Source organism: Ranitomeya variabilis, chromosome 6, assembly GCF_051348905.1.
Source record: "Ranitomeya variabilis isolate aRanVar5 chromosome 6, aRanVar5.hap1, whole genome shotgun sequence".
NCBI lineage: Eukaryota > Metazoa > Chordata > Amphibia > Anura > Dendrobatidae > Ranitomeya > Ranitomeya variabilis.
Genome location: NC_135237.1, coordinates 476,925,574 through 476,997,662, shown reverse-complemented (window position 1 = coordinate 476,997,662; position 72,089 = coordinate 476,925,574).

The following is a 72,089-nucleotide window of genomic DNA, read 5'->3' as shown; positions in this document are numbered from 1 at the left end:
CTCATTGTAGAAGAATGCATTATAATCCAGCAGCACATTCTTCCAGATTCATTAATCCTGCTGTTCTAGAAAGGTTCACATGAAATTCTAAAATTACCAGGCTTCATTGGGTCTAAGAAGAGTAAAAGAGGGGCATCCTTAAACTTGTCATCTGCTAAGGGATTAAATTACTTATTTTACTCAATTACAAAATCTTAAGAAATTAGAAACTTTTGCTCCACATTCAAGCAAAGATCTACAGCATTTAATGATAAGAAGAGTTTTCGCTTTCTATAAACAGTGAAGAACATCACTACAAGCAATACAATCCCATAAGAAATAGTGTTAATACTTTTCTACAACTGTGCAGAATTACACTATGCAAAGCTTGGTATTCAGAAGCACATCTAAGTGGACCTCTAAGCCAGGTTACCTCATGTTTACACTTATAAAAGTGTATCCTAATTAAAGTGGATACTCCACAAACAACAATGCTATTACTTAGAGATGAGCAACTCTTACAAAGTTTGAATTCACTTGTGTCAGCCGACTTAACTTGGTTATTTTATTTGCAGAGAAGTTATTCTCTGCAAATTTAAGTCCCTTAATCTGCTCTGGGGTCTCTTCAAACATGACATCCCTGAATTTCCTTAACAACTGTCCAGTCTTCCGCTCCTTCTTGACACCACATTTCTGGTATGGTGTACCCTTTAGACTGGGACTACTAGCAGTGGGTGGGCCCCAAACCTTGCCCAGCAAACTCCGGGGCCTGCACGTGGCCAGAAGAACCAGCATAGAAAGAAGACTGTGCACGTGTCAGGACTCTGAACATTTTTTACCTTTTGTGCATTACTGCCCTTTTCCAAGATGGCGTCTTTGGTCTCATGTGCACTGTGTCTTCCTGCTATAAAACTCCACCCCAGCCTTCAGTCTGTGCTAGAGTATTCTGCCTTGCATCCAGCTCCTGACCTCTGATTACTCCCTGGCTATATACCTGCTCCTGTCAACCTGTGTGGTGATCCTGCTACTCTGCTCTGAGTTCCTGCTGCATACACTAGTTCCAGTAATCCTCCTTCATCTGCTGCTCATATTTACTTCCATCTGCATTTGCTGGACATGTAAGCTGTTTGCTGCTCTGCAAAAACCTGAGACTATTAACCAGGCCTCCCTGGTTGAGCTAAGATATTATTTGAACTGCCTTATAAGCTTATCTATCTGTGTTTGGACTAAGACAAGGATTTATTCGTGTCAAGTATCCTCAAGAATAATTGTGCTTCATAGACTTTCTGCGTGATGGCATTTTCCTCTGAAGTTTCCTATAGACTGCTGAGCTGCATTTGATATTTGCACCAAGTGTTGTGGACTTGAGTTTCTCTCTGCACCTGTTTGAATCACCGTGTGATAATATAGACTTTACCACTTATAAAATTGTGTCCTGTAGTTGTCTTGTTCCACGCAAAGAGTCTCCTGAGTTATCCCCTAAAATTATTACAGGATACTCTAGCCTAAAAAAAAAAAAGGAGACTGCTGGAACAATGACTGCAGAAAGCAGACTAGAGCAGGTGTTTTCCATAATTAGATCACTGCAGAAAGATGTGGAAGGTCTGCAAAAGAAGTTTGGAAGCTTTGAACTCAATCAACAAGTGTTTGGACAAACTTTGCAGGACTTAAGCAACCGCATGGCAGCCCAGGAAAACAAACTTGCTGGCATAGAGTCCCAGTATGGACAGGCTTTTCAGGACATAAGCACGCAAATAGCTGCACAAGTGACTTTACCCTCTGGGCAACCGCCACCAGCTAGCCCACCTAAGTTGCCCCCATTCAGATTTAATGGTGATCGCGACAAATTTCATGGCTTTGTGAATCAATGTATGCTATATTTTGTTGTGCATGCTGACCGTTTTCCCACTGATAGATCCAAAGTATTGTGTGTAATAATGCTACTGACCTCACGAGCACTCGCCTGGGCGAATCCGATGATTGAGTCTCGTGACCCACGGTTAAATAACTTGGATGATTTCTTGGCCACTATGGCATTAATGTTTGATGAACCTAATCGCTGTGCAACCGCTGAATCTGCTTTGTTGTCTTTACGCCAGGCTAAACGTTCTGTTATTGAGTATACCACTGAATTCAGGAGATTAGCGGTAGATACCAATTGGGACAGTTATGCACAATTGCCTATTTTTAAAAGGGGGTCTGTCTAGTATTATAAAAGATGAGCTAGCTCGCTCTGAGTCACCCCAAGAGCTAGAGACATTTATACAGCATTGTGTGCGCATAGACATTCGCCTTACTGAGCGTAGGCAGGAGAAATTTGCTGCTTATAGCCGTATTTCTAACTTTTCCCTTCCTTCCAAAGAGCCTGCAGGTAAAATCTCTTGGGAGGTAGAGGAGGTGCCCATGCAAATTGATTTCGTTCAGAGACGCGAGATCAATGAGCGCCAGGAGCATCACCTTCGTGAAAGTCTATGTTTCTACTGTGGCCAGTCTGACCACTTCTTGATCAATTGTCCTAAGTGTCCTAGATGGCCTAACAAGGTGCTAGCAGCAGTAGGGGAGTATGACAACTGTGATGATGAATCTGACATCTCTGAATGTAGCCTGCCTTTAAACGCTGTATTCCATTCACTTTCTATGACTTCACCCCCCAAGGAGCTGAAGGAAAAGAACTCTCACTGTTCTCTCCCTATTAAGATCCTGTGTTCAGGACAGTGGATTTCCAGTGCAGCTCTGATTGACTCTGGTGCAGGTGGCAATTTCATGGATATCGCATTTTCCAAGGAACATGGTATTGAAATTCAGCAAAGCCTCTCCAATTACCAAGGAAACAGTGGATGGGTCACCTTTAATCTCTGGGCCTGTGGATCAGGAGACCGTACCCCTTGAAATTGTGTTGGAGCCTAATCATCAGGAGCAACTTTCTTTCTTGCTAATTTCTTCTCATTTTCCTGTGATTTTAGGCATTCCTTAGTTGCGTTCTCAGAACCCAATTATCAACTGGGAGACCAAGGAGATTACCTTTCCAACAAGGAGCAACTCAGCGTTAACAGAAGCTGTCCCGGAGTCCACGGCTACGGAACCACATGTACAGCTATTTACTTTACCTCTAGCATATAAAGAGTTCTCTGACATCTGTGACAAGAAGAATGCAGATCAGCTTCCTCCACACAGGCATTATGACTGTCCCATTGAGCTGCTTCCTGGGACAGCTATTCCTTTTGGTAACGTATACCCTTTGGCGGCACCTGAGCTTCAAGCCTTAAAGGAGTATATTGATGAAAATCTGGCCAAAGGCTTCATACGTCCTTCTTCTTCACCAGCAGGGGCACCTATATTTTTTGTTAAAAAGAAGGATGGGACCCTGAGACCCTGTGTTGACTATCGGGAACTCAATAAGGTAACCGTACAAAACCGTTACCCTTTGCCTCTGATTCCCGAATTACTGGAAAGAATCCGCCATGCTAAGGTGTCCTCTAAACTGGATCTTCGTGGGGCTTATAATTTGGTGCGTATTCATCCAGGGGATGAGTGGAAGACAGCATTCAGATGCCGGTATGGACACATTGAATCTCTTGTGATGCCCTTCGGGCTTTGTAACACCCCTGCAATGTTTCAACACCTTGCTAATGACATTTTCAGAGATTTGTTGGACCAGTTTGTGGTGATCTATTTGGACGATATACTAATCTTTTCTGGCTCTCTACAGGAACATGAAGAGCATGTGAAAACCGGTTTAAGACGTCTGAAAGAGAACCATCTGTATATTAAGCCGGAGAAAAGCAAGTTCCATCATTCTGAGATACAGTTCTTAGGTTATATCATCTCTCCCCAGAGGCTGAAATGGAATCTGGTAAGATTCAGGCTATCCTTGACTGGCCGGTACCCAAGAACGTTAAGGAGGTCCAACGTTTTATTGGTTTTGCAAATTTCTACAGATGCTTCATTTGAAATTTTTCTGATATTGTCCATCCCATTACTTCCTTGACAAAGAAGGAAAAGCTTTTTAAGTGGTCATCACAGGCTCAAGAAGCTTTTGATCGGCTTAAGATCTGTTTCACATCAGCACCACTGTTGATACACCCAACACTTTCATTCATTGTGGAGGTGGATGCTTCTGATAATGCTTTAGGGGCTATTCTCTCCCAAAGAACTGGAGAGAAGGGTCTGCTACATCCTTGTGCTTTCTTTTCCCATAGACTAACCTCAGCAGAGAAGAATTACGATGTGGGAGACAAGGAATTGCTGGCTATTATTGCGGCTTTCAAAGAATGGAGGCATCATCTGCAAGGAGCTGCACAACAGATCATAATGCTAACTGACCATCGCAATTTAAAGTTCCTTAAATCCGCTAGATGTCTTTCTCCTCGTCAGGCTCGTTGGAACTTATTTTTAAATCAATTTAACTTTGTTATCTCGTACCATCCAGGTTCTCATAATAGGAAGGCTGATGCTTTATACCGAATACATGCTGCGGATTCCATACCAGGAGCCCCGTCCAAGACCATTCTATCTGATGCCAATTTCATCGGAGTTATCCACTATCAGGACTTGTGGAAGGAGTGCAGGGAGGCCTATGATGGTGATGTATTTCTGGCCAACCCACCTGTGGATATTAATCTTGTCTTTAAGGGTGGCATGTGGTTCAGAGATCGACGTATCTACGTCCCGGAAGTCATCCGTCTGCAGATCCTCAAGTTGGTACATGACTCCAAGTTGGCTGGTCACAGGGGGGTACAGAAGACACAAGAGTTCCTGAGCCGATTCTTCTGGTGGCCATCTTGCCTGAAGGATACCAAGGACTATGTTCTCTCTTGCGAGGTATGTGCCCATTACAAGACTCCTCATGTGGCACCTACGGGTCTTCTACAACCATTACCTGTTCCGTCCCGCCCTTGGGGGTCTATATCAATGGACTTTATTGTGGAGCTGCCTACATCAGGGGTCATGAATACAATCATGGTGGTAGTTGATCGCCTGACTAAAGCTGCTCATATTGTTCCATGCACCGGCCTCCCCTCAACTAAAGATACAGTGAACTTGGTTATACAGAATGTCTTTCGGTTGCACGGGGTTCCGGATGAGATCATCTCTGACCGTGGAGTACAGTTCACTTCAAGATTCTGGAAGGGGTTTTGCTCTGCACTCAATATTAATGTCTGTCTCTCTTCTGCTTACAATCCCCAGACAGATGGTCAGACTGAGCGTACCAACCAGATGCTGGAACAATATCTAAGATGCTATGTCAGCCATCTCCAGGATGATTGGTTGGAGTTGCTGCCGTTAGCCGAATTTTCATATAATAATTCTCAGAGCGCCTCCACTAAATTTACACCTTTCTTTGCCAATCTGGGTTATCATCCATGTATTTTACCTAGGTCTCCAATTAATTCTCCGGTTCCGGCAGTGGAGGAAAGGCTGACTGCGATGAGACAAAATCAGGAGGTTCTGAAGGAATCCGTGAGCACAGCTCAAGAACGTTATAAGAGATCGGCTGATAGATTCCGTAAACCTGCACCCATGGTCAAGGTAGGAGATTCCGTGTGGTTAGCAACTAAGAATCTGAAGTTAAACGTTCCTTCACAAAAACTTGGACAGAAATTCATTGGCCCTTTCAAGATCAACGGTATTGTGAGCTCTGTGGCCTGCCGGCTGAAGCTGCCTAGGACTATGAAGGTACACCCAGTTTTTCATGTATCTTTACTAAAGCCTGTATCTCCTAATACCTTCCAGGGACATGTTGTGCCACCTCCGCAGCCTGTGGTGATTGATGGGCAAGAACAATTTGTGGTGGAGGAAATTATTGATTCCAGGATTCGCAGGAATCGGCTCCAATATCTAATAAGATGGCAGGGATATCCCCCTGAGGAAGACTCTTGGGAACCTGTGGAAAACATCAATGCCCAACAGAAGATTTCTCATTTTCATCAGAGATTCCCTGAGAAACCAGGTCCAGGATCGTCCTGAGGCCGCTTCTAAGGAGGGAGTAATGTCAGGACTCTGAACATTTTTTACCTTTTGTGCATTACTGCCCTTTTCCAAGATGGCGTCTTTGGTCTCATGTGCACTGTGTCTTCCTGCTATAAAACTCCACTTCAGCCTTCAGTCTGTGCTAGAGTATTCTGCCTTGCATCCAGCTCCTGACCTCTGATTACTCCCTGGCTATATACCTGCTCCTGTCAACCTGTGTGGTGATCCTGCTACTCTGCTCTGAGTTCCTGCTGCATACACCAGTTCCAGTAATCCTCCTTCATCTGCTTCTCGTATTTACTTCCATCTGCATTTGCTGGACATGTAAGCTGTTTGCTGCTCTGCAAAAACCTGAGACTATTAACCAGGCCTCCCTGGTTGAGCTAAGATATTATTTGAACTGCCTTATAAGCTTATCTATCTGTGTTTGGACTAAGACAAGTATTTATTCGTGTCAAGTATCCTCAAGAATAATTGTGTTTCTTAGACTTTCTGCATGATTGCATTTTCCTCTGAAGTTTCCTATAGACTGCTGAGCTGCATTTGATATTTGCACCAAGTGTTGTGGACTTGAGTTTCTCTCTGCACCTGTTTGAATCACCATGTGATAATATAGACTTTACCACTTATAAAACTGTGTCCTGTAGTTGTCTTGTTCCACGCAAAGAGTCTCCTGAGTTATCCCCTATAATTATTACAGCACGAGATGCTGGGTGAAGGAGGCACAGAGGACTGCATTGTGGGCTGGAACAGCCTTAGAGGTAAGCAGGTGGCAACAAGTAAAAAATAAAAAAATAACACATAAGGTACTCACTTCTCTGCTCATCTTTCTGACTATCCTTGCACTTTCCTATCCACTACCTAGTCCTTTCTGCCGCATTCACGTTGCATCTCTCCAACACATTGTAAACCCTAGGCTTTTTAGCTTACAGTCACCAGCAGGCAGTGGAGATCACCCGATGCTGGAACATGTACAGCATGAACAAAACAAAGAAATAGCTGGGCACTAATTTCAAAACAGGCTGCTGGAGTATTGTGGCCAGAGTATTTAAGGGTTAACACTTAACAAAGTGCTCCTAGCTGGTGGTGCTCATTCATGTGAATCTGCAGAGTCATAAATGTCTTTGTAAAGATATGATAGAAGGCACTCACAAGGTAGTAAAATACATCTTCTTTAGTGTGGTACACATCAAAAGTATATAGAGGTCAGGGAGGCATGCAGCAGCATGACAGACCTGCTACGGCAGTTTTGAATTTAATTACATTCATGTAGGCTGGAAGAACTGACATAATAAAATTTTATTATTTAGAATATCATCAAAATTATCATATTAAAACAAACAAGTCAAAAGGATGACTTTCAAAGGTAGTGAACAGTTGTTTAAGCTACAGAAATACACTGAGATCATTTGTTTCATTAAACCCATTTGGGCCCAATTCTTTTGTCTTAACTATCCAGCAAACTTGTTTTAAGGAGTAATAATTAAAGGGGTGAATTCACTGTCAAATCCAATTGGAGCAATATATTAAAATTAACTTTTAATAGTTATATTAAAAATCACAAAAGTGACTCACAAAGGTTTTATCACGTACAGTTTTTTTCACAAACACTGACTCCATAGGTTTTTTTCTTGCACCATACTTTGACCCCTTTGCAAATCCTTTGGTAAATGATTTTGTAGTCATTAGAAATTAATGGACACTATGCTGTGATTGGCTGCTGTGGACAGAGAAGATTTTCTTAACCCAGCTTCCAAAGAGTGCATCCAATCATAGCATATCTTTCATTTTACCTCAGCAGTATAAGAAACAAAAGCTGTGTTGTGATTGGTTGTTATGGCCAGTAAAGACAGATTTATTTTAATCACAGTTCAAAACAATGTGGTGGTGTTGTCCATAGCTATCAGAGGATAGCTTTCATAAATTCATTTGTTGCAATGTATTACTTACTGCTGTCCATCCATGCTGGGGTCACAGGAGATATTATTGTGTTCAAGGTGTTGGAGCATATGGTTGTGGCCAGGCCCAGTGCCTTTGATCATGTTACCTCCCCTGGGGTGTTGGCCAATTGCTAATTTATCCCAAATAAGGACCCACAATCCCTCTCACCTGATCCTTTAGTCAGTCCTATAAATTTAGTAGCATCTTAAGGGGGACACGCGTGTGGGGTCAGGCACGCGCATCCCTGCAGCAAAGCATCACGGCAGCTAAGCATACAGACGCCGCAGTTATTTCAATGGCAGTTAGTCACGGCAGGAGTCAGGACCCCATTCTATGTCTCTGTCTTATTTGGGTATGTCTTCTGAGTAAGCACTTAGTACTTGGACCTAGCTCTTCTATTAACCCTTCTTACTCCATCATGTTTACATGTGCCCTTACAGGGTTTGCTCCACTAATCCTCTCTCTCCTTCGCTATCACAAACCCCAGCACTCTCTAACCTAGTAATCATCTCCCCTTCCCTCTTACCTCCCCACCTGTCCTCCTCTGCTGACCTGCTCCTCAACCTCAAATCTGTCCTTAGAACACATAAAACAAGTCAGCCACTCTCTTTCTCCCACCTGCTCTCTCTTTCTCTGCTTCTCCTCACTACTGAAGACATATCTCCCATGACTGGACCCCCACATCTCATACCTCCCATTACTACTCCCTCCTATCGCTCCCTATCCAACATGAACTACCGCAATCTTTCCAACATAAAACCCGTGCCCCTGACGCCCACCCCCCTGCTCCCTCTCTCTGGAGCACTTTGGAATGCCCGCTCAATCTGCAATAAGCTTCATGTGATTCACGACCTTTTTATCTCCCGCAGTCTTGCCTTCCTTGGCCTCACAGATACATGACTAACACCCTCTGACACCGCCTCCCCTGCTGCGCTGTGTTATGGAGGCCTCCACTTCACCCACACCCCTCGCTCCGGCAACAAACATGGTGGAGGAGTGGGTCTTCTCCTTTCTTCGAACTGCACCTTTAACCCAATCCCGCCTCTTCCCTCCCTTATTCTCTCCTCTTTTGAAGTCCATTCTGTCCGCATCTACTCTTCCTCCAACCTCCAAGTGGCCGTCATATACCGACCTCCGGGCCCTGCCACTGCCTTTATTGACCAATTCTCCACCTGGCTTCTTCACTTTCTCTCTGCTGACATTCCCACCATCATCATGGGTGACTTCAACATCCCCATTGATACCCTTCAGTCAACAGCCTCCAAACTTCTGTCCCTTACCTCATCCTTTGGACTTACTCAGTGGTCCTCCGCAGCCACCCACACAGATGGACATACATTAGACCTGGTATTCACCTGTCTCTGCTCTCTATCCAACTTCACCACTTCCCCTCTCCCTCTATCCGACCACCATCTGCTCACCTTCTCATCCCTGTCCTCCTCACCAGTCATCCATGTCCAGCAACATGCGCACCCACGCAGAAACCTCACACACCTAGACACCCACACACTCTCTGACTCCATCTTACCACTGGCATCCATATCCTCACTCCATGACACAGACACTGCCACTGCTTTCTACAATGCCACTCTCGCATCAGCTATTGACACGGTTGCCCCTCTCGTCCATGGCAGAGTGCGACGTATCAATAGACAACCTTGGCACAATAACACCACTAAAAAGCTCTGGCAAGTGTCCAGGGTTGCGGAGCAGCGTTGGAAGAAAACACACTCGCAAGATGACTTCACTGTATTCAAACAGGTAACACTCGCTTTTAAATCTGCTCTCACCTCTGCTAAACAGGCCTACTTCACAACCCTCGTATCTTCCCTATCCTACAACCCCAAACAGTTATTCAAAACCTTCAACTCCCTCCTCCGCCCCCCACTGCCCCCTCCAACTTCCCTCATCTCTGCTGAGGACTTTGCCATACACTTTCAAAATAAGATCGACCAGACAAGGCAAGTCTTTATTGTTCAACCACCACAACCCCTTTGTATACCAGACCAATGCCCAAACCCCATAACCTCCCTATCCAACATCACTGAAGGGGGGCTTAATTGTCTCCTCTCCAAATCGCACCTCACCACCTGTGCGCTCAACCCCATCCCATCCCACCTCCTCCCAAACCTCACCACCACACTTATCCCATCCCTAACCCACCTCTTCAACCTATCACTAACTTCTGGCACCTTCCCCTCTGCGTTCAAACATGCCACAATCACGCCTATCCTTAAAAAGCCAACCCTCGATCCAACTGCTATGTCCAGCTATCGCCCAATATCGCTGCTCCCATTCGCTTCCAAACTCCTGGAGCAGCACGTCCATGCTGAACTCTCCTCCCACTTCTCATCTAACTTGTTGTTCGACAATCTACAATCTGATTTCCGCCCCATCACTCAACTGAGACTGCCCTGACCACTAACATTAACTCTGCTGCCCGACTAATCCATCTCTCTCCTCGCTACTCCTCCGCTTCCCCCCTCTGCAAATCTCTTCACTGGCTCCCATTCCCTCAGTGTATCCAGTTCAAATTACTAATACTAACCTACAAAGCCATCCATAACCTGTCTCCTCCATATATCTCTGAACTAATCTCCCGATATCTTCCCTCACGTAATCTCCGGTCCTCCCAAGACCTCCTTCTCTCCTCCACACTTATTCGCTCCTCATCCAATCACCTCCAAGACTTCTCCAGAATATCCCCATCCTCTGGAACTCTCTGCCCCAACACGTCCGATTATCAACCACCGTCGGATCCTTCAGACGGAACCTGAAAACTCATCTCTTCAGGAAAGCCTACATCCTGCACTGACACCGCTGCCGCCTCATCACTATCGAAGCTACCACCTCACCAACAGCGGAGCTCCTGCAACCCCCAACCTACTGTCTCCTTCCCCATAATCCTGTAGAATGTAAGCCCACAAGGGCAGGGTCCTCACCCCTCTGTATCAGTCCGTCATTGTTTGTTTACTGTAAGTGATATCTGTAACTTGTATGTAACCCCTTCTCATGTACAGCACCATGGAATCAATGGTGCTATATAAATAAATAATAATAATAATAATTTTACCTCAGCAGTATAACAACTGAAATCCGCACTGCAATTTTTGGCTATGGGGAGGGAAGGAAGATTTTATTTTAGAAAGAACTCATAAAAGTGTGGTGCTGTGCTTACCATGATTCCTTAAAAATAAGAAGGAAGTGATATATCCGATCCTCCCGTCAGTGGTTCGTCCTGTGCCCCACTGGTCTCTTCACCTCCAGAGAATCTTGAAGATACACCTGATTCAGATGATTCAGAACATGAAGAGCACAAGACTTTCACATTAGTCTCAACGAGCCACAACCTTTTACACAGTTCAAATTAAATGATTTAGTCAGGGAGTTGGACCTTCCTAAACATTTTGCAGAACTTACAGACTCTAGACTAAAAGGGACAGAACCTGCTAGCTCCTGGTACCTGTTTTTCATGATATAGAAGCAAAGAAAAGATATTGCTTTCATACTTTTCTCAAGATGATGTTCTGGCGTAAAGGGGCAGGTTGGCATTTTTCAGCCCGGGGGGCAATAATAAGGCAATGGACCTCGAGTTGCGGTCGCCCACCTTTGCGCTTCCTGTCTCTGGCTGCTGCATTAAAGCAGCAGAAATAACAGGCTGGTAAATAATGGAACAGAATGGTGCTTGCTGCATAGATTTGGGAGCAGAACCAAGCTTACTACAGAGATATGGGAGCAAAACCGAGCTTGCTACAGAAATATGGGTACAGAATGTTGCTTGCTGCATAGATATAGGAGCAGAACCAAGCTTACTACAGAGATATGGGAGCAGAACCGAGCTTACTACAGATATGGGAGCAAAACCGAGCTTACGCCAGAGATAAGGGAGCAGAACCGTGCTTACTACAGAGATAAGGGAGCAGAACAGAGCTTACTACAGAGCTAAGGGAGCAGAACCGAGCTTACTACAGAGATACAGATGCAGAACCAAATTTACTACAGAGATATGGGGCAGAACCAAGCTTACTACAGAGATAAGGAAGCAGAACCAAGTATACTACAGAGATATGTGAGCAGAACCCAGCTTACTACAGAGATAAGGGAGCAGAAACGAGCTTACTACAGCGATAAGGGAGCAGAATCTAGCTTACTGCATACATATGATACCAGAATCTATATTACTACAATGATACAGTACCAGAACCAAGCTTACTGCACAGATATGGTACCATAACTGAGCTTACTTACAAACATACATACAACTCCAGAAACACAGACATGTATACACACAGTATGGTAAAGGCATTGCTAGGGTGCTAAAAGATCAGGGGCCCAAGCAACAAAGTGCATGTCTCCGTATATGACCCCATACAACCATTTAAAATAGCATCCATACGTACAGTATATAATTACAGTATACCACTGTTGCTCACCAAAACACACAATGCAAAGACCAATAATGTAAAAATTACTACTATAAGGCTATGTGCACACGTTGCGGATTTTGTTGCGTATCCGCAGCTTTTTTGTACTCTCAGAATTGCACCAAATCCGCAGTGTAGTGCACAACCAATGGGAATCCAGAATTGGTGTGAACATGCTGTGGAAAACTCCGTGGAGATTTGCCGCATTTTATTTTCCGCAGCATGTCAAATCTTCTTGTGGATCTGGAGGAGGAAGAGTGTGTGGGCAGACACTGTGTGTGTGGGCAGAGACTATGTGTGAGCGGAAAGGATGTGCGGGTCTGTCTACGGGTGCCTGTGTGTAACTGTGTGTGTCTGCGGGTGTCTGTGGGTGTGTGCACGGTTGTGTGCGGGTCTGAGTCTGTGTGCGGATGTCTGTGTGTAGGCACATGCAAATCCGCATGGAAAAAACACATTAAAATCTACATCAAATCTGCACAAAAAAACGCATCAAATCCGCGTGGATTTTCAAATGCGTTTTCTGCCAAGAGAGGAAGAATCCACTCAGAAAATTCCACTGGCAAATCCGCAATGTATGCATATACCCTAAGGGTATGTGCACACGATGCAGATTTGCTGTAGCAAACATCTGCGTGGATTTTTCCTCTCTTGGCAGAAAACGCAGTCCAAAATCTGAGCGGATTTGATGTGTTTTTGATGCGGATTTGATGTGGATTTGTCTGCTTTTTTGTAAGCTAAATAAAAATATATTATTTACCAAAAAAAAGAATTGTGATGTAATTTCCAAGTCCAACCCCTTCTTTTACATTCTCCATTGAAGACCATAATATCATTACATACCATGTTCAAATATAATGTTTACACACAGAAAACAAATATAACTGATTTTAATATATATATACAGCTCTGGCAAAAATTAAGAGACCACTTCAAAATTTTCAGTTTGTCTGATTTTTCTCTTTATAGGTATATTTTAAAGTTAAATGTAAATTGTTCTTTTATTCTATAAACTACTGACAACATGTCTCCGAAGTTCCAAGCAATAAATTTGTATTTATTTTCTGAAAATGAGATAGTCAAAATAACAAAAAAATGCATTGCTTGCAGACCTCAAATAATGCAGAAGAAAAAAAACAAGTTCATAATCAATTAGAAACAACAATACTAATGTTTTAACTCAGGAAGAGTTCAGAAATCAAATTTTTGTCGAATAACCATGATTTTATTCACAGCTTTCATGTGTCTTGGCATGCTTTCCACCAGTCTTTTATACTGCTTTTGGGTAACCTTATGCCACTCCTGGTACAAAAATGTAAGCAGTTCTTCTTTGCTTGATGGCTTGTGACTATCCATCTTTCTCTTGATTACATTCCAGACATTTTCAATGGGGTTCAGGTCTGGAGATTAGTCTGGATATAACAGGGATTTGATGTGGTGGTCCACACCTTGATTGACCTAGCTGTATGGCATGGCGCATTGTCCTGCTAAAAAAAACAGTCCTCGGAGTTGGGGAACATTGCCTGAGCAGAAGGAATCAACTGTTTTTCCAGGATAACCTTGTATGTGGCTTGATTCATACGCAAAGTCCTTCGCAAAGAACAACCTGCCCAATTCCAGCTTTGCTGAAGCATCTCCAGATCATCACCAATCCTGCACCAAATTTCGCAGTGGGTACAAGACACTGTGGCTTGTATGCCTCTCCAGGACTCTGTCTAACCATTAGTCGACCAAGTGTTGATCTGGGGATGCTTCAGCAAGGCTGAAAAAGGTTCATTTCTTTGGACCAAAACATCGCTGTCATGGGCTGAATAAAATATTTCTGTTTTCACAAACAACGTTGTGCTTCTCCTGTTTTTGGATTTCTGCATTCAAGCTTTAGTTTTTGCCTTTGGGAGCTTCTCTGCATCGGGACTCTTTAATTTGTTTTTATGTGATGCTCTGCTTTCCCTCTATTTACTGTATCTATCTATATATTTACCTTGCCAAGCCCGAGGTTTAGTAATGAAGAGGTGTCAGACTGATACCTTCATTAATAAAATGGTACATAAAGAGTTAAATAAAGACATGCATACGCATGCACACACACACACACACACACACATACAAACTGCGTGAGGCTGGGGTCACACTTGCAAGTGTAATGCGAGAAATTTGCATCAGTGAGTGACACTGCCTCCAGAACACGGGACCAGAGTGTTCAACTGCATAGAAATACATGCAGCTACTCACAGTGCTGGTGGCAGTGCCGGTTATTGATGCGAGAGACTCGCGTGAGTTCCTACCATCACACCCGCAAGTGTGACCCTGGCCTGAAACACAATATCAGGTTATTTTTCAAAAAATTGCATGGGCTCCCACATAATTTCCATAACCAGCAACGGGAAAGCAATTGGCTGAGGGCTGATGCTTAATATTCTGGGAAGGTGCCAATAGCCATAAAGATTCCCAGGATATTAATATCATCTCACAGCTGTTTTCTTAGCCTTTACTGGCTAGTTTACAGGGGAACCCCAGAAAAAATTGACATAGGGTTCCCCTATAAAATCAAGCAGAATTTTCCCAGCATGTGCACAACAATTCTGGATTCCAATTGATTAACATTGCCTGAGCACTCTTTGCATATTTGGTGAAAAAATGCTGCGGATCCGCAACAAAATCCTCAACTTGTGCACGTAGCCTAAAAGGCAAAAATAATACGGCTATACAATGTCCACTGCCATCACCATTAAACATTCATGTGCACCTGTCTGCCAAGGCGTTTCTCGTTGCCAGGACCTAATGCCAATCCTCTCTTAGACAGTCTGCATTTATCTGGGAACGTAATATGAATCCTCTCTGGACTAAACTCTATATCTCTGTGGAGGGGTAAGCTGCCAGGTACACATGAATTGGCCAATTAATGCGCTAAGCATTGTCAATTTTTCACATTTCTTGTTCAGTAATAAATCAAATTTTCATATTTTATGTTTGCATGCTATAGCGCTACAGAGTGCTACCTTCTCTATTTCATTGTATATGAGTTGATGACACAAGGTAAGCATCTGTTCAGACCTGATTTATGTTTGGATGTGATGGTCAGCTTTTTTTATTTTTGCTAAAATGGCTATATTGATGAAAAATAAAAAAGTTAGTTATGACTGTTGGATGAAGGTGGGGAAAAAATAGAATTGTAAAAATGAAAACTGCCTGCTGCGATAAGCATTCATAGTTTACTGATTTTGAACCATTGTCAAGTTCAACTGAGTTTTACTGGCTTTCCATTTATCACTAAGATTTGTTATGCAAATCAAGTTACTAAGTGAGAGATTTCTTTAACCCAGTTTCAGATGACCATATTAGGGGCCCGATTGTGCCTCTACCTGTAATTATTGCTAATACAAGCACAAAGGCGAACGATTGAGAAATTACTCAAACTTACAGCTTCAAATATCTCTGAGACAAGCGCATTTTTGGTCTGAGAATTAGTCCATGAGGACCAACGTTGATCATGCAAGTCAATGAGTGCGTGGAAACCATCTAAATGCACTCAAATGAAATCTGCATGCAGCCCAATTTTTGCACACTGACACAATAGAGAAGACGGAGACATTTTTTTCTGCATCTTCTCCTCATCTGAGAGAATCGATGCACTCTAAGCTCACGCTCTGTCTCAAACTGGCTGTAGGCAAATTTTAATTATTTTTTTCTCTATTATTTTTTATTAAGAAACTTGAACATATTTTGAAAAATGGCAATATGAAAATCAGATGAGAGATTTGCTCATCCATATTTATTTAAAAATGTTTTAAAAGCTAAATACGTCATGAGACATGTAAATTAAGGAGAAAACTTCACTGGATAAAGAGTGATGTATATAATAAGCTAAATTGTGCTTAGCTCAAAATATGGTATATTTATATATATATATATATATATATATATATATATATATATATATATATATATATATACAGTGCCTACAAGTAGTATTCAACCCCCTGCAGATTTAGCAGGTTTAATAAGATGCAAATAAGTTAGAGCCTTCAAACTTCAAACAAGAGCAGGATTTATTAACAGATGCATAAATCTTACAAACCAAAAAGTTTTGTTGCTCAGTTAAATTTTTATAAATTTTAAACATAAAAGTGTGGGTCAATTATTATTCAACTCCTAGGTTTAATATTTTGTGGAATAACCTTTGTTTGCAATTACAGCTAATAATCGTCTTTTATAAGACCTGATCAGGCCGGCACAGGTCTCTGGAGTTATCTTGGCCCACTCCTCCATGCAGATCTTCTCCAAGTTATCTAGGTTCTTTGGGTGTCTCATGTGGACTTTAATCTTGAGCTCCTTCCACAAGTTTTCAATTGGGTTAAGGTCAGGAGATTGACTAGGCCACTGCAACACCTTGTTTTTTTGCCTCTTGAACCAGGCCTTGGTTTTCTTGGCTGTGTGCTTTGGGTCGTTGTCTTGTTGGAAGATGAAATGACGACCCATCTTAAGATCCTTGATGGAGGAGCGGAGGTTCTTGGCCAAAATCTCCAGGTAAGCGGTGCTATCCATCTTCCCATGGATGCGGACCAGATGGCCAGGCCCCTTGGCTGAGAAACAGCCCCACAGCATGATGCTGCCACCACCATGCTTGACTGTAGGGATGGTATTCTTGGGGTCGTATGCAGTGCCATCCAGTCTCCAAACGTCACGTGTGTGGTTGGCACCAAAGATCTCGATCTTGGTCTCATCAGACCAGAGAACCTTGAACCAGTCAGTCTCAGAGTCCTCCAACTGATCATGAGCAACTGAAGACGAGTCTTGATGTGATGCTTTGAAAGTAAAGGTACCTTACGGGCTCGTCTGGAACGGAGACCATTGCGGTGGAGTACGTTACTTATGGTATTGACTGAAACCAATGTCCCCACTGCCATGAGATCTTCCCGGAGCTCCTTCCTTGCTGTCCTTGGGTTAGCCTTGACTCTTCGGACAAGACTGGCCTCGGCACGGGAGGAAACTTTCAAAGGCTGTCCAGGCCGTGGAAGGCTAACAGTAGTTCCATAAGCCTTCCACTTCTGGATGATGCTCCCAACAGTGGAGACAGGTAGGCCCAACTCCTTGGAAAGGGTATTGTACCCCTTGCCAGCCTTGTGACCCTCCACGATCTTGTCTCTGATGGCTTTGGAATGTTCCTTTGTCTTTCCCATGTTGACCATGTTTGAGTGCTGTTCACAAGTTTGGGGAGGGTCTTAAATAGTCAGAAAAGGCTGGAAAAAGAGATAATTAAATCCAAACATGTGAAGCTCATTGTTCTTTGTGCCTGAACTACTTCTTAATACTTTAAGGGAACCAAACAGAATTCTGGTGGGTTGAGGGGTTGAATAATAAATGACCCTCTGAAAAGACTTTTCACAATTTAAAAAAAAAATAAACAAAGAAATAACATTCTTTTTTGCTGCAGTGCATTTCACACTTCCAGGCTGATCTACAGTCCAAATGTCACAATGCCAAGTTAATTCCAAATGTGTAAACCTGTTAAATCTGCAGGGGGTTGAATACTACTTGTAGGCACTGTATATATATATATATATATATATATATATATATATATATATATATATATATATATATATATATATATATATATATATATATATACATATATATATATATATATATATATATATATATTAGTATTCACTTTAATAAATCACTCTCTTACCACGGTAATGAAAATATTTATAACATATTACTTGTAATTAATTGTTTCCAGTGTTATTGTTTATGATACATATGTAATTTACAGTTCTTAGGTCCTTAGGTTGATGACTGAAAATGCCATTACAATCCATTACGCAAGTGGGTCTTGACAAAAAGATAATAATGCCAAATATTCAGGATTTTTAATCTAACACTTTAAAGAACAAACATGATGATAAATATTGTTTTGTAATGGTAGCAAACTGGCATTTTCTGTTTACATAATTGAGAATCTGCCCACTTAGAGTCATTAGAAAAGCATTTAATCGTCTTGTTCTTGAGGAACTGAAAAGTGAAAGAAAAGTTATTTTAGAACCAGCCCAGTAATTGGCAAATGCAAGTAACAATGTTTTTTCCCTTTATGAGTTTCAATTTCAGAACTCGAAAAAACGTATGAACACTCAAAAACAGAAACTTTACTATAATCTGCGTTAAAAACAGTAAACCATATTTAGACAGACAAATTGTACTGAAAGCTGGTAGTTGTATGACCTGTGTTTTTGCTGATTTTCTGAAAGACCATAACTATGCTGAAGACTATGGTTTTTAAAGGAACCTGTCACATCCCTGAACACTATTAAGATTTAGATTTGGAATTAATCTACAGATTATTAGCACTGCATTTCAAGGCTGATCGAGGAATAAGGGAGGAATAAGGCTAAGCATTAGCACATGTGAAAAAGACTTAGGTATACTAATAGATCACAGACTCAACATGAGTCAACAGTGTGATGCAGCAGCAAAAAGAGCAAATACAATTCTGGGATGTATTAACAGAAGCATACAGTCTAGATCACGTGAAGTCATTATTGCCCTTTACTCCTCTTTGGTCCGACCTCATCTGGAATACTGTGTCCAGTTTTGGGCACCACATTTTAAAAAAGACATCAACAAACTGGAGCAAGTTCAGAGAAGAGCAACCAGAATGGTTACTCTTCTGCAAACTATGTCCTATGAGTAACTTTTACAGGATTTGGGAATGTTTAGCTTGCAAAAAAGAAGACTGAGAGGAGTCTTAATAGCTGTCTACAAATATCTCAAGGGATGTCACATTGTTTGGGATGATTTAGTGAATCCTGCTTTGAGCAGAGGGTTGGACCAGATGACCCAGGAGGTCCCTTCCAACTCTAACATTCTATGATTCTATGACCACTGCACTGAAAACCCAGCTGCCATGAGGAAAGGAACTTAATTATTTTTAGTGTAAACAGAAGGACAGGGCTGGGGGTACTTTTCTTGCACCGGGTCCAGGCTGTCAGGGCTCTCTCCTCTGTTGTTCAGGGGAAAGCATAGAGAACCGGAGCAACCTTTGCACTTGGCAGAGGGGGTGTGTCTCAGGCTAAAAAGAAAAAGTGCACATGGAAACACTCAGATTTGCTGGGAACAGACAGCGTGCAGCAGGGGGAGGTGAATGCTCCATCCCTCGCGCACCGCAGCAGCCCAGGCCCATGCTCCAGCATCCCCACTGCCACCCATAGAGACTGTAAATAGTGACTTACTGTGCGCCCGCTGGCCCCGCTAAGCAAGCTGTCAAGTTTGTGGCTCGTGATTACCGTGGGCGAGCCACATGAGAAGTACCGTGTGTGTGACCGTGAACTGAACTCCGACACCCCAGTGCTTGTTTGTTGGGCCACATTGGGCTCCAACACTGCTGTGGCCTGTGCCTTAACTTCCACAGCACCTGCTGGACTCTGGGACCTGCAGGAGGCATCAAAGACTCATTGCTGCCAGGAGGACTCAGATGGACACTGTGCTGTGATTGACTGCTGTGGGCAGAGAAGATTTTCTTAACCCAGCTTCCAAAGAGTGCATCCAATCATAGCATATCTTTCATTTTACCTCAGCAGTATAAGAAACAAAAGCTGTGTTGTGATTGGTTGTTATGGCCAGTAAAGACAGATTTATTTTAATCACAGTTCAAAACAATGTGGTGGTGTTGTCCATAGCTATCAGAGGATAGCTTTCATAAATTCATTTGTTGCAATGTATTACTTACTGCTGTCCATCCATGCTGGGGTCACAGGAGATATTATTGTGTTCAAGGTGTTGGAGCATATGGTTGTGGCCAGGCCCAGTGCCTTTGATCATGTTACCTCCCCTGGGGTGTTGGCCAATTGCTAATTTATCCCAAATAAGGACCCACAATCCCTCTCACCTGATCCTTTAGTCAGTCCTATAAATTTAGTAGCATCTTAAGGGGGACACGCGTGTGGGGTCAGGCACGCGCATCCCTGCAGCAAAGCATCACGGCAGCTAAGCATACAGACGCCGCAGTTATTTCAATGGCAGTTAGTCACGGCAGGAGTCAGGACCCCATTCTATGTCTCTGTCTCATTTGGGTATGTCTTCTGAGTAAGCACTTAGTACTTGGACCTAGCTCTTCTATTAACCCTTCTTACTCCATCATGTTTACATGTGCCCTTACAGGGTTTGCTCCACTAATCCTCTCTCTCCTTCGCTATCACAAACCCCAGCACTCTCTAACCTAGTAATCATCTCCCCTTCCCTCTTACCTCCCCACCTGTCCTCCTCTGCTGACCTGCTCTTCAACCTCAAATCTGTCCTTAGAACACATAAAACAAGTCAGCCACTCTCTTTCTCCCACCTGCTCTCTCTTTCTCTGCTTCTCCTCACTACTGGAGACATATCTCCCATGACTGGACCCCCACATCTCATACCTCCCATTACTACTCCCTCGTATCGCTCCCTATCCAACATGAACTACTGCAATCTTTCCAACATAAAACCCGTGCCCCTGACGCCCACCCCCCTGCTCCCTCTCTCTGGAGCACTCTGGAATGCCCGCTCAATCTGCAATAAGCTTCATGTGATTCACAACCTTTTTCTCTCCCGCAGTCTTGCCTTCCTTGGCCTCACAGATACATGACTAACACCCTCTGGCACCGCCTCCCCTGCTGCGCTGTGTTATGGAGGCCTCCACTTCACCCACACCCCTCGCTCCGGCAACAAACATGGTGGAGGAGTGGGTCTTCTCCTTTCTTCGAACTGCACCTTTAACCCAATCCCGCCTCTTCCCTCCCTTATTCTCTCCTCTTTTGAAGTCCATTCTGTCCGCATCTACTCTTCCTCCAACCTCCAAGTGGCCGTCATATACCGACCTCCGGGCCCTGCCACTGCCTTTATCGACCAATTCTCCACCTGGCTTCTTCACTTTCTCTCTGCTGACATTCCCACCATCATCATGTGTGACTTCAACATCCCCATTGATACCCTTCAGTCAACAGCCTCCAAACTTCTGTCCCTTACCTCATCCTTTGGACTTACTCAGTGGTCCTCCGCAGCCACCCACACAGATGGACATACATTAGACCTGGTATTCACCTGTCTCTGCTCTCTATCCAACTTCACCACTTCCCCTCTCCCTCTATCCGACCACCATCTGCTCACCTTCTCATCCCTGTCCTCCTCACCAGTCATCCATGTCCAGCAACATGCGCACCCACGCAGAAACCTCACACACCTAGACACCCACACACTCTCTGACTCCATCTTACCACTGGCATCCATATCCTCACTCCATGACACAGACACTGCCACTGCTTTCTACAATGCCACTCTCGCATCAGCTATTGACACGGTTGCCCCTCTCGTCCATGGCAGAGTGCGACGTATCAATAGACAACCTTGGCACAATAACACCACTAAAAAGCTCTGGCAAGTGTCCAGGGTTGCGGAGCGGCGTTGGAAGAAAACACACTCGCAAGATGACTTCACTGTATTCAAACAGGCAACACTCGCTTTTAAATCTGCTCTCACCTCTGCTAAACAGGCCTACTTCACAACCCTCGTATCTTCCCTATCCTACAACCCCAAACAGTTATTCAAAACCTTCAACTCCCTCCTCCGCCCCCCACTGCCCCCTCCAACTTCCCTCATCTCTGCTGAGGACTTTGCCATACACTTTCAAAATAAGATCGACCAGACAAGGCAAGTCTTTATTGTTCAACCACCACAACCCCTTTGTATACCAGACCAATGCCCAAACCCCATAACCTCCCTATCCAACATCACTGAAGGGGGGCTTAATTGTCTCCTCTCCAAATCGCACCTCACCACCTGTGCGCTCAACCCCATCCCATCCCACCTCCTCCCAAACCTCACCACCACACTTATCCCATCCCTAACCCACCTCTTCAACCTATCACTAACTTCTGGCACCTTCCCCTCTGCATTCAAACATGCCACAATCACGCCTATCCTTAAAAAGCCAACCCTCGATCCAACTGCTATGTCCAGCTATCGCCCAATATCGCTGCTCCCATTCGCTTCCAAGCTCCTGGAGCAGCACGTCCATGCTGAACTCTCCTCCCACTTCTCATCTAACTTGTTGTTCGACAATCTACAATCTGATTTCCGCCCCATCACTCAATTGAGACTGCCCTGACCAAAATCACTAACGACCTACTTACCGCCAAAGCTACTGGACAATACTCTGTACTCCTCCTTCTAGACCTGTCCTCTGCTTTTGACACAGTTGACCACTGCCTCCTACTACAGATCCTCTCCTCCTTTGGCATCAAAGACCTCGCCCTATCCTGGATCGCCTCGTACCTTTCCAACCGCACATTCAGCGTCTCCCACTCCCACACTACCTCCTCATCCCACCCTCTCTCTGTTGGAGTCCCCCAAAACTCTGTTCTAGGACCCCTACTCTTCTTAATCTATACTCTCAATCTATACACTTGGCTTGGGACAACTCATAAAGTCCCATGGATTCCAGTACCACCTCTATGCTGATGACACTCAGATCTACCTCTCTGGCCCAGATGTCACCGCTCTGCTGTCCAGAATCCCAGAGTGCCTATCAGCCATATCCTCCTTCTTCTCCTCTCGCTTCCTCAAACTCAATGTGGACAAATCTGAACTCATCATCTTTCCTCCATCCCACAAATCTTCCTTACCTGACCTATCTATCGCAATCAATGACATCATGCTTTCCCCTGTACCCGAAGTCCGCTGCCTCGGAGTAACCTTCGACTCTGCCCTGTCCTTCAAACCACACATCCAAGCTCTTTCCACCTCCTTTCGCCTTCAGCTCAAAAATATCTCCAGAATCCATCCTTTCCTCAACCATCATTCTACTAAAATGCTTGTGCATGCCTTCATCATCTCCCGCCTTGACTACTGCAACATCCTTTTCTGTGGCCTCCCTGCTAACACCCTTGCACCTCTCCAGTCCATCTTTAACTCTGCTGCCCGACTAATCCATCTCTCTCCTCGCTACTCCTCTGCTTCCCCCCTCTGCAAATCTCTTCACTGGCTCCCATTCCCTCAGCGTATCCAGTTCAAATTACTAATACTAACCTACAAAGCCATCCATAACCTGTCTCCTCCATATATCTCTGAACTAATCTCCCGATATCTTCCCTCACGTAATCTCCGGTCCTCCCAAGACCTCCTTCTCTCCTCCACACTTATTCGCTCCTCATCCAATCACCTCCAAGACTTCTCCCGAATATCCCCATCCTCTGGAACTCTCTGCCCCAACACGTCCGATTATCAACCACCGTCGGATCCTTCAGACGGAACCTGAAAACTCATCTCTTCAGGAAAGCCTACATCCTGCACTGACACCGCTGCCGCCTCATCACTATCGAAGCTACCGCCTCACCAACAGCGGAGCTCCTGCAACCCCCAACCTACTGTCTCCTTCCCCATAATCCTGTAGAATGTAAGCCCACAAGGGCAGGGTCCTCACCCCTCTGTGTCAGTCCGTCATTGTTTGTTTACTGTAAGTGATATCTGTAACTTGTATGTAACCCCTTCTTATGTACAGCACCATGGAATCAATGGTGCTATATAAATAAATAATAATAATAATAATTTTACCTCAGCAGTATAACAACTGAAATCCGCACTGCAATTTTTGGCTATGGGGAGGGAAGGAAGATTTTATTTTAGAAAGAACTCATAAAAGTGTGGTGCTGTGCTTACCATGATTCCTTAAAAATAAGAAGGAAGTGATATATCCGATCCTCCCGTCAGTGGTTCGTCCTGTGCCCCACTGGTCTCTTCACCTCCAGAGAATCTTGAAGATACACCTGATTCAGATGATTCAGAACATGAAGAGCACAAGACTTTCACATTAGTCTCAACGAGCCACAACCTTTTACACAGTTCAAATTAAATGATTTAGTCAGGGAGTTGGACCTTCCTAAACATTTTGCAGAACTTACAGACTCTAGACTAAAAGGGACAGAACCTGCTAGCTCCTGGTACCTGTTTTTCATGATATAGAAGCAAAGAAAATATATTGCTTTCATACTTTTCTCAAGATGATGTTCTGGCGTAAAGGGGCAGGTTGGCATTTTTCAGCCCGGGGGGCAATAATAAGGCAATGGACCTCGAGTTGCGGTCGCCCACCTTTGCGCTTCTTGTCTCTGGCTGCTGCATTAAAGCAGCAGAAATAACAGGCTGGTAAATAATGGAACAGAATGGTGCTTGCTGCATAGATTTGGGAGCAGAACCAAGCTTACTACAGAGATATGGGAGCAAAACCGAGCTTGCTACAGAAATATGGGTACAGAATGTTGCTTGCTGCATAGATATAGGAGCAGAACCAAGCTTACTACAGAGATATGGGAGCAGAACCGAGCTTACTACAGATATGGGAGCAAAACCGAGCTTACGCCAGAGATAAGGGAGCAGAACCGTGCTTACTACAGAGATAAGGGAGCAGAACAGAGCTTACTACAGAGCTAAGGGAGCAGAACCGAGCTTACTACAGAGATACAGATGCAGAACCAAATTTACTACAGAGATATGGGGCAGAACCAAGTTTACTACAGAGATAAGGAAGCAGAACCAAGTATACTACAGAGATATGTGAGCAGAACCCAGCTTACTACAGAGATAAGGGAGCAGAAACGAGCTTACTACAGCGATAAGGGAGCAGAATCTAGCTTACTGCATACATATGATACCAGAATCTATATTACTACAATGATACAGTACCAGAACCAAGCTTACTGCACAGATATGGTACCATAACTGAGCTTACTTACAAACATACATACAACTCCAGAAACACAGACATGCATACACACAGTATGGTAAAGGCATTGCTAGGGTGCTAAAAGATCAGGGGCCCAAGCAACAAAGTGCATGTCTCCGTATATGACCCCATACAATCATTTAAAATAGCATCCATACGTACAGTATATAATTACAGTATACCACTGTTGCTCACCAAAACACACAATGCAAAGACCAATAATGTAAAAATTACTACTATAAGGCTATGTGCACACGTTGCGGATTTTGTTGCGTATCCGCAGCTTTTTTGTACTCTCAGAATTGCACCAAATCCGCAGTGTAGTGCACAACCAATGGGAATCCAGAATTGGTGTGAACATGCTGTGGAAAACTCCGTGGGGATTTGCCGCGTTTTATTTTTCGCAGCATGTCAAATCTTCTTGTGGATCTGGAGGAGGAAGAGTGTGTGGGCAGACACTGTGTGTGTGGGCAGAGACTATGTGTGAGCGGAAAAGATGTGCGGGTCTGTCTACGGGTGCCTGTGTGTAACTGTGTGTGTCTGCGGGTGTCTGTGGGTGTGTGCACGGTTGTGTGCGGGTCTGAGTCTGTGTGCGGATGTCTGTGTGTAGGCACATGCAAATCCGCATGGAAAAAACACATTAAAATCTACATCAAATCTGCACAAAAAAACGCATCAAATCCGCGTGGATTTTCAAATGCGTTTTCTGCCAAGAGAGGAAGAATCCACTCAGAAAATTCCACTGGCAAATCCGCAATGTATGCATATACCCTAAGGGTATGTGCACACGATGCAGATTTGCTGTTGCAAACATCTGCGTGGATTTTTCCTCTCTTGGCAGAAAACGCAGTCCAAAATCTGAGCGGATTTGATGTGTTTTTGATGTGTTTTTGATGCGGATTTGATGTGGATTTGTCTGCTTTTTTGTAAGCTAAATAAAAATATATTATTTACCAAAAAAAAGAATTGTGATGTAATTTCCAAGTCCAACCCCTTCTTTTACATTCTCCATTGAAGACCATAATATCATTACATACCATGTTCAAATATAATGTTTACACACAGAAAACAAATATAACTGATTTTAATATATATATACAGCTCTGGCAAAAATTAAGAGACCACTTCAAAATTTTCAGTTTGTCTGATTTTTCTCTTTATAGGTATATTTTAAAGTTAAATGTAAATTGTTCTTTTATTCTATAAACTACTGACAACATGTCTCCGAAGTTCCAAGCAATAAATTTGTATTTATTTTCTGAAAATGAGATAGTCAAAATAACAAAAAAATGCATTGCTTGCAGACCTCAAATAATGCAGAAGAAAAAAAACAAGTTCATAATCAATTAGAAACAACAATACTAATGTTTTAACTCAGGAAGAGTTCAGAAATCAAATTTTTGTCGAATAACCATGATTTTATTCACAGCTTTCATGTGTCTTGGCATGCTTTCCACCAGTCTTTTATACTGCTTTTGGGTAACCTTATGCCACTCCTGGTACAAAAATGTAAGCAGTTCTTCTTTGCTTGATGGCTTGTGACTATCCATCTTTCTCTTGATTACATTCCAGACATTTTCAATGGGGTTCAGGTCTGGAGATTAGTCTGGATATAACAGGGATTTGATGTGGTGGTCCACACCTTGATTGACCTAGCTGTATGGCATGGCGCATTGTCCTGCTAAAAAAAACAGTCCTCGGAGTTGGGGAACATTGCCTGAGCAGAAGGAATCAACTGTTTTTCCAGGATAACCTTGCATGTGGCTTGATTCATACGCAAAGTCCTTCGCAAAGAACAACCTGCCCAATTCCAGCTTTGCTGAAGCATCTCCAGATCATCACCAATCCTGCACCAAATTTCGCAGTGGGTACAAGACACTGTGGCTTGTATGCCTCTCCAGGACTCTGTCTAACCATTAGTCGACCAAGTGTTGATCTGGGGATGCTTCAGCAAGGCTGAAAAAGGTTCATTTCTTTGGACCAAAACATCGCTGTCATGGGCTGAATAAAATATTTCTGTTTTCACAAACAACGTTGTGCTTCTCCTGTTTTTGGATTTCTGCATTCAAGCTTTAGTTTTTGCCTTTGGGAGCTTCTCTGCATCGGGACTCTTTAATTTGTTTTTATGTGATGCTCTGCTTTCCCTCTATTTACTGTATCTATCTATATATTTACCTTGCCAAGCCCGAGGTTTAGTAATGAAGAGGTGTCAGACAGATACCTTCATTAATAAAATGGTACATAAAGAGTTAAATAAAGACATGCATACGCATGCACACACACACACATACAAACTGCGTGAGGCTGGGGTCACACTTGCAAGTGTAATGCGAGAAATTTGCATCAGTGAGTGACACTGCCTCCAGAACACGGGACCAGAGTGTTCAACTGCATAGAAATACATGCAGCTACTCACAGTGCTGGTGGCAGTGCCGGTTATTGATGCGAGAGACTCGCGTGAGTTCCTACCATCACACCCGCAAGTGTGACCCTGGCCTGAAACACAATATCAGGTTATTTTTCAAAAAATTGCATGGGCTCCCACATAATTTCCATAACCAGCAACGGGAAAGCAATTGGCTGAGGGCTGATGCTTAATATTCTGGGAAGGTGCCAATAGCCATAAAGATTCCCAGGCTATTAATATCATCTCACAGCTGTTTTCTTAGCCTTTACTGGCTAGTTTACAGGGGAACCCCAGAAAAAAATTGACATAGGGTTCCCCTATAAAATCAAGCAGAATTTTCCCAGCATGTGCACAACAATTCTGGATTCCAATTGATTAACATTGCCTGAGCACTCTTTGCATATTTGGTGAAAAAATGCTGCGGATCCGCAACAAAATCCTCAACTTGTGCACGTAGCCTAAAAGGCAAAAATAATACGGCTATACAATGTCCACTGCCATCACCATTAAACATTCATGTGCACCTGTCTGCCAAGGCGTTTCTCGTTGCCAGGACCTAATGCCAATCCTCTCTTAGACAGTCTGCATTTATCTGGGAACGTAATATGAATCCTCTCTGGACTAAACTCTATATCTCTGTGGAGGGGTAAGCTGCCAGGTACACATGAATTGGCCAATTAATGCGCTAAGCATTGTCAATTTTTCACATTTCTTGTTCAGTAATAAATCAAATTTTCATATTTTATGTTTGCATGCTATAGCGCTACAGAGTGCTACCTTCTCTATTTCATTGTATATGAGTTGATGACACAAGGTAAGCATCTGTTCAGACCTGATTTATGTTTGGATGTGATGGTCAGCTTTTTTTATTTTTGCTAAAATGGCTATATTGATGAAAAATAAAAAAGTTAGTTATGACTGTTGGATGAAGGTGGGGAAAAAATAGAATTGTAAAAATGAAAACTGCCTGCTGCGATAAGCATTCATAGTTTACTGATTTTGAACCATTGTCAAGTTCAACTGAGTTTTACTGGCTTTCCATTTATCACTAAGATTTGTTATGCAAATCAAGTTACTAAGTGAGAGATTTCTTTAACCCAGTTTCAGATGACCATATTAGGGGCCCGATTGTGCCTCTACCTGTAATTATTGCTAATACAAGCACAAAGGCGAACGATTGAGAAATTACTCAAACTTACAGCTTCAAATATCTCTGAGACAAGCGCATTTTTGGTCTGAGAATTAGTCCATGAGGACCAACGTTGATCATGCAAGTCAATGAGTGCGTGGAAACCATCTAAATGCACTCAAATGAAATCTGCATGCAGCCCAATTTTTGCACACTGACACAATAGAGAAGACGGAGACATTTTTTTCTGCATCTTCTCCTCATCTGAGAGAATCGATGCACTCTAAGCTCACGCTCTGTCTCAAACTGGCTGTAGGCAAATTTTAATTATTTTTTTCTCTATTATTTTTTATTAACCCCTTCCCGACCCATGACGCCACGTAGGCGTCATGAAAACCCGTGCCAATCCGACCCATGACGCCTATGTGGCGTCATGGAATGATCGCGTCGCTGCAGATCGGGTGAAGGGGTTAACTCCTATTTTACCCGATCTGCAGGGAGAGGGGGAGTGGTGCTTCAGCCCAGGGGGGGTGGCTTCACCCCCCCGTGGCTACGATCGCTCTGATTGGCTGTTGAAAGTGAAACTGCCAATCAGAGCGATTTGTAATATTTCACCTAAAAAACAGGTGAAATATTACAATCCAGCCATGGCCGATGCTGCAATATCATCGGCCATGGCTGGAAACACTAATGTGACCTCCCCCCACCCCACCGATCGCCCCCCCAGTGCGCCGTTATAGGGTCCGGTCCCCTCCGTCCGCCTGCCGGCTCCCCTGTCCTGCTGTCCGCTCCCCCGTCCTCCTGCCCGCTCCCCCCCTGCTCCTATGTCACCCCCCCGTGCTCCGACGCCCCCCTCGTGCCCCGATCTCCCCCCCCTTATACTTACCGAGGCTCCCGGTCCCCGTCCGCCTCCATCATGGGCGCCGCCATGTTCCAAAATGGCGGGCGCATGCTCAGTGCGCCCGCCGGCCGGCAGATTCTTAGAGGTACATTTTGATCGCTGTGGTAGGTTCTATCACAGCGATCAAAATAAAAAAATAATAAATAACCCCCCCCCCTTTATCACCCCCATAGGTAGGGACAATAATAAAATAAAGAAAATATTTTTTTTTCTTTTTCCACTAGGGTTAGGGTTAGAACTAGGGTTAGAACTAGGGGTAGGGTTAGGGGTAGGGTTAGGGTTATGGGTAGGGTTAGGGTTAGGGTTAGGGTTATGGCATGTGCACACAGAGCGGATCCGCCGCGGATCGGCAGCGGATCGGCCGCGGATCGGCAGCGGATCGGCAGCGGATCGGCAGCGGATCGGCCGCGGATCGGCCGCGGATCGGCCGCGGATCCGCAGCGGATCCGCCGCGGATCGGCCGCGGATCCGCAGCGGATTGGCAGCGGATCCGCAGCGGATTGGCCGCGGATCCGCAGCGGATCCGCCGCGGATTGGCAGCGGATCCGCAGCGGATTGGCCGCGGATCCGCAGCGGATTGGCCGCGGATCCGCAGCGGATTGGCCGCGGATTGGCAGCGGATCCGCAGCGGATAGGCCGCGGATTGGCAGCGGATCCGCAGCGGATTGGCCGCGGATCCGCAGCGGATTGGCCGCGGATTGGCAGCGGATCCGCAGCGGATTGGCTGCGGATTGGCAGCGGATCCGCAGCGGATTGGCCACGGATTGGCAGCGGATCCGCAGCGGATTAGCCGCTGCGAATTCGAAGCAGTTTTCCATCAGGTTTACAGTACCATGTACACCTAAGGAAAACCAAATCCGCTGTGCCCATGGTGCGGAAAATTCCGTGCAGAAACGCTGCGTTGTATTTTCCGCAGCATGTCAATTCTTTGTGCGGATTCCGCAGCGTTTTACACCTGTTCCTCAATAGGAATCCGCAGGTGAAATCTGCACAAAAAAACACTGGAAATCTGCTGTAAATCCGCAGGTAAAACGCAGTGCCTTTTACCTGCAGATTTTTTAAAAATCGTGCGGAAAAATCTCACACGAATCCGCAACATGGGCACATAGCCTTAGGGTTAGGGTTGGAATTAGAGTTAGGGTTGGAATTAGGGCTAGGGTTTGAAATAGGGTTAAGAATAGGCCAGTGGTTAGGGTTACGGATAGGGTTAGGGGTGTGTTGGGGTTACAGTTGTGGTTAGGGTTGGGATTAGGGTTACGGTTGGGATTAGAGTTAGGATCAGGGTTGGAATTAGGGTTACGGGTGTGTTGCGGTTAGGGATGTGGTTAGGGGTGTGTTGGGGTTAAGGTTGTGATTAGGGTTATGGCTACAGTTGGGATTAGGATTAGGGGTGTGTTGGGGTTAGTGTTGAAGTTAGAATTGAGGGGTTTCCACTGTTTAGGCACATCAGGGGTCTCCAAACGCAACATGGCGCCACCATTGATTCCAGCCAATCTTGCGTTCAAACAGTCAAATGGTGCTCCCGCCCTTCCAAGCCCCGACGTGCGCCCAAACAGTGGTTTACCCCCACATTTGGGGTACCAGCGTACTCAGGACAAACTGGGCAACAACTGTTGGGGTCTAATTTCTCCTGTTACCCTTGCAAAAATAAAAAATTACTTGCTAAAACATAATTTTTGAGGAAAGAACAATTATTTTTTATTTTCACGGCTCTGCGTTATAAACTTCTGTGAAGCACTTGGGGGTTGAAAGTGCTCACCACACATCTAGATAAGTTCCTTCGGGGGTCTAGTTTCCAAAATGGGGTCACTTGTGGGGGGTTTCTACTGTTTAGGCACATCAGGGGCTCTGCAAATGCAACGTGACGCCCGCAGACCATTCCATCAAAGTCTGCATTTCAAATGTCACTACTTCCCTTCCGAGCCCTGATGTGTGCCCAAACAGTGGTTTACCCCCACATATGGGGTATCAGCGTACTCACAACAAACTGGGCAACAAATATTGGGGTCCAAATTCTCCTGTTACCCTTGTGAAAATAAAAAATTGCTTGCTAAAACATCTTTTTTGAGGAAAGAAAAATGATTTTTTATTTTCACGGCTCTGCGTTGTAAACTTCTGTGAAGCACTTGGGGGTTGAACGTGCTCACCACACATCTAGGTAAGTTCCTTGGGGGGTCTAGTTTCCAAAATGGGGTCACTTGTGGGGTGTTTCTACTGTTTAGGCACATCAGGGGCTCTGCAAATGCAATGTGACGCCCGCAGACCATTCCATCAAAGTCTGCATTTCAAATGTCACTACTTCCCTTCCGAGCCCTGACGTGTGCCCAAACAGTGGTTTACCCCCACATATGGGGTATCAGCGTACTCACAACAAACTGGGCAACAAATATTGGGGTCCAAATTCTCCTGTTACCCTTGTGAAAATAAAAAATTGCTTGCTAAAACATCTTTTTTGAGGAAAGAAAAATGATTTTTTATTTTCACGGCTCTGCGTTGTAAACTTCTGTGAAGCACTTGGGGGTTGAACGTGCTCACCACACATCTAGGTAAGTTCCTTGGGGGGTCTAGTTTCCAAAATGGGGTCACTTGTGGGGGGTTTCTACTGTTTAGGCACATCAGGGGCTCTGCAAACGCAACCTGACGCCCGCAGAGCATTACATCAAAGTCTGCATTTCAAAACGTCACTACTTCCCTTCCGAACCCCGACGTGTGCCAAAACAGTGGTTTACCCCCACATATGGGGTATCAGCGTACTCAGGAGAAACTGGACAACAACGTTTGGGGTCCAATTTCTCCTGTTACGCTTGGGAAAATAAAAAATTGTGGGCTAAAAAATCATTTTTGAGAAAAGAAAAATTATTTTTTATTTTCATGGCTCTGCGTTATAAACTTCTGTGAAGCACTTGGGGGTTCAAAGTGCTCACCACACATCTAGATTAGTTCCTTGGGAGGTCTAGTTTCCAAAATGGGGTCACTTGTGCGGGAGCTCCAATGTTTAGGCACACAGGGGCTCTCCAAACGCGACATGGTGTCCGCTAATGATTGGAGCTAATTTTCCATTCAAAAAGCCAAATGGCGTGCCTTCCCTTCCGAGCCCTGCCGTGCGCCCAAACAGTGGTTTACCCCCACATATGGGGTATTATCGTACTCAGAACAAACTGGACAACAACATTTGGGGTCCAATTTCTCCTATTACCCTTGGGAAAATAAAAAATTCTGGGCTAAAAATCATTTTTGAGGAAAGAAAAATTATTTTTTTATTTTCACGGCTCTGCGTTATAAACTTCTGTGAAGCACCTGGGGGTTATAAATGCTCACTATGCATCTAGATAAGTTTCTTGGGGGGTCTAGTTTCCAAAATGGGGTCACTTGTAGGGGAGCTCCAATGTTTAGGCACACAGGGGCTCTCCAAACGCGACATGGTGTCCGCTAACGATTGGAGCTAATTTTCCATTCAAAAAGTCAAATGGCACGCCTCCCCTTCCGAGCCTTGCCGTGCACCCAAACAGTGGTTTACCCCCACATATGAGGTATCGGCATACTCAGGAGAAATTGCCCAACAAATTTTAGGATCCATTTTATCCTGTTGCCCATGTGAAAATGAAAGAATTGAGGCTAAATGAAATTTTGTGTGAAAAAAAAATACTTTTTCATTTTTGCGGATCAATTTGTGAAGCACCTGGGGGTTTAAAGTGCTCACTATGCCTCTGGATGAGTTCCTTGGGGGGTCTAGTTTCCAAAATGGGGTCACTTGTGGAGGAGCTCCAATGTTTAGGCACACAGGGGCTTTCCAAACGCGACATGGTGTCCGCTAACGATGGAGATAATTTTCCATTCAAAAAGTCAAATGGCGCTCCTTCCCTTCCGAGCCTTACCATGTGCCCAAACAGTGGTTTACCCCCACATGTGAGGTATTGGTGTACTCAGGAGAAATTGCCCAACAAAATTTAGGATCCATTTTATCCTGTTGCCCATGTGAAAATGAAAAAATTGAGGCTAAATTAATTTTTTTGTGAAAAAAAAGTACTTTTTCATTATTACGGATCAATTTGTGAAGCACCTGGGGGTTTAAAGTGCTCACTATGCTTCTAGATAAGTTCCTTGGGGGGTCTAGTTTCCAAAATGTGGTCACTTGTGGGGGAGCTCCAATGTTTAGGCACACGGGGGCTCTCCAAACGCGACATGGTGTCCGCTAAAGATTGGAGCCAATTTTTCATTCAAAAAGTCAAATGGCGCTCCTTCCCTTCCGAGCCCTGCCGTGCGCCCAAACAGTGGTTTACCCCCACATATGAGGTATCAGCGTACTCAGGACAAATTGGACAACAACGTCCCTGGTCCAGTTTCTCCTTTTACCCTTGGGAAAATAAAAAAATTGTTGCTAAAAGATCATTTTTGTGACTAAAAAGTTAAATGTTCATTTTTTACTTCCATGTTGCTTCTGCTGCTGTGAAACACCTGAAGGGTTAATAAACTTCTTGAATGTGGTTTTGAGCACCTTGAGGGGTGCAGTTTTTAGAATGGTGTCACTTTTGGGTATTTTCAGCCATATAGAACCCTCAAAATGACTTAAAATGTGAGGTGGTCCCTAAAAAAAATGGTTTTGTAAATTTTGTTGTAAAAATGAGAAATCACTGGTCAAATTTTAACCCTTATAACTTCCTAGCAAAAAAAAAAATTGTTTCCAAAATTGTGCTGATGTAAAGTAGACATGTGGGAAACGTTATTTATTAACTATTTTGTGTCACATAACTCTCTGGTTTAACAGAATAAAAATTCAAAATGTGAAAATTGCGAAATTTTCAAATTTTTTGCCAAATTTCCGTTTTTTTCACAAATAAACTCAAAAATTATCAACCTACATTTACCACTAACATGAAGCCCAATATGTCACGAAAAAACAATCTCAGAATCGCTAGGATCCGTTGAAGCGTTCCTGAGTTATTACCTCATAAAGGGACACTGGTCAGAATTGCAAAAAACGGCAAGGTCATTAAGGCCAAAATAGGCTGGGTCATGAAGGGGTTAAGAAACTTGAACATATTTTGAAAAATGGCAATATGAAAATCAGATGAGAGATTTGCTCATCCATATTTATTTAAAAATGTTTTAAAAGCTAAATACGTCATGAGACATGTAAATTAAGGAGAAAACTTCACTGGATAAAGAGTGATGTATATAATAAGCTAAATTGTGCTTCGCTCAAAATATGGTATATTTATATATATATATATATATATGTATATATATATATATATATATATATATATATATATATATATATATACAGTGCCTACAAGTAGTATTCAACCCCCTGCAGATTTAGCAGGTTTAATAAGATGCAAATAAGTTAGAGCCTTCAAACTTCAAACAAGAGCAGGATTTATTAACAGATGCATAAATCTTACAAACCAAAAAGTTTTGTTGCTCAGTTAAATTTTTATAAATTTTAAACATAAAAGTGTGGGTCAATTATTATTCAACTCCTAGGTTTAATATTTTGTGGAATAACCTTTGTTTGCAATTACAGCTAATAATCGTCTTTTATAAGACCTGATCAGGCCGGCACAGGTCTCTGGAGTTATCTTGGCCCACTCCTCCATGCAGATCTTCTCCAAGTTATCTAGGTTCTTTGGGTGTCTCATGTGGACTTTAATCTTGAGCTCCTTCCGCAAGTTTTCAATTGGGTTAAGGTCAGGAGATTGACTAGGCCACTGCAACACCTTGTTTTTTTGCCTCTTGAACCAGGCCTTGGTTTTCTTGGCTGTGTGCTTTGGGTCGTTGTCTTGTTGGAAGATGAAATGACGACCCATCTTAAGATCCTTGATGGAGGAGCGGAGGTTCTTGGCCAAAATCTCCAGGTAAGCGGTGCTATCCATCTTCCCATGGATGCGGACCAGATGGCCAGGCCCCTTGGCTGAGAAACAGCCCCACAGCATGATGCTGCCACCACCATGCTTGACTGTAGGGATGGTATTCTTGGGGTCGTATGCAGTGCCATCCAGTCTCCAAACGTCACGTGTGTGGTTGGCACCAAAGATCTCGATCTTGGTCTCATCAGACCAGAGAACCTTGAACCAGTCAGTCTCAGAGTCCTCCAACTGATCATGAGCAAACTGAAGACGAGTCTTGATGTGATGCTTTGAAAGTAAAGGTACCTTACGGGCTCGTCTGGAACGGAGACCATTGCGGTGGAGTACGTTACTTATGGTATTGACTGAAACCAATGTCCCCACTGCCATGAGATCTTCCCGGAGCTCCTTCCTTGCTGTCCTTGGGTTAGCCTTGACTCTTCGGACAAGACTGGCCTCGGCACGGGAGGAAACTTTCAAAGGCTGTCCAGGCCGTGGAAGGCTAACAGTAGTTCCATAAGCCTTCCACTTCTGGATGATGCTCCCAACAGTGGAGACAGGTAGGCCCAACTCCTTGGAAAGGGTTTTGTACCCCTTGCCAGCCTTGTGACCCTCCACGATCTTGTCTCTGATGGCTTTGGAATGTTCCTTTGTCTTTCCCATGTTGACCATGTTTGAGTGCTGTTCACAAGTTTGGGGAGGGTCTTAAATAGTCAGAAAAGGCTGGAAAAAGAGATAATTAAATCCAAACATGTGAAGCTCATTGTTCTTTGTGCCTGAACTACTTCTTAATACTTTAGGGGAACCAAACAGAATTCTGGTGGGTTGAGGGGTTGAATAATAAATGACCCTCTGAAAAGACTTTTCACAATTTAAAAAAAAAATAAACAAAGAAATAACATTCTTTTTTGCTGCAGTGCATTTCACACTTCCAGGCTGATCTACAGTCCAAATGTCACAATGCCAAGTTAATTCCAAATGTGTAAACCTGTTAAATCTGCAGGGGGTTGAATACTACTTGTAGGCACTGTATATATATATATATATATATATATATATATATATATATATATATATATATATATATATATATATATACATATATATATATATATATATATATATATATATTAGTATTCACTTTAATAAATCACTCTCTTACCACGGTAATGAAAATATTTATAACATATTACTTGTAATTAATTGTTTCCAGTGTTATTGTTTATGATACATATGTAATTTACAGTTCTTAGGTCCTTAGGTTGATGACTGAAAATGCCATTACAATCCATTACGCAAGTGGGTCTTGACAAAAAGATAATAATGCCAAATATTCAGGATTTTTAATCTAACACTTTAACCCCTTAACGACCGCCGATACGCCTTTTAACGGCGGCCGCTAAGGGTACTTAAACCACAGCGCCGTTAATTAACGGCGCTGTGGAAAAAGTGAATAGCGCCCCCCAGAGTCGGATTTTCTCTGGGGTCTCGGTTGCCGAGGGTAGCCGAGACCCCAGAGAACATGATTCGGGGGGTTTTTACCGACCCCCGAGTTGCGATCGCCGGTAATTAACCGTTTACCGGCGGTCGCAACAAAAAAAAAAAAAACGCGATTTGCCGTTTAATTTCTCTGTCCTCCGATGTGATCGCACATCGGAGGACAGAGAAATGTGGTCCCCGATGGCCCCCAATAGCCCCCCAATACTTACCTACCTCCCCCGGTGCTCCTCGTGTCTCCCCATGGGCGCCGCCATCTTTTTTCCGGGAAAAAATGGCGGGCGCACGCGCAGTACGCCCGCCGCCCGGCACCCGGATGTTCTTTGGGGTCTCGGCTGCCGGGGGTAGCCGAGACCCCAAAGAACATGATCGGGGTCGATTTGCACCGACCCCTGCTTTGCGATCGCCGGTAATTAACAGTTTACCGGCGACCGCAAAAAAAAAAAAAAAAAAAAAAGCGATCAGTTATTTCTCTGTCCTCTGATGTGATCGCACATCAGAGGACAGAGAAATAGGGGGATTCGGGGACCCTATCATACTCACCCGGGGTCCCTGGGTCCTCTTCTGTCTTCTCCTGCCAGCCGGCTTTTTCATCATGGCGGGCGCATGCGCAGTGCGCCCGCCATCTGCTGCCATCTGCCGGCCGGCAGGAGAAGACAAGTTGGGGCTAAAATTAGGGTTAGGGTTAGGGTTAGGGTTAGAGTTAGGGTTAGGGTTAGAGTTAGGGTTAGGGTTGGGGCTAAATTTAGGGTTAGGGTTAGGGCTAGGGTTAGGGTTAGGCTACTTTCACACTAGCGTTTTTTGGCTTCCGTCGCAATGCGTCGTTGGAGAAAAAACGCATCCTGCAAAAGTGCTTGCAGGATGCGTTTTTTCTCCATTGGCTTGCATTAGCGACGCATTGCGACGGATTGCCACATGTCGCATCCGTCGTGCGACGGATGCGTCGTGCTTCGGCAGACCGTCGACACAAAAAAAACTACATGTAACTTTTTTGTGCGACGTGTCCTACATATTTCAGTGCCACGTGCCACGTATTTAAGTGACACGTGCCACGTATCAAAGTGCCACGTGCCACATATTTCAGTGCCACGTATCAAAGTGCCACGTGCCACGTATCAAAGTGCCACGTATCAAAGTGCCACGTGCCACATATTTCAGTGCCACGTGCCACGTATCAAAGTGCCACGTGCCACGTATAAAAGTGCCACGTGCCACGTATCAAAGTGCCACGTGCCACATATTTCAGTGCCACGTGCCACGTATTTAAGTGACACGTGCCACGTATCAAAGTGCCACGTGCCACATATTTCAGTGCCACGTATCAAAGTGCCACGTGCCACGTATCAAAGTGCCACGTGCCACATCTTTCAGTGCCACGTGCCACGTATTTAAGAGACACGTGCCACGTATCAAAGTGCCACGTGCCACATATTTCAGTGCCACGTATTTAAGTGACACGTGCCACGTATCAAAGTGCCACGTATCACGTATTTCAGTGCCACGTATTTAAGTGACACGTATCACGTATAAGTGCCACGTGTCACGTATTTAATTGCCACATATTTAAGTGCCACGTATCAAGATTTTCCATGGAGAACAGACACATCCAGAGATATGTCTGCTCTCCACGGCTGCAGCAACACACTGACAGGAGCCATAGTTCCTGTCGGTGTGTCACTGCGCATGCGCGAGCGAGTTTACCGGCGGTCATTGACCCCGGCACTCTCGCTTAACGGCAGTGCTGCGTGGGAAAGTTCAACGCAGCTGTACTGCTGTTAACCGAGACGCCAGAGTCATTGAACTCCGGAACAGTACGCGATACACTGCTAGGAGCTTCGCTCCTGGCAGTGTATCGCCGGAGAGCAGCCGATCGGCGTGGGACACTCGTTTTATGGATTCTGCGGACAGGGAGTATGAATTTGGTTTATTATTTTTGGATTTTTTCCTGGAGGATCGAGGGCTTCGCCTACAAGTGTGCTGTTGGTGAGTATATACTCTGTGTTATATGTTGTATGTACTGTGTGTCATGTATGTGTATTGTGTGTAGGTGTTTTGTGTAACTTTACAATTGTGCTAAGTCGCCGGACACAGGGACAACTCTCCCATCCTAATACCGGATGGGAGTAGTAGTCCCATACGGCGACTTAGCACAATGGTGGCACTAGCGTCGCATGGGGACACACACACGCACACACACGCACACACACACACAGAAGGACTCCATGCTGCTTCACTGGGGGGCGGGGGCTTCCCTCTTCCTGTCCGACGTCACGTCCGGTCCTGGGTGTCAACCCCTCCGTACAAAGACGCCGACACCCAGGACAAAGGCGCTGTGTGTGGAAGGTAATATGGGGCCCTAGGGGGATACGCAGACACGCCGCTGCGTAAAGAATTGACATGTCAATTCTTTTTACGCCGGCGTGTTTGCAGACAAAAGCGCCGCGTTTTTTTGCGGTGTGTCTGAACGGCAAAGTGAATTTCTCATTCACTTTGCCGGCAGACGAAAATGACATTGCGCATTTTTGAAAAGCGCCCGCAAAATAGCGCTCAAAAATGCGCTATGTCTGAAAGTAGCCTAAGGCTTCTTTCACACTTGCGTCGGTACGGGGCGGTCGCAATGCGTCGGCCCGATGTACCGACGCACGTTGTGAAAATTGTGCACAACGTGGGCAGCGGATGCAGTTTTTCAACGCATCCGCTGCCCAGTCTATGTCCTGGGGAGGAGGGGGCAGAGTTACGGCCACGCATCCGCGGAAATGGCGGACGCGACGTACAAAAAAAAGGTTACATTGAACTTTTTTTGTGACGACGGGGGCTAAAGTTATGGTTAGGGTTGGGGCTAAAGTTAGGGTTGGGGCTAAAGTTAGGGTTAGAGTTGGGATTAGGGTTAGGGTTTGGATTAGGGTTGGGATTAGTGTTACGTTTGGGATTAGGGTTGGGATTAGGGTTAGGGGTGTGTTGGATTTAGGGTTTTGATTAGGGTTATGGTTAGGGTTGAGATTAGGGCTGTTTTGGGGTTAGGGTTGTGATTATCGTTAGGGTTGTGATTAGGATTATGGATCGGGTTGAGATTAGGGTTAGGGCTGTGTTGGGGTTAGGGTTGGAGTTAGAATTGGGGGGTTTCCACTGTTTAGGTACATCAGGGGGTCTCCAAACACGACAGCCAATTTTGCGCTAAAAAAGTCAAATGGTACTCCCTCCCTTCTGAGCTCTGCCGTGCGCCCAAACAGTGGTTTACCCCCACATATGGGGCATCAGCGTACTCGGGATAAATTGGACAACAACTTTTGGGGTCCAATTTCTCCTGTTACCCTTGTGAAAATAAAAACTTGGGGGCTAAAAATCTTTTTTGTTGGAAAAAAATATATTTTTTTATTTTCACTACTCTGCATTATAAATTTCTGTGAAGCACTTGAGCTTTCAAAGTTCTCACCACATATCTAGATAAGTTCCTTAGGGGGTCTAGTTTCCAAAATTTGGTCACTTGTGGGGGTTTCTACTGTTTAGGTACATTAGGGGTCTGCAAACGCAACATAACGCCCGCAGACAATTCTATCAAAGTCTGCATTGCAAAATGGCGCTCCTTCCCTTCCGAGCTCTGCCGTGCGCCTAAACAGTGGTTTACCCCCACATATGGGGTACCAGCATACTCAGGACAAATTGGACAACAACTTTTGGGGTCCAATTTCTCTTGTTACCCTTGTGAAAATAAAAATTTGGGGGCTAAAAAAATCTTTTTTGTGGGAAAAAAAATATTTTTTATTTTCACTACTCTGCATTATAAACTTCTGTGAAGCACTTGGGCATTCAAAGTTCTCACCACATATCTAGATAAGTTCCTTGGGGGGTCTATTTTCCAAAATGGGGTCACTTGTTGGGGGTTTCTACTGTTTTGTTACATTAGGGGTCTGCAAAGGCAACATAACGCCCGCAGACAATTCTATCAAAGTCTGCATTCCAAAATGGCACTCCTTCCCTTCCGAGCTCTGCCATGCGCCCAAACAGTGGTTTACCCCCACATATGGGGTACCAGCATACTCAGGACAAATTGGACAACAACTTTTGGGGTCCAATTTCTCTTGTTACCCTTGTGAAAATAAAAACTTGGGGGCTAAAAAATCTTTATTGTTAAAAAATATATATTTTTTATTTTCACGACTCTGCATTATAAACTTCTGTGATGCACTTGGGCATTCAAAGTTCTCACTACACATCTAGATAAGTTCCATGGGGGGTCTAGTTTCCAAAATGGGGTCACTTTTGGGGGGTTTCTGCTGTTTAGGCACATCAGGGGCTCTCCAAACGCGACATGGCGTCCGATCTCAATTCCAGTCAATTTTGCATTGAAAAGTCAAATGGCGCTCCTTTGCTTCCGAGCTCAGCCATGCGCCCAAACAGTGGTTTACCCCCACATATGGGGTGTCGGCGTACTCAAGACAAATTGTACAACAGCTTCTGGGGTCCATTTTCTCCTGTTACCCTTGGTAAAATAAAAATTTGGAGGCAAAAAGATCATTTTTGTAGAAAAAATGCGATTTTTTTATTTTCACGGCTCTACGTTATAAACTTCTGTGAAGCACCTGGGGGTTTAAAGTGCTCACCACACATCTAGATAAGTTCCTTAAGGGGTCTAGTTTCCAAAATGGTGTCATATGTGGGGGGTCTCTACTGTTTAGGCACATCAGCGGCTCTCCAAACGTGACATGGCGTCCGATCTCAATTCCAGCCAATTCTACATTGAAAAAGTAAAACGACACTCCTTCTCTTCCAAGCTCTGCGGTGCGCCCAAACAGTGGTTTACCCCCATATATGGGGTATCGACGTACTCAGGAGAAATTGCACAACAACTTTTGTGGTCTAATTTCTCCTGTTACCCTTGTGAAAATAAAAATTTGGGGGCAAAAAGATCATTTTTGTAGAAAAAACGAAATTTTTTATTTTCACGGCTCTACGTTATAAACTTCTGTGAAGCACTTGGGGGTTCAAAGTGCTCACCACACATCTAGATAAGTTCCTTGGGGGGTCTAGTTTCCAAAATGGTATCACTTGTGGGGGGTTTCCACTGTTTAGGCACATCAGGGACTCTCCAAACGCGACATGGCATCCGATCTCAATTCCAGCCAATTCTGCATTGAAAAAGTCAAACGGTGCTCCTTCACTTCCAAGCTCTGCGGTGCGCCCAAACAGTGGTTTACCTCCACATATGGGGTATCGACGTACTCAGGAGAAATTGCACAACAACTTTTGTGGTCTAATTTCTCCTGTTACCCTTGTGAAAATAAAAATTTGGGGGCAAAAAGATCATTTTTGTAGAAAAAATGAGATTTTTTATTTTCACGGCTCTACGTTATAAACTTCTGTGAAGCACTTGGGGGTTCAAAGTGCTCACCACACATATAGATAAGTTCCTTGGGGGGTCTAGTTTCCAAAATGGTATCACTTGTGGGGGGTTTCCACTGTTTAGGCACATCAGGGATTCTCCAAACGCGACATGGCATCCGATCTCAATTCCAGCCAATTCTGCATTGAAAAAGTCAAACGGTGCTCCTTCACTTCCAAGCTCTGCGGTGCGCCCAAACAGTGGTTTACCTCCACATATGGGGTATCGACGTACTCAGGAGAAATTGCACAACAACTTTTGTGGTCTAATTTCTCCTGTTACCCTTGTGAAAATAAGAATTTGTGGGCGAAAAAATCATTTTTGTGAAAACAAATGCGATTTTTTATTTTCACGGCTCTACGTTATAAACTTCTGTGAAGCACTTGGGGGTTCAAAGTGCTCACCACACATCTAGATAAGTTCCTTGGGGGGTCTAGTTTCCAAAATGGTGTCACTTGTGGGGGGTTTCCACTGTTTAGGCACATTAGGGGCTCTCCAAACGCGACATGGCGTCCGATCTCAATTCCAGCCAATTCTGCATTGAAACAGTCAAACGGTGCTCCTTCACTTCCAAGCTCTGCGGTGCGCCCAAACAGTGGTTTACCTCCACATATGGGGTATCGGCGTACTCAGGAAAAATTGCACAACAAAATTTGTGGTTAAATTTCTGTTTTTACACTTGTGAAAATTAAAAAAAATGGTTCTGAAGTAAAATGTTTGCAAAAAAAAGTAAAATGTTAATTTTTTTCTTCCACATTGTTTTAGTTCCTGTGAAGTACGTAAAGGGTTAATAAACTTCTTGAATGTGGTTTTGAGCAGCTTGAGGGGTGCAGTTTTTAGAATGGTGTCACACTTGGTTATTTTCTATCATATAGACCCCTCAAAATCACTTCAAAGGTGATGTGGTCCCTAAAAAAAACATGGTGTTGTAAAAATGAGAAATTGCTGGTCAACTTTTAACCCTTATAACTCCCTAACAAAAAAAAAAATTGTTTCCAAAATTGTGCTGATGTAAAGTAGACATGTGAGAAATGTTATTTATTAACTATTTTTTGTGACATATCTCTCTGATTTAAGGGCATAAAAATACAAAGTTTGAAAATTGCAAAATTTTAAAAATTTTCGCCATATTTCCATTTTTTTCATAAATAATCGCAAGTAATATCGAAGAAATGTTACCACTAACTTGAAGTACAACATGTCACGAAAAAACAATCTCAGAATCAGCGGGATCCGATAAAGCGTTCCAGAGTTATAACCTCATAAAGTGACACTGGTCAGAATTGTAAAAATTGGCTCGGTCATTAAGTACCAAATTGGCTCTGTCACTAAGGGGTTAAAGAACAAACATGATGATAAATATTGTTTTGTAATGGTAGCAAACTGGCATTTTCTGTTTACATAATTGAGAATCTGCCCACTTAGAGTCATTAGAAAAGCATTTAATCGTCTTGTTCTTGAGGAACTGAAAAGTGAAAGAAAAGTTATTTTAGAACCAGCCCAGTAATTGGCAAATGCAAGTAACAATGTTTTTTCCCTTTATGAGTTTCAATTTCAGAACTCGAAAAAACGTATGAACACTCAAAAACAGAAACTTTACTATAATCTGCGTTAAAAACAGTAAACCATATTTAGACAGACAAATTGTACTGAAAGCTGGTAGTTGTATGACCTGTGTTTTTGCTGATTTTCTGAAAGACCATAACTATGCTGAAGACTATGGTTTTTAAAGGAACCTGTCACATCCCTGAACACTATTAAGATTTAGATTTGGAATTAATCTACAGATTATTAGCACTGCATTTCAAGGCTGATCGAGGAATAAGGGAGGAATAAGGCTAAGCAGCAGCACATGTGAAAAAGACTTAGGTATACTAATAGATCACAGACTCAACATGAGTCAACAGTGTGATGCAGCAGCAAAAAGAGCAAATACAATTCTGGGATGTATTAACAGAAGCATACAGTCTAGATCACGTGAAGTCATTATTGCCCTTTACTCCTCTTTGGTCCGACCTCATCTGGAATACTGTGTCCAGTTTTGGGCACCACATTTTAAAAAAGACATCAACAAACTGGAGCAAGTTCAGAGAAGAGCAACCAGAATGGTTACTCTTCTGCAAACTATGTCCTATGAGTAACTTTTACAGGATTTGGGAATGTTTAGCTTGCAAAAAAGAAGACTGAGAGGAGTCTTAATAGCTGTCTACAAATATCTCAAGGGATGTCACATTGTTTGGGATGATTTAGTGAATCCTGCTTTGAGCAGAGGGTTGGACCAGATGACCCAGGAGGTCCCTTCCAACTCTAACATTCTATGATTCTATGACCACTGCACTGAAAACCCAGCTGCCATGAGGAAAGGAACTTAATTATTTTTAGTGTAAACAGAAGGACAGGGCTGGGGGTACTTTTCTTGCACCGGGTCCAGGCTGTCAGGGCTCTCTCCTCTGTTGTTCAGGGGAAAGCATAGAGAACCGGAGCAACCTTTGCACTTGGCAGAGGGGGTGTGTCTCAGGCTAAAAAGAAAAAGTGCACATGGAAACACTCAGATTTGCTGGGAACAGACAGCGTGCAGCAGGGGGAGGTGAATGCTCCATCCCTTGAGCACCGCAGCAGCCCAGGCCCATGCTCCAGCATCCCCACTGCCACCCATAGAGACTGTAAATAGTGACTTACTGTGCGCCCGCTGGCCCCGCTAAGCAAGCTGTCAAGTTTGTGGCTCGTGAGTACCGTGGGCGAGCCACATGAGAAGTACCGTGTGTGTGACCGTGAACTGAACTCCGACACCCCAGTGCTTGTTTGTTGGGCCACATTGGGCTCCAACACTGCTGTGGCCTGTGCCTTAACTTCCACAGCACCTGCTGGACTCTGGGACCTGCAGGAGGCATCAAAGACTCATTGCTGCCAGGAGGACTCAGATGTCTTCAGGACTACACCGGATTTACCCCACGCTGACTGTTGTTAGTGCCAACGTTTGTTTCATGGACTCTGCAGTCTGGAAGTCATCGCATTGGATGAGTCACTCTCTAAGAACTGCTACTGTTGTTGTCCCCTGTATTCTCCTATACCGCATACCCTTATTACCTACTACCTGCATCATCCATGTTTAACTCTTTATCTCTCTGCGTGTAGTATTCCCCTGTTAAGTAAGATTGTTAACCCTTGCTCTACCTCCTGTCCATCACTGCATCCCGCAATCTGCTCACACGTTGTCGGCAGGATGCAGTCCACTGGTGCAGAAGGGACAGACCAAGTGGTTGGGGCAGGGGTTGGATTAGGCCGGTTCTCCCCAGTTCGATGGAATCGCTTGTTAAAAAAGCAGCCAGTTCCCGAACTGGGGAGATTCAGAGCAGCGATCTAGTTCCACACCTCCCAACCATCCCGTATCACACAGGGCAGTCCCAATTTTGAGAGTGCCCTGTGGTACCACACTGCAGAGCCTTATCCCTCCACCAGAAGAGAGCTGCACACCACATATATGGCTGCCGCTGCTCTGTGTGCACAGGACCTGTGATAAGGTCACAGGAGGGGAGGAGTCAGGAGTCACATGATCAAGGGCCTCCGTGTATTGAGGGACTCTGCCTTGCTATCATGGTGCTGGATGAGGGTAAGCTTATGTGTAGGGTCAGGAGGGGTTTACAGTGTGGATGTAGCAGAGCCGTGTGTGTGTGCGAGGTGTACGAAGTGGAGCCATGTGTGCAAGTGTACGGAGCGGAGCCGTGTGTGTACGAGGTGAACGGAGTGGAGCTGTGTGTGTACGAGGTGTTTGGAGTGGAGCCATGTGTGTACGAGGTGTACAGAGTGGAGCCGTGTGTGTACGAGGTGTACTTAGAAGAGCCATGTCTGTACGAGGTGTATGGAGCGGAGCAGTGTGTGTATGAGGTTTACGGAGCGGAGCCGTCTGTGCAAGGTGTATGGAGTGGAGTCGTGTGTGTTCAAGGTGTGCGGAGCAGAGCCATGTGTGTACGAGGTGTATGGAGCAGAGCCGTGTGCAAGGTGTATGGAGCGGAGACGTGTGTGTACGAGGTGTACGGAGTGGAGTTGTGTGTGTACGAGTAGTGTTGAGCATTCCGATACCGCAAGTATCGGGTATCGGCCGATACTTGCGGTATCGGAATTCCGATACCGGGATTCCGATACTTGCCACGTATCGGATACCGGAATCGGAAGTTCCAAGATTCAAAATGCAGAAATTCAGCCAATGAGAATGATTCCAAGTGTGGGCACATCCTGTTTAGCATGGAGGGCATGAAACTACTGGCAAGGCTGTGATTGGCTGCTGAAATGATGTCATGATGCAGTTTAAAAGTCGCTGGCGCCATTTTGCGATCACTCTGCTGGACAGGACGCTGTTTGCTGACTGAGGGACAGTTTAGAGATAGCGATTTGCTTCTTTGTGCTTTCCAAAGGCTAATTTAGCAACCGCTGTGTTCACCTACTATTCACCTTGCTTTTGCCTTGTAGCGCTGTTTTCACAGCGATCTGCAAGGTCTGTGTGTGTGTGTGTGTGAGTGCAGCCCACTCTCTAGTCTGAGTGCAGCCACATAGGCCATCCATAGCTGGTTGTATTCAGTTCAGGGAGGGTGGTTCATTGCCTCATACTGTTCTTTTTTTTTTTTTTTTCAAGTAGTGTAGTTTGCTGCTAATTTATTCAAAAAAATCCTATTAGTGTCTTTCCACCCGTCTCCAGATAATTTGTGGAAAAACACTACATAGGATAACGTAGAGGAGGGTTTTTGGGCCTTGCAGCGCCGTTTACGGCTGTCTGCACGGTCTCCGTGTGATTGCAGCTCGCCCTGTAGTCTGTGAGCAGCCATAGCCTGGTTGTCTCCAGCTCAGGGTTGTTCACTGCGTCATACCGCCAAATCAATTTTCATTTTGTTTTAAGTAGTGCAGGCTGCTGCACATTTTTTCAAAAAATTCCTATTAGTGTCTTTCCACCCGTCTCCAGCTAATTTGTGGAAAAACACTACATAGGATAACGTAGAGGAGGGTTTTTGGGCCTTGCAGCGCCGTTTACGGCTGTCTGCACGGTCTCCGTGTGACTGCAGCTCGCCCTGTAGTCTGTGAGCAGCCATAGCCTGGTTGTCTCCAGCTCAGGGTTGTTCACTGCGTCATACCGCCAAATCAATTTTCATTTTGTTTTAAGTAGTGCAGGCTGCTGCACATTTTTTCAAAAAATTCCTATTAGTGTCTTTCCACCCGTCTCCAGCTAATTTGTGGAAAAACACTACATAGGATAACGTAGAGGAGGGTTTTTGGGCCTTGCAGCGCCGTTTACGGCTGTCTGCACGGTCTCCGTGTGACTGCAGCTCGCCCTGTAGTCTGTGAGCAGCCATAGCCTGGTTGTCTCCAGCTCAGGGTTCTTCACTGCGTCATACCGCCAAATCAATTTTAATTTTGTTTTAAGTAGTGCAGGCTGCTGCACATTTTTTCCAAAAAATCCTATTAGTGTCTTTCCACCCGTCTCCAGCTAACTTGTGGAAAAACACTACATAGGATAACGTAGAGGAGGGTTTTTGGGCCTTGCAGCGCCGTTTACGTCTGTCTGCACGGTCTCCGTGTGACTGCAGCTCTATCCGTTGTCAGTTCAGCCCCCAAAAAATAAATAAATAATAAAGTTCACCAAACACACCAGTTACACCACTTTACATTTGTGTAGGCCACATTAGCTCATATTAAAGTCTAGTCCACACTTTAGAAAATTAGTGTTTCTTATACCTGTTAGGAGGAGTTGCTCAGGAATAAGCACACAAAGCCGTTAGTACTTTTCTGCTTATCTTTATCAGTCAACCAAGATGAAGAAGGCAGTGAGTAAGGCACGTGGGCGTGGGCGCGGAGCAGGGAGGGGACGTGGGGATTCTGTGCCTGCTGCGGGCACCGGTGACTCATCAGCACCCACTTTCACCAGGCAACAGTCATTCATGCGCAGCTTTGTGTCAGAGCACCGTACACCGCTGCTGCGTGAAGACCAAATTGAAGCCGTTGTCGGATGGATGGCAGCTAATGCATCAACTTCAATTAGTGCCACATCCTCTCAGACACAGAGCACTGGAGAGCAGCCATCTGTCTCTTCACCGCCTGCCAAACTGCCCAGGCAGACAGAGAGCCCAGGACAGGAGCCATCTCTACTTCTGTTCTCTGAATCTCTTGGCTTGGAAACAGGGGGCCAGCCAAGCAGCATTGGAGAAATGGAAGAAGAGGCAGGGTGCAGTGACGCCCAACAGCTTTTTCTCTCTTCCTCTGAAGAGGCGGGTGGGCCAGTGGCTCCGGTCACCACATCGCAGGCCGCATCAGCTGATGATGACACTCAGGTGCCACTTACTGGTGCGTGCTCTGCTGCTGAGACTACCCAGGAGGAGCAGTTGGGGGCAGAGGGTAGTGTAGATGATGAGGTCCTTGACCCATCTTGGCGTGAGGGACAGGAAGGTGGTGGGAGCAGCTCTGAGGAAGAGATTCCCCGTACGGCTCAAAGAGGGAGAGGGAGGGGGAAGACTGCGGATCCTGCAGCCTCCGCTTTGGCACCCGTTAGGAGCATGTCTCTTCCAAAAGCCAAAAAGGGCGCTCCCAAGACTTGCAGTGCCTGGGCCTTTTTTGACACAGTTGCAGATGACATTTGCTATGTCAAATGCAAGGTGTGTCATCACAAAGTAAAAAGAGGTCGAAATGTCAGCAGCCTCAATACCTCCAACATGTGGAAACATGTGCGCACCAGGCACCCGGCGTTGTTAGAAAAACACATTGAAGAGCTAGGCCAACCAACAGCGGCAGCTACCACCTCTTCAGCTCGTGTTGCCTCTTCCTCCAGCTCACACGCAGCTGGTTCGGCTTCCTCCCAGGATCGCCGTGGAAGAACCTCTGGCCCTGTTGTCCAGAGACCCGCTGTAATTCCACCCGCAGCACCACTTTCCCAGTCATCCACACACTCCCAGCCCAGTCTACAGCCATCGGTAGTACAGGCATGGGAGAAAAGGCGGCCTTTCTCGTCAAACCACCCACGAGCACAGGCTCTGACTGCAGGCATTGCCAAACTTCTGTCACTGGAAATGCTGTCATTCAGGCTGGTGGAGACTGACAGCTTCCGTGACTTGATGTCATTGGCAGTCCCACAGTACAATGTGCCCAGCCGCTTTTACTTCAGCAGGCAAGCCGTCCCTGCCCTGCACAAGCATGTGGAGGGACACATAAAACACGCGCTACTGAACGCCGTCAGTAGCAAGGTCCACCTCACCACCGATGCGTGGACCAGTCAACATGGACAGGGGCGATACCTTTCCCTCACTGCCCATTGGGTTAATGTTGTTGAGCCGGGTACAGACCGTGCGAGTGGCGCAGGACGTGTCCTGCCCACTCCAAGGATTGCAGGAATCCATTCTGTACGCATTGACTCCTCCTCTTACACCAGTTCCTCAGAATCATCGCTGCAGGAGCCGTCACAGTCCACCTCCACATGGACCCGTGATGAACGTGTACCTGTTACGACCGACATGAGCACAGCCGTGGCCAAATGTCAACAGGCCGTCTTGAAATTAATTTTTTTGGGGAATCGTAGCCACACAGCGCAGGAGCTCTGGAATGCCATCAAGCAGGAGAGCGATGTGTGGTTTGTGCCAGCGAATCTCCAGCCAGGCATGGTAGTGTGTGATAATGGCCGAAATCTGGTGGCAGCTCTGGGCCTCGGCAACCTCACTCACATCCCATGTCTGGCACATGTGCTCAATTTGGTCGTGCAGAGCTTTTTGAGGGACTATCCGGATCTTGATGCACTGCTGCACAAGGTCCGCCTAGAGTGTGCTCACTTGCGGCGTTCCAGCACGGCAAAAGCGCGCATTGCGGCTCTGCAGCGCCGACACCGCCTGCCGGAACATCGCATCATATGTGACCTACCTACCAGGTGGAATTCCACGTTACATATGTTGGAGCGGTTGTGTGAGCAGCAGCAAGCTGTAATGGAGTACCAGCTGCTTCAGGCGCAAAGAAGTCGCACTCAGCGCCGTACAGACTTCACAACCACAGAGTGGGCCACTATGAATGACGTCTGCCAGGTTTTGCGTCCCTTTGATTATTCCACGCGGATGGCGAGTGCAGATGATGCACTAGTCAGCATGACTGTCCCCCTTATCTGCCTGCTTGAAAAATCACTGCAAGCGCTAAGGGATGATGTTGTGGAAGAGGTGGAGGATGAGGATTCACCATTTCCATCATCTTCTGGACAGTCAGCGCCACGTGGTTCCTCACAAACGCGTAGGCAGGGGACAGTTTGTGAGGAGGATGAGGAGGAGTCAATGGAGGAGGAAGACATCCGTCCAGAGGAGGGAGTTACCGAATTGTCCAGTACTCAGTGTGTACAGCGAGGGTGGGGTGATGACGAGCGGGCAGATATCACGCCTCCAGCAGGGGACAGCGTTTCTTGGGCAGTTGGAAGTCTGCAGCACATGGTGGATTACATGCTGCAGTGCCTGAGAAACGACCGCCGCATCGCCCACATTCTCAACATGTCTGATTATTGGGTGTTCACCCTCCTCGATCCTCGCTACCGGGACAACGTAGAAAGCCTCATCACACCGTTGAACCGGGAGCGAAAAATGCGGGAGTACCAAGACACACTGGTCAATTCCATCATCTTCTCCATTCCAACTGAGAGAAGTGCTGCTAGTGCATTCCAAAGCAGCTCAGTGCGTCCAGACAGTGGTGGAGGCTCTGCACAAAGAGGGAGCAGAAGCAGTGCCTCTGCCCAAGGCAAGACCAGTATGGCCCAACTGTGGCACAGTTTTCTGTGCCCCCCACAAAAGTCTACACCATCACAGACGGCTCCAGTCAGCAGGAGGCAACGGTTCCGTCAGATGGTGACAGACTACATGTCTTGCCCTCTTGCTGTACTCCCAGACGGCTCTTCCCCTTTCAAGTTTTGGGTCTCAAAGCTGGATACATGACCAGAGCTAAGCCAGTATGCATTGGAGGTGCTGTCTTGCCCTGCGGCCAGTGTATTATCGGAACGTGTCTTTAGTGCTGCAGGTGGTGTACTAACTGACCGTCGCATGCGACTATCCTCCGATAACGTTGACCGGCTTACTTTCCTGAAAATGAACAAGGCCTGGATCTCGCAGGAATTTGCCACTCCTCCTCCTGATTAAATAATTAGGTCACTGTATACGTTATCCAGGTCTCCTGTTGTGTTCATCTTTCTACCACCTGAACTTAAATTCCTGGGCTCCAACACCGCCAGTTGAGGCTCAGAAATGCTGTCTGCACAGTCAAAACATACGACCCAGTGTTCTTGGGTTTCAGTAACGTCAGCTGATCCCCAGCTGTGTAGCTGGCAATGTGTCATGCGACCGCCATGCTGACACAACAACTGAAATGTAAGGGAATCTGTCCCCCCCCCCAAGGCGTTTGTTACTGAAAGAGCCTCCTTGTGCAGCAGTAATGCTGCACAAGGAAAAGGTAGCTATTTTGGTTTAGCTCCTTGCACACGCAGAACTTAACACTTATAAAATGTGTCCACTGATACCGTAAAACCGTCCCGGAGGTGGGACTTTCCTTCGTAATATGACGCAGCACAGCCGTCATTCCTCCCCCCCCGGCGCCGCGCCCCGGCTCCTCAGCGTTGTTTGATTCCGTCCCGGAGCCTGCACTGTTATGTTATCCCGTGGCCAGGCACACTTAGCGCTGCCCGTCTTCTGGCATCATTTGGTGTCAGGATGGCTGCGCCTGTGCGGCCGCGCTGGCCGAGGGCCCGCCTCGCAGTGTCTTCTGATTTAATCCCACTGGGGGCCTGGGATCCATGGACATGCGCAGTGCATATCTGAACCTCCACCTCTCACTCATCTCCCTACAGCTTCTTCAGACTGTTCGGTGTCAGCTGGTCCCTAATAGCATGCCACGGCCGTGACACCGCACAGTCTTAAGAAGCCGTAGGGAGGGGAGTGAGAGGCGAGGATATGCACTGCGCATGGCCATGGATCCCAGGCCCCCAGTGGGATAAAATCAGAAGACACTGCGAGGCGGGCTCTCGGCCAGCGCGGCCGCACAGGCGAAGCCAGCCTGACACCAAATGATGTCAGAAGATGGGCAGCGCTAAGTGTGCCTGGCCATTGGATAACATAACAGCGCAGGCTCCGGGACGGAATCAAACTACGCTGAGGAGCCGGGGCGCGGCGCCCGGGGGGGAGGAATGACGGCTGTGCTGCGTCATATTACGAAGGAAAGTCCCACCTCCGGGACGGTTTCACGGTTTCAGGGGACACATTTTATAAGTGTTTAGTTCTGTGTTTGCAAGGAGCATGATGAAAAGAGCCACCTTTTCCTTTTGCATCTTTTGTGCTGCACAAGCTGGCTCTTTCAGCTACAAACGCCTTGGGGGGGGGTTAAAGGTTCCCTTTCGACTTTCTCAGGCTTCGGCCTACATTGTGTTCCTCTGCTTTTCCACCTGTCCCTGGGCTCCAACACCGCTAGTTGTTGCCTGGTAGTGCTGTACGCACAGTCAACAGTCCCTCCTCTGTTATTGGGGTTCAGTAACGTCAGCTGTTCCCCTGCTGTGTGTGTGGCAATCCCTCCTACCTCCTCCACCTCCTCCTCCTCCACCTGTCCCTGGGCTCCAACACCGCTAGTTGTTGCCTGGTAGTGCTGTATGCACAGTCCCAACAGTCCCTCCTCTGTTATTGGGGTTCAGTAACATCAGCTGTTCCCCTGCTGTGTGTGTGGCAATCCCTCCTACCTCCTCCACCTCCTCCTCCTCCACCTGTCCCTGGGCTCCAACACCGCTAGTTGTTGCCTGGTAGTGCTGTACGCACAGTCCCAACAGTCCCTCCTCTGTTATTGGGGTTCAGTAACGTCAGCTGTTCCCCTGCTGTCTGTGTGGCAATCCCTCCTACCTCCTCCACCTCCTCCTCCTCCACCTGTCCCTGGGCTCCAACACCGCTAGTTGTTGCCTGGTAGTGCTGTACGCACAGTCCCAACAGTCCCTCCTCTGTTATTGGGGTTCAGTAACGTCAGCTGTTCCCCTGCTGTGTGTGTGGCAATCCCTCCTACCTCCTCCATCTCCTCCTCCTCCACCTGTCCCTGGGCTCCAACACCGCTAGTTGTTGCCTGGTAGTGCTGTACGCACAGTCCCAACAGTCCCTCCTCTGTTATTGGGGTTCAGTAACGTCAGCTGTTCCCCTGCTGTGTGTGTGGCAATCCCTCCTACCTCCTCCACCTCCTCCTCCTCCACCTGTCCCTGGGCTCCAACACCGCTAGTTGTTGCCTGGTAGTGCTGTACGCACAGTCCCAACAGTCCCTCCTCTGTTATTGGGGTTCAGTAACGTCAGCTGTTCCCCTGCTGTGTGTGTGGCAATCCCTCCTACCTCCTCCACCTCCTCCTCCTCCACCTGTCCCTGGGCTCCAACACCGCTAGTTGTTGCCTGGTAGTGCTGTACGCACAGTCCCAACAGTCCCTCCTCTGTTATTGGGGTTCAGTAACGTCAGCTGTTCCCCTGCTGTGTGTGTGGCAATCCCTCCTACCTCCTCCACCTCCTCCTCCTCCACCTGTCCCTGGGCTCCAACACCGCTAGTTGTTGCCTGGTAGTGCTGTACGCACAGTCCCAACAGTCCCTCCTCTGTTATTGGGGTTCAGTAACGTCAGCTGTTCCCCTGCTGTGTGTGTGGCAATCCCTCCTACCTCCTCCACCTCCTCCTCCTCCACCTGTCCCTGGGCTCCAACACCGCTAGTTGTTGCCTGGTAGTGCTGTACGCACAGTCCCAACAGTCCCTCCTCTGTTATTGGGGTTCAGTAACGTCAGCTGTTCCCCTGCTGTGTGTGTGGCAATCCCTCCTACCTCCTCCACCTCCTCCTCCTCCACCTGTCCCTGGGCTCCAACACCGCTAGTTGTTGCCTGGTAGTGCTGTACGCACAGTCCCAACAGTCCCTCCTCTGTTATTGGGGTTCAGTAACGTCAGCTGTTCCCCTGCTGTGTGTGTGGCAATCCCTCCTACCTCCTCCACCTCCTCCTTCTCCACCTGTCCCTGGGCTCCAACACTGCTAGTTGTTGCCTGGTAGTGCTGTACGCACAGTCCCAACAGTCCCTCCTCTGTTATTGGGGTTCAGTAACGTCAGCTGTTCCCCTGCTGTGTGTGTGGCAATCCCTCCTACCTCCTCCACCTCCTCCTCCTCCACCTGTCCCTGGGCTCCAACACCGCTAGTTGTTGCCTGGTAGTGCTGTACGCACAGTCCCAACAGTCCCTCCTCTGTTATTGGGGTTCAGTAACGTCAGCTGTTCCCCTGCTGTGTGTGTGGCAATCCCTCCTACCTCCTCCACCTCCTCCTCCTCCACCTGTCCCTGGGCTCCAACACCGCTAGTTGTTGCCTGGTAGTGCTGTACGCACAGTCCCAACAGTCCCTCCTCTGTTATTGGGGTTCAGTAACATCAGCTGTTCCCCTGCTGTGTGTGTGGCAATCCCTCCTATCTCCTCCACCTCCTCCTCCTCCACCTGTCCCTGGGCTCCAACACCGCTAGTTGTTGCCTGGTAGTGCTGTACGCACAGTCAACAGTCCCTCCTCTGTTATTGGGGTTCAGTAACGTCAGCTGTTCCCCTGCTGTGTGTGTGGCAATCCCTCCTACCTCCTCCACCTCCTCCTCCTCCACCTGTCCCTGGGCTCCAACACCGCTAGTTGTTGCCTGGTAGTGCTGTATGCACAGTCCCAACAGTCCCTCCTCTGTTATTGGGGTTCAGTAACGTCAGCTGTTCCCCTGCTGTCTGTGTGGCAATCCCTCCTACCTCCTCCACCTGTCCCTGGGCTCCAACACCGCTAGTTGTTGCCTGGTAGTGCTGTACGCACAGTCCCAACAGTCCCTCCTCTGTTATTGGGGTTCAGTAACGTCAGCTGTTCCCCTGCTGTGTGTGTGGCAATCCCTCCTACCTCCTCCACCTCCTCCTCCTCCACCTGTCCCTGGGCTCCAAAACCGCTAGTTGTTGCCTGGTAGTGCTGTACGCACAGTCAACAGTCCCTCCTCTGTTATTGGGGTTCAGTAACGTCAGCTGTTCCCCTGCTGTGTGTGTGGCAATCCCTCCTACCTCCTCCACCTCCTCCTCCTCCACCTGTCCCTGGGCTCCAACACCGCTAGTTGTTGCCTGGTAGTGCTGTACGCACAGTCCCAACAGTCCCTCCTCTGTTATTGGGGTTCAGTAACGTCAGCTGTTCCCCTGCTGTGTGTGTGGCAATCCCTCCTACCTCCTCCACCTCCTCCTCCTCCACCTGTCCCTGGGCTCCAACACCGCTAGTTGTTGCCTGGTAGTGCTGTACGCACAGTCCCAACAGTCCCTCCTCTGTTATTGGGGTTCAGTAACGTCAGCTGTTCCCCTGCTGTGTGTGTGGCAATCCCTCCTATCTCCTCCACCTCCTCCTCCTCCACCTGTCCCTGGGCTCCAACACCGCTAGTTGTTGCCTGGTAGTGCTGTACGCACAGTCAACAGTCCCTCCTCTGTTATTGGGGTTCAGTAACGTCAGCTGTTCCCCTGCTGTGTGTGTGGCAATCCCTCCTATCTCCTCCACCTCCTCCTCCTCCACCTGTCCCTGGGCTCCAACACCGCTAGTTGTTGCCTGGTAGTGCTGTACGCTCAGTCAACAGTCCCTCCTCTGTTATTGGGGTTCAGTAACGTCAGCTGTTCCCCTGCTGTGTATACGGCAACGTGTACTGCGACCGCCACGCAGGCACAACAAGTTAAATTTAAGGGAACCTGTCCCCCCCCCCCAGGCGTTTGTTACTGAAGGAGCCACCTTGTGCAGCAGTAATGATGCAAAGGGAAAAAGTGCCTCTTTTCGTGGTGCTCCTTGCACATGCTGAACCTAACACTTATGAAAAGTGTCCCCTCCTACCGTGATACCGTCCGGTAGGTGGAACTTTCCTTTGTGATGTGACGCAGCACAGCCGTCATTCTTACCCCCTTGGCGCCGTGCGCCACCTCCTCAGCGTTGTTTGAATCAGTCCCGGAGCCTGCGCTGTTAGGTTAGCCCTTGGCCATGCACACATTTTGCGCTGCCCGTCTTCTGACATCATTTGGTGTCAGGCTGGCTGTGCCTGTGCGGCCGCGCTGGCCGAGATCCCGCCTCGTACTGTCTTCTGATTTCATCCCACTGGGGGCCTGAGATCCATGGACATGCGCAGTGCATATCTGAACCTCCACCTCTCACTCATCTCCCTACGGCTTCTTCAAACTGTGCGGTGTCAGCTGGTCCCTAATAGCATGCCACGGCCGTGACACCGCACAGTCTGAAGAAGCCGTAGGGAGGGGAGTGAGAGGCGAGGATATGCACTGCGCATGGCCACGGATCTCAGGCCCCCAGTGGGATGAAATCAGAAGACAGTACGAGGCGGGATCTCGGCCAGCGCGGCCGCACAGGCGCAGCCAGCCTGACACCAAATGATGTCAGAAGACGGGCAGCACAAAATTTGTGCATGGCCAAGGGCTAACCTAACAGCGCAGGCTCCGGGACTGATTCAGACAACGCTGAGGAGGCGGCGCACGGCGACAAGGGGGTAAGAATGACGTCTGTGCTGCGTCACATCACAAAGGAAAGTTCCACCTACCGGACGGTATCACGGTTCAGCATGTGCAAGGACCATAATTAAAAGAGCTAAGTTTACCTTTTCCAGCATTAGTGCTGTACACGATGGCTCTTTCAGCTACAAACGCCTGGGGGGGGTTAAAGTTTCCCTTTCAACTTGCTCCAGTGCAGGCTTCGGCCTACACTCTGCTCCCTCTCCTCCTCCTGCTGACCCTGGGCTCCAACACCGCCAGTTAGGGCCCGGTACTGCTAGCTGCACAGAGAAAAACACCAGCCAATGTGTCAGTGGGGTTCAGCACCGCCAGCTGTTCCCCTGCTGTGTAGCCGGCATCGTGTCCTGCAAAAGCCACGCAGACACAAGAACTGAAATTGAAGGAAACCTGTCCCCCCTCCCCCAGGTGTTTCTACGTTTTACAGCCACCTTGTACGACAGTAATGCTGCATGTGTGCAAGGTGGCTCAGAAACTTAGTCTCCTTGCCCATGGGGAACTGAACACGTCTAAAATGAGTCCTCTGCGACCATTAAAACGTCCCTCAGGTGTGATTTTCCTTTGTATTGACACGCAACAAGCTCCTTGGTAGCGCTGCCCGTCTTCTGGCATCATTGTTTGGCTGCCTGCGCCTCTGCGGCCGCCTTGCCCCACACAACGCCCCTCGGTGTCTTATTAATTTGGACTGCGAGGGTGTGATTGATGGGCATGAACGGTGCATTTCTTCGCCTGTCCCTCATCTCCTTCCGCCTTCTTCGGACTGTGCGGCTTCATGGCCGTGGCATGCGATAAGGGATCAGCTGACGCCGCATAGTCTGAAGCGGGTGTAAGAAACCAAGCGAGAGGCGAACATATGTACTGCACCAGGCCATGAATCCCAGCCCCGCAGTGTTTTAACAATGTTAAGACACTGCGGGGCTGGGATTCATGGTCATCGCAAACCGCACCGGCCGACATTACATGATGTCAGAGGATGGGCAGCGCTAACAGCGCAACGCCAAGGGATAACACGACAGCGCAGACTCCTGTGCAACAAATAACGATGCTCAGGAGGCCGCGCCAAGCACCAAGGTGGCATTTTTGCCAGCTGTACTGCGTCTCTTTACGAAGGGAACTCACGCCTCAAAATCAGTTTGACTGTGTAAGGGCCTAAATGTTATACGTGTTCCTTTCAGCGTGTGCAAGGAGCAAAATTAAAAGAGCAACCTTTGACTTGTGCAGCATTACTGCTGCATAAGCTGTGGCTCTTCTACTTTGTAACACCTGAGTGGGGGTTAAAGGTTTACTTTAAAATTGGTTCAATTAGGCTTCGGCCTACACTCTGCTCCCCCTGCAGAGCCCTGGCTCCAACACCGCCAGTTGGGGCCCGGTACTGCTAGCTGCACAGAGAAAAACACCAGCCAATGTGTCAGTGGGGTTCAGCACCGCCAGCTGTTCCCCTGCTGTGTAGCCGGCAACGTGTCCTGCGACCGCCACGCAGGCACAACAGACCCAAAGCTGCCACCAGTGCAGGCTTCGGCCTACACTCCCCTCCCCCTTGCTTCTCCTCCTGCTCCTCCTCCTGCTGACCCCGGGCTCTAACACCGCCAGTTGGGGCCCGGTACTGCTAGCTGCACAGAGAAAAACACCAGCCAATGTGTCAGTGGGGTCCAGCACCGCCAGCTGTTCCCCTGCTGTGCAGCCGGCATCGTGTCCTGCAAAAGCCACGCAGACACAAGAACTGAAATTGAAGGGAACCTGTCCCCTGTCCCCCAGGCGTTTGTACGTTTTACAGCCACCTCGTACAGCGGTAATGCTGCATGTGTGCAAGGTGGCTCATAAACGTATTCTCCTCGCACATGTGGAACTGAAAACACGTCTAAAATGTGTCCCCTGTGTGACCATTTAACCGTCCCGGTGGTGTGACTTTCCTTTGTAATGACACGCTGCAACCCCCTTGGTAGCGCTGCCCGTCTTCTGGCATCATTCTTTGGCTGCCTGCGCCTCTGCGGCCACCCTGACCCACACAACGCCCCTCGGTGTCTTATTTATTGGGACTGCGAGGGTGTGATTGATGGGCATGAGCAGTGCATATCTTCGCCTGTTGTCACTCATCTCCTTCCGCCTTCTTCAGACTGTGCGGCTTCATGGCCGTGGCATGCGATAAGGGATCAGCTGACGCCGCACAGTCTGAAGCGGGTGTAAGGACCCGAGTGCGAGAGGCGAACATATGTGCTGCGCCAGGCCATGAATCCCAGCCCCGCAGTGTTTTAACAATGTTAAGACACTGCGGGGCTGGGATTCATGGTCATCGCGAACCGCACCAGCCGACATTAAATGAGGTCAGAAGATGGGCAGCGCTAACAGCGCTAGGCCGGGGGATAACACGACAGCGCAGACTCCTGTACAGCAAATAACAACGCTCAGGAGGCTGCACCCAGCACCAAGGTGGGATTCTTGACATCTGTGCTGCGTCTCATTACAAAGGGAACTCGCGCCTCCAACACAGTTTGACTGTATAAAGGGCTAAATGTTATACGTGTTTCATTCGGCGTGTGCAAGGAGCAAAATTAAAAGAGCAACCTTTGACTTGTGCGGCACTACTGCTGCATAAGCTGTGGCTCTTCTAGTTTGTAACCCCTGAGGGGGGGTTAAAGGTTACCTTTGAAATCGGTTCAATTAGGCTTCGGCCTACACTCTGCTCCACCGGCAGAGCCCGGGCTCCAACAACGCTAGTTGCTGTCCGGAAGTGCTGGCTGCACAGAGCCAAACACCTCGCCAATGTGTCAGTGGGGTTCAGCACCGCCAGCTGTTCCCCTGCTGTGTAGCCGGCAACGTGTCCTGCGACCGCCACGCAGGCACAACAGACCCAAAGCTGCCGCCACTGCAGGCTTCGGCCTACACTCCCCTCCCCCTTGCTCCTCCTCCTGCTCCTCCTCCTGCTGACCCCGGGCTCTAACACCGCCAGTTGGGGCCCGGTACTGCTAGCTGCACAGAGAAAAACACCAGCCAATGTGTCAGTGGGGTCCAGCACCGCCAGCTGTTCCCCTGCTGTGCAGCCGGCATCGTGTCCTGCAAAAGCCACGCAGACACAAGAACTGAAATTGAAGGGAACCTGTCCCCCCTCCCCCAGGCGTTTGTACGTTTTACAGCCACCTCGTACAGCGGTAATGCTGCATGTGTGCAAGGTGGCTCATAAACGTATTCTCCTCGCACATGTGGAACTGAAAACACGTCTAAAATGTGTCCTCTGTGTGACCATTTAACCGTCCCGGTGGTGTGACTTTCCTTTGTAATGACACGCTGCAACCCCCTTGGTAGCGCTGCCCGTCTTCTGGCATCATTCTTTGGCTGCCTGCGCCTCTGCGGCCGCCCTGACCCACACAACGCCCCTCGGTGTCTTATTTATTGGGACTGCGAGGGTGTGATTGATGGGCATGAGCAGTGCATATCTTCGCCTGTTGTCACTCATCTCCTTCCGCCTTCTTCAGACTGTGCGGCTTCATGGCCGTGGCATGCGATAAGGGATCAGCTGACGCCGCACAGTCTGAAGCGGGTGTAAGGACCCGAGTGCGAGAGGCGAACATATGTGCTGCGCCAGGCCATGAATCCCAGCCCCGCAGTGTTTTAACAATGTTAAGACACTGCGGGGCTGGGATTCATGGTCATCGCGAACCGCACCGGCCGACATTAAATGAGGTCAGAAGATGGGCAGCGCTAACAGCGCTAGGCCGGGGGATAACACGACAGCGCAGACTCCTGTACAGCAAATAACAACGCTCAGGAGGCTGCACCCAGCACCAAGGTGGGATTCTTGACATCTGTGCTGCGTCTCATTACAAAGGGAACTCGCGCCTCCAACACAGTTTGACTGTATAAAGGGCTAAATGTTATACGTGTTTCATTCGGCGTGTGCAAGGAGCAAAATTAAAAGAGCAACCTTTGACTTGTGCGGCACTACTGCTACATAAGCTGTGGCTCTTCTAGTTTGTAACCCCTGAGGGGGGGTTAAAGGTTACCTTTGAAATCGGTTCAATTAGGCTTCGGCCTACACTCTGCTCCACCGGCAGAGCCCGGGCTCCAACAACGCTAGTTGCTGTCCGGAATTGCTGGCTGCACAGAGCCAAACACCTCGCCAATGTGTCAGTGGGGTTCAGCACCACCAGCTGTTCCCCTGCTGTGTAGCCGGCAACGTGTCCTGCGACCGCCACGCAGGCACAACAGACCCAAAGCTGCCGCCACTGCAGGCTTCGGCCTACACTCCCCTCCCCCTTGCTCCTCCTCCTGCTCCTCCTCCTGCTGACCCCGGGCTCTAACACCGCCAGTTGGGGCCCGGTACTGCTAGCTGCACAGAGAAAAACACCAGCCAATGTGTCAGTGGGGTTCAGCACCGCCAGCTGTTCCCCTGCTGTGCAGCCGGCATCGTGTCCTGCAAAAGCCACGCAGACACTTGCTCTTGTACCTTCTGCTCCCCATCCTGGTTCCAGTACTGTCAGCTGGTTCTGGGCAGAGCCTTTGGCTTAGGTGCCTCCCTCTGGGTATCCGAGTTCCACCAACGTCAGGTGGTCCTTGGTAGTGCTTTCAGGCACGGGTACCTCCTGCTTAGTAACCGGGTTCCAGTAACGTCAGCTGGTCCTCGGTAGTTCCATTGGCTCTTGGACCTTCGGCTACCCATCCGGGTTCCAGCACCGTCAGCTGGTTCTCGGCAGTGTCTTTTGCTCTTGTACCTTCTGCTCCCCATCCTGGTTCCAGTACCGTCAGCTGGTTCCGGGCAGAGCCTTTGGCTTAGGTGCCTCCCTCTGGGTATCCGAGTTCCACCAACGTCAGGTGGTCCTTGGTAGTGCTTTCAGGCACGGGTACCTCCTGCTTAGTAACCGGGTTCCAGTAACGTCAGCTGGTCCTCGGTAGTTCCATTGGCTCTTGGACCTTCGGGTAGCCATCCGAGTTCCAGTTCCATCAGCTGGTTCTCGGCATTTTCTCAGCCTTCTTGTACCTTCTGCTACATTTCCAAGTTCAAGAGACTAAACACGATGACCCGGAAGACCACCCCTAAGATGACGACGACACCAGAGACGACAACCACCGTGATGACGACGACCCTGGAGACGATGACCCTGAAGACCACCCCGATGACGACGACCCCGGAGACGACGACCCAGGAGACGACGACGACCTGGAAGACCGAGAAGCAGAAGAACAAGAGGCTGCAGAACAAAGAGCAGAAGAACATTAAGCATAACACTAAATATCAGAGCAAAAAATATTATCTAAATTATAAGCAGAAGAAGACTAAGCAGTGTATGGGGGTGAGTCCGTTCCTCCTCGTGGTGCCCCTGGATAAAGCCTGATGCTGCAGGCCAAACTGAACGCGGACAAATGTAACTGTTTTGTGACAGGCAGAACGGAAGGTGTAATCTTCAAACTTTTATAGATAACAACTACGGGAATGCCTGTCACAAATAAGAATATGATGAAGAAGTAGAATATGATGAAGATAATAGTAAAATAAAAAGAATATGAACAATGTAACCAAAAAAATAATAGGTAGAAGATGAAGAAGAAGATGAATAAGGTGAAGAAGTTGATGTCAAAGAAGCTGATGATGAGGATAATGAAGAAGAAAGTGTGGGAGAAGTAAAAAAGAAGGTGAAGGGCGTGGAAGTAGTGAAACATCAATATCTGACAAAATAAAAAAAAAATTAACATAGTCAAAATCTTTCTACAGCCGAACGTCATAAAAAAACAAAATCCTGCTATTCTATTACATTGGGCTAAACCTCTGTGCCTTTAATGTCTCCGCCACGTCCCCCAATACAGCCTACATTATTCTTAGTTGTTTTCCTTCATGTAGAATTAACCTACAAGGAAAGAAAGGGTTTATTTTAATTCCGATATTTTCGTCCCATTGACTTGCATTGGGATCGGGTATCGGTATCGGATTAGATCCGATACTTTGACGGTATCGGCCGATACTTTCCGATACCGATACTTTCCGATATCGGAAGGTATCGCTCAACACTATGTACGAGGTATACGGAGTGGAGCCATGTGTGCAAGGTGTACGGAGCGGAGCCACGTGTGTAGGAGTAAGTATGTGTGGCCATTATACTGTACGCAATATCATGTGTGGCCATTACACAGTATTGAGCATCATGTGTGGCCATTATATAGTATTAAGCATCATGTGGGGCCATTATACAGTATGGAGCACTGTTTGGCAATTGCACAGTATTGAGCATCATCTGTCCATTATACAGTATTGAGCATCCTGTGTGGCCATTATACAGTATGGAGCACTGTGTGGCCCTTATACAGTATGGAGCATCATGTGGGCCATTATACAGTATGGAACATCATGTGTGGCTATTATACAGTATTGAGCAACATTTGGGGTCATTATACAGTATTGAGCATCATGTGTGGCCATTATACAGTATGGAGCACTGTGTGGCCATCATACAGTATGGAGCATCATGTGGGGCCATTATACAGTATGGAGCATCATGTGGGGCCATTATACAGTATTGGGCATCATGTGTGGCCATTATACAGTATTGAGCATCATTTTGGGCCATTATACAGTATGAAGCATCATGTGTGGCCATTATACAGTATGGAGCACTGTGTGGCCATTACACAGTGTTGAGCATCATGTGTGGCCATTATACAGTATGGAGCATCATGTGTGGCCATTATACAGAATTGAGCATCACTTGTGGCCATTATACATTATTGAGCATCATGTGGGGCCATTATGCAGTATGGAGCATCCTATTTGGCCATTATGCAGTATGGAGCACTGTGTGGCCATTATACAGTATGGAGTATCATGTGGGGCCATTATACAGTATGGAGCATCAAGTGTGGACATTGTACATTATTGCGCATCATGTGGGGACAATTATACAATATGGAGCATCATGTGTGGCCATTATACAGTATGGAGTATCATGTGGGGCCATTATACAGTGCTGAGCATCATGTTTGTCCATTATACAGTATTGAGCATCATGTGTGGCCATTATACAGTATTGAGCATCATGTGTGGCCATTATACAGTATGGAATGCTGTGTGGCCATTATACAGTATGGAGCACTGTGTGGCCATTATACTGTATGGAGCATCATGTGGGGCCATTATACAGTATTGAGCATCATGTGTGGTTATTATATAGTATGGAACACTTTGTGGCCATTATCCAGCATGGAGCACTGTGTGGCCATTATACAGTATGGAGCATCATGTGGGGCCATTATACAGTATTGAGCATCATGTGTGGCCATTATAAAGTATGGAGCTTCATGTTTGGCCATTATACAGTATTGAGCATCTTGTGGGGCCATTATACAGTATGGAGCATCATGTGTGGTCATTATACAGTATGGAGCGTCATGTGTGGTCATTATACAGTATTGAGCATCATGTGTGGCTATTATACAGTATGGAGCTTCATGTGGGGCCATTATACAGTATGGAGCATCATATGTGGCCATTATACAGTATGGAGCACTGTGTGGCCATTATATAGTATAGAGCATCATGTGTGGCCATTATAGAGTATTGAGCATCATGTGGGGCCATTATACAGTATTGAGCATCATGTGGGGCCATTATACAGTATTGAGCATTATGTGTGGCCATTATACAGTATTGAGCATCATGTGTGGCCATATTTTATTGTTTACAATTCTGTTTATGAAACAGTGTGATTTGCAGTTCTAAATGGGTGTGGTTGGGACGTGGATATGGGTGTCACTAGTTGTGAAATGGGTGTGGTCTAAAATTTGCCCCTCTTTCCTTTCTTCAAAAGTTGGGAGGTATGGTTTGACTGTGCCCCTACTTATATATGTTTGAGGAAAAGGTGTGTGTAAATGGGTGTGGCCTAAAAATGGGTGTTGTTTTCGTACACACAAACACAGAACCTGTTGTTAAAAATTTGAATCCCACCCCTGGGTTGGGGGTGCCCCGAGGAACATCATATCCTTGGGGGTGATGTTGAACAACCTCCCAAATTTACAGGGAACAACACCCTGCTATGGGACTGGACTGCGCGTGTCAGGGGAATGTTGAGGATGCACCCCATAACCCCCGCAATGGAGGCAGAGGTTGCTCTCATGACACTGGACAGGGAGTCAAGGAGTTCTGTCATGCTATGGCCCTCCCATGAACAAGACACTTTTGACAAGGTGCTGCAAATTCTGGAGGAAATGCATTGGGACCCCACAGACGTCGGAAAGTTGCGCATGCGGTTGTTTGGCCGTGTTCAAAAGGAGGGGGAGACTATGGCCTGCTACATGAATGCTCTGCAGGAGATCCACCTTGTGATTGCTAAGCGAGATGGCATAGGTGTAGGCCTTCCTGATATACTGCTGCAGGACCAGTTAGTGGCAGGCTTTAGAGATGCGCTGCTGAAACAAGCTTTGTACGAGCGCCTGCGGGTAAACCCACGCATGAGTTTTCTAAAGGTTGGAGGTGAAGCATGCACATGCGAGCAAGAGCAAGGGGTGAAAGTCCTGACAGGTAAGGTCCGGAACAGGGAGGTATCCATGCCACTGAACATTAAACCAAGTTGGATGAGAGAGCTGCAGAAAAAGATCCAGGACATGCGAGAGGAATGGTCTGACTTGAGGAAAAAACCTTCGGCCCCACCAAACCCCTCTGGGAGCGAAAATGGTCCTGACTCCTGAACCCCAATGGGAGATGAGATCGCCTCGCATGGAAGAGCAACCCACTTGCTACAACTGTGGGGAAATTGGACATTTTGCTAGGGGATGTGCCCGGCAGGGAAGATCCCTTCAATGTCGTCCGTTAAGCTAGGAGGCTCAGTGGCTAGGGGACGCAGCTCGGAGCCTGAGCAGTCAAGAAGGAGAGCATGGAGTCCCACAAGTTTTGCTTCTCTAAGTTTTCTTGTTTGGGCCGAAATGGATGGTCGGGATGTTCGCTGTTTGGTAGACACCAGCTGTCAAGTAGCCACTATGCATGAGACATACTTAGAAAACAGAAATGGCTGGCGCACAACCCAATAGACACATAAATACAAGGAAGAGGGGTGCAAACATAAGCGGCTTAAAGTAATATAACCAAACAAGAGAGGACAGCAGCCGCTCAAAAACTTGATGCACACCACCCAATATGATTAATACAAAAGGAACAACTTTAATGATGAAACAGGATTAAAAATAATTAAAAGAGTAACAAAACAACTCCCCCATCAGGCCCTGTTCAAAAATAACATGCTGCATAAAAAATATGAGAAAATACTGAATGCAATGAATGAACAATTATGCCAGATGCACACACTGTGATGACCCCGCAATATATAAACGCCAATAAAGCCCTCTGCCTGCTTCGGCCATAGCAGTTTGATAAGTACTGTCCCTGAGTGACAATGCCAATTAATCCTATATGGATAAAAAAGCTATAACCAAGTAGCTAATGGCTGGATACAACACATAATAGTGTGGAACAAACTACCCACAAGGGAAATGATGACAACAGAAAGAACCCTGAGCAGGTAAAGAGCACATAGTAGTGCAAATTAAATAAAAAAATGCCCATGCAGGAAGATGGTGAGGCCAAAAGAAACCCTGAACGGGTCAGCGTTAACAGGGAAACATCTGTGCACCAGGCACTCCAATAGTCACCTGTGTTCAGGATAAGCCAAAAGCAGCAAAATGAAGAACAGGACCGTCGGGCAGGAGGTCCCAACGCGTATCGCGGCTGCAGGGGCCGCTTCGTCAGGGGAAGTACTCCTGGCGCACAGATGTTTCCCTGTTAACGCTGACCCGTTCAGGGTTTCTTTTGGCCTCACCATCTTCCTGCATGGGCATTTTTTGATTTAATTTGCACTACTATGTGCTCTTTACCTGCTCAGGGTTCTTTCTGTTGTCATCATTTCCCTTGTGGGTAGTTTGTTCCACACTATTATGTGTTGTATCCAGCCATTAGCTACTTGGTTATAGCTTTTTTATCCATATAGGATTAATTGGCATTGTCACTCAGGGACAGTACTTATCAAACTGCTATGGCCGAAGCAGGCAGAGGGCTTTATTGGCGTTTATATATTGCGGGGTCATCACAGTGTGTGCATCTGGCATAATTGTTCATTCATTGCATTCAGTATTTTCTCTTATTTTGTATGCAGCATGTTATTTTTGAACAGGGCCTGATGGGGGAGTTGTTTTGTTACTCTTTTAATTGTTTTTAATCCTGTTTCATCATTAAAGTTGTTCCTTTTGTATTAATCATATTGGGTGGTGTGCATCAAGTTTTTGAGCGGCTGCTGTCCTCTCTTGTTTGGGCATGAGACATACTTCAGGCATCACTTCCCCGAGACGATATGGCTCGAATGGAGCCCGGTGATCAGGTTGACTTCTGCTAATCAGTTACCCATCCCAGTCACTGGGGTGGTCTGGATGCAAATCACCATGGTGGCAAAAAAATTGACCAGAAGGGAGTGGTGCTGACCGCTGAAGACCCTGGCAGAGGCCCTGCTGTGACTCTGGGGATAAACGTATTGAAGGAACTCTCCTGATTAATGAGTCAACAGATGTGATTCTGAGCTGGTGGAGCCCTTGCACCCCTCAAAGGAAAGTGTTCCTATAGTTGATCCAGGTGGCTCAGGCCCAAGACACCTCAAGCCAAGAAAAAAACATTGGAAAACGTGATCGTCCCAGCTGCAGACAAACTTATTTTACCACCAGGACAAACTGTGTTTACTCTGCCCATCTGAGCCAGTACCCCTCTAGAAGGAGTTGAATTTTAGACTCAACCTGCCTTTATGGAGCAGCTACATCCAGGGCTCATCGTTGCATGGACATTGGCTATCGCTCACAAAGGTAATGTGCTGGTGCGATGTGTCAATCTCAGGGAGGTCGATCTCACGATGCTGCCCAAGAGTGAAGAAGTGGAAATCCAGGGTATGCCAGAGGAGCTGATACCACCGAAGGCTGTCCAGCTGACAGTGAAACAGGGAGATCCATGGAGAGTGGCCGTAAACATGTCCACTGAACTGGAGCTCCTACACCTGCAGGAGGGACATCGAATCCTGGAACATATGCGGGCTGAACTAACAAAGCTCTCACCGCAGCAGGTACAACAGGTGGAAGCATTGCTCGGGCGGTACGAAGATGTCTTTGCCCACCATGATGATGATTTCAGGTGCACCACAGCAATCACCCATGAGATTCTGACAGGGAATGCCACACCCATTAGAGAACGATATCGACAGATGCCACCACAACTATACCAGGAGGGGAAGGGAATGCTGATGCATAAGCTACAGAATGGAGTTATCCGGGAGAGTAAGAGCCCGTGGGCTGCCCCAATTGTACTCATATGAAAGAAGGATGGGACTCTGCATCTCTGCGTAGATTATCGGAAACTGAACGCCTGCACCACGCGAGACTCATATCCATTGCCAAGGATTGAAGAACCACTGTCTTCTTTGGGAAACGCAAAATACTTCTCATCGTTGCTAATGCCCCGGAACCTTTCAGCAGCTGATGGAGAGGTGATTGTCTACGCAGCCACATTTGAGGAACATCTGAAAAGGATGGAACAAGTGTTGAGTTGCTTACAGAGGCACGCTCTGAAAGTGAAGTTACAAAAGTGACACCTTTTTCGTACAAAGATTGAGTACCTGGGACATGTCGTCTCTGCTTAAGGAGTGAGATCCTTATGTGAGAAGGTAGCGGCGGTGCAAAACTGGCCCACCCAGAAGACTGTGAAAGATGTTCTGGCCTTCCTGGAACTCACTGGGTACCATCGACAGATTGTAAAGAACTTTACCCGCATTGTCAAACCATTGCTGGAACTACTGAAGGGAGTACCGTCGGGCGCAAAGAATAGGACTATCCAGTGGGGGGACAGCCAGGAAGAAGCACTCCATGCCTTGAAAATGGCTCTAACTGATGCTCCCGTACTGGCTTATGCCGACTTCTTCCAACCATTCATCCTTCACACCGACAGGAGTCTACATGGACTAGGAGTTGTGCTGTCGCAAATACATGGTGGAAAAGAGCGAGTCTCTCCATGACTCTGAGAGGAATCCAGACCACAATAGTTCTTTCAAGCTGGAGCTGTTGGCGTTGTGTGGGCCATGACTGAGAAGTTTGCTGAATATCTGTCTGGATCCGAGGTCTTGGTGCGCACTGACAACAATCCTTTATCCTACCTGGAAAATGTGAAACTAGGAGCCCTGGAGCAGTGGTGGGTGGCCTGGATGACTAACTACCATTATTAGATCGCTTAAAGGAGGGGAGATGAGAACACACACGGCAATGCCATATCCCGAGTGACACACGAGCAACCCGGGCTTGACAGGATAAAGAGTTGGAGGTTGAAGAGATCACTGAATTCCGTAACTCTGCCAGGATGGCGGTGGCTGCACTGGAACAGGTCCAGGCAGGACCCGAAGAACACACTCTAGGGCAATCTCATGATGAATTGGTACAACTTCAACAGGAGGATGGAGAGCTTGCTCAGATGAGACAGTGGGTGGCTCTAAAACAACTTCCCAATCAAAGGGAGAGAGATGTCCTGTCCCTGGGGACTCTGCAGATCCTTTGACAGTGGAAAAGGCTCCGGTTCCAAGACAGCCTCTTGTACCAGAAGATCCAGCTGAATCGGGAACTGGGGGTCACCTGGCAAGTGATAGTCCCCGAGACACTGCTTCTCAAGGTTTCTATGGAGGCTCATGAAAGAGGGGCCCACTTTGGTCCGGAGAAGATGTTTCAGTGGCTACAGAAGCTGGTATACCACCCTTGATTAAGGACAACAGTCGAGGAGGCATGTCGGCAGTGTACAAGCTGCAAGTTAGCTAAACCTTTGGAACAGAGAGCTCCCACACAAACCATCGTGACTTCGGCTCCCTTGGAGGTGTTGATTATAGACTACCCCACTATAGGTAGATGCTGAGAACATTGGATGATGACAAAAAAAGACCACTGGCCTGAATTCATGGCTGATTTAGTCTGGGTGTATAAAAACCGAGTACATCGTACCACTGGATACACACCATACACCCTGCTGTTCGGCTGACCAGGGCAAGAGATAACTGAGTTGGATCCAGAGGAGGACTACCCACGGAAGGGGGTGTCCACCTGGTTTCGAGAACATCATTATCGTTTGCAGACACTACATCGGCTTATGCAGACCAAGTATTGGGAACTAGAACATCCTGAAGTGTCTCCCCTGCGGGGGACAGCTCTTAAGGTCGGAGAGCGAGTGTTAGTCCGAGACAAACACCCCCAAGGCAAATTGGAGTACCGCTGGGAGAAGACCCCGTATCGAGTAAAGCAAAGAATCAGCTCTGAAAGTCTTGTCTACGAAGTCCAGCTGGAGGGAAAAGAACATGCTCCCACTCGAGTCATTCATCGGAATATGCTATGTGCTTCCCTGTCAAGGGACCCTGACCAAATGGAAGAGGCACATATTGCACCAGAAGCATCTCCTCTGGCAGCAGTTAATTATGATGAGGAATAATTTCTTGAATCGCCATCTGTGGACCCAGAGCAGGAACAGGCTCCTGAGAAGACTGCTCCATTAGACTTGGGCACATCCCAATCCTCGCCCACTCAACCCGACTCCACTACCCAGGCCGATTCTACTAGTCAATCTGACTTACGCCGCACTGAACGATCAACAGATGTAGAAATGTTTCAAAAAGTCTGCAGCATGAAATACACATAAAAAACTTATCATGTGAATGTAGCCTAAAGGCTTTAGCATGTTAAATATTCACGTTCATAAAAGTACAATTAAAAAAAGACTGAACATGTATGGAAGGGTAGACAGAAGATAAAGAATATGATAGCTCAGCTAAAGTTTGCAAACTTGCATCTGAACAAACCACAAGTATTCTGAAATATTGTCCTAGACAGGAAAGTTAGTTTGAAAGAGCTAGCCAAACAAATTAATGTGAGAAAGTGATAAACTTAGTGCCATGATTTGCACGAAGATATTAGACAGACAAAACCATAGCATAGATGTTTGCTCATAATGCTCTGCATCATGTTTGATAAATAATTAACAAATTGTGTTAGCACAAATCAACTGTCAGCATGGTCGTGGAGGGCTGAAACTGGCTCATGCAAGATGACAATGGTCTCAAGTATATCAGCAAATAAATATCAGAATATCAAAAAAGAAAATGTGTTAAAAATGTCACAGTCGAAATCCAAACCTCAACCCAATTTAAATGCTGTGGTGGTAGCTTTAAGGAGCTGTTCATTAATAAAAGCCTATAAATCTCCATGAATATAAGCAGCGTTGTAAAAAACCGTGGTAAAAATTCCTACAGAATGATGTGAGAGAATGATAAAGTCATATAGTTAATACTTCAAGTTATTGCTTCCTAAGGTGGTTCTGTAGGCTAATGATTCTTGGAGAACATATTTTTTCACACACTGCTTCTGCATTTTGGACTAGTTTTCGTTAAATGAATAATGAAAAAATGTAATTTCTCCTGTGTTGTTGTTCATCTGAGGTCTGATTTTAACACCTTCTAAGGATCTGATTTTTTTTTTAATTATGTTCTGGTACCAGGGTCCAACTGGAACTGACATTCTTTGCTAAGATCTAAAAGTACACAAAGATAAAACCCTTATATTCCTGAAATAATAAAAATGATGCCATGCCTCTTTATCATAATAAAAACACTTTCCTATAATAAAAATGCCCAATGTGCTTCCCTTTATTGATCTTCCATTGCTCCTCTTTATAATAATGACCTACAGTACCTCTTTTTGTGGTAATACTTCATTTTGTGCCTTATAATAATTTCTCCATAATATCCCCAATCTGTCGGCTTTTAGAAACAATAATCCTCCATGTCCAGTACAAATACGGTAATTAGAAATAAACTAATAGTGGGGTCATTGCTAGGCTCCTAATAGTTCAGGGGCTCAAGCCACAAAGTATTTCCCCCCCAATAAGACCACAGCCCACATACACAATAAGGTATCCCCATCTCCCTACAGCTCCACCCACGCACAGTATGATGACCACCACAGACTCCCATACACAGTGTGATGGCCCCTATAGTCCCTCAAACACAGAATGAGGGCATCACAGTTCACTATATAGAATTTGATGGACACTACAGCTCCCCCATGTATGATGGCTACCATAGCCTCCTATACACAGAATGATCGCCCACAGAGTACATATTCCCACACAAAATATGATGCCACCCTGCACATAGCCAATATCCTGACTCCTGGGCATCATAATAATAAAAAAATAATCAACTTATACTTACCGCATGCTGGTTTGTTTACCCACCCACGAAAGCCACTATTATCTCTTCCATCTTGTATAACAGTGCACCATAATGTAGTGATGACAT